This window comes from Paramacrobiotus metropolitanus, unplaced genomic scaffold (genome assembly GCF_019649055.1).
Source record: "Paramacrobiotus metropolitanus isolate TYO unplaced genomic scaffold, Prichtersi_v1.0 Parri_scaffold0000041, whole genome shotgun sequence".
NCBI classification, from domain to species: domain Eukaryota; kingdom Metazoa; phylum Tardigrada; class Eutardigrada; order Parachela; family Macrobiotidae; genus Paramacrobiotus; species Paramacrobiotus metropolitanus.
In genome coordinates this window covers 667,655-736,925 of record NW_026570261.1, presented here as the reverse complement: position 1 = coordinate 736,925, position 69,271 = coordinate 667,655, and the positions used below count along the sequence as shown (strand labels likewise).

The 69,271-nt window shown below is 45.6% G+C and overlaps 8 protein-coding genes across 13 annotated transcripts; 4 read left to right on the top strand and 4 right to left on the bottom strand.

Moving 5' to 3' along the window:
• Positions 1–18: 18 nt before the first annotated feature.
• LOC129590654 (kelch-like protein diablo) lies at positions 19–4,059 on the top strand. Its single transcript, XM_055485989.1, has 6 exons — positions 19–293; positions 422–629; positions 1,102–1,283; positions 1,353–1,378; positions 1,559–2,242; positions 3,836–4,059. Exons 1-6 carry the CDS (start codon positions 19–21, stop codon positions 4,057–4,059), a joined length of 1,599 nt encoding a protein of 532 aa, XP_055341964.1.
• A 1,558-nt stretch (positions 4,060–5,617) lies between these two features.
• On the bottom strand, positions 5,618–8,308 carry LOC129590630 (serine/threonine-protein kinase Nek9-like). Of its 2 annotated transcripts, none has more exons than XM_055485962.1 (3): positions 7,569–8,308; positions 6,441–7,455; positions 5,618–6,378 (listed from the first exon to the last, which is right to left on the bottom strand). In XM_055485962.1, exons 1-3 carry the CDS (start codon positions 8,047–8,049, stop codon positions 5,823–5,825), a joined length of 2,052 nt encoding a protein of 683 aa, XP_055341937.1. In that variant the 5' UTR covers positions 8,050–8,308; the 3' UTR covers positions 5,618–5,822. The 2 variants fall into 2 exon arrangements, with proteins under 2 accessions (XP_055341937.1, XP_055341936.1); XM_055485961.1 differs by having other exon boundaries at positions 5,618–6,384; positions 7,569–8,305.
• Positions 8,309–12,891: 4,583 nt separating this feature from the next.
• LOC129590631 (kelch-like protein diablo) lies at positions 12,892–17,904 on the bottom strand. The gene is made up of 5 exons (XM_055485963.1): positions 17,705–17,904; positions 15,761–16,007; positions 14,920–15,528; positions 14,068–14,160; positions 12,892–13,291 (listed from the first exon to the last, which is right to left on the bottom strand). The coding sequence occupies exons 1-5, from the start codon at positions 17,894–17,896 to the stop codon at positions 13,068–13,070; spliced, it is 1,365 nt and encodes a 454-aa protein (XP_055341938.1). The 5' UTR covers positions 17,897–17,904; the 3' UTR covers positions 12,892–13,067.
• Positions 17,905–23,271: 5,367 nt separating this feature from the next.
• On the bottom strand, positions 23,272–26,302 carry LOC129590637 (uncharacterized). Its single transcript, XM_055485972.1, has 3 exons — positions 25,689–26,302; positions 24,296–25,312; positions 23,272–24,226 (listed from the first exon to the last, which is right to left on the bottom strand). Exons 2-3 carry the CDS (start codon positions 25,165–25,167, stop codon positions 23,656–23,658), a joined length of 1,443 nt encoding a protein of 480 aa, XP_055341947.1. The 5' UTR covers positions 25,168–25,312; positions 25,689–26,302; the 3' UTR covers positions 23,272–23,655.
• A 391-nt stretch (positions 26,303–26,693) lies between these two features.
• Positions 26,694–30,014, bottom strand: LOC129590683 (calexcitin-2-like). Its single transcript, XM_055486034.1, has 5 exons — positions 29,765–30,014; positions 28,567–28,805; positions 27,566–27,709; positions 27,419–27,477; positions 26,694–27,045 (listed from the first exon to the last, which is right to left on the bottom strand). Exons 1-5 carry the CDS (start codon positions 29,823–29,825, stop codon positions 26,991–26,993), a joined length of 558 nt encoding a protein of 185 aa, XP_055342009.1. The 5' UTR covers positions 29,826–30,014; the 3' UTR covers positions 26,694–26,990.
• Positions 30,015–33,900: 3,886 nt separating this feature from the next.
• Positions 33,901–35,242, top strand: LOC129590664 (uncharacterized). 2 transcript variants are annotated; one of them, XM_055486002.1, is made up of 2 exons: positions 33,901–34,356; positions 34,423–35,242. In XM_055486002.1, the coding sequence occupies exons 1-2, from the start codon at positions 34,017–34,019 to the stop codon at positions 35,040–35,042; spliced, it is 960 nt and encodes a 319-aa protein (XP_055341977.1). In that variant the 5' UTR covers positions 33,901–34,016; the 3' UTR covers positions 35,043–35,242. The 2 variants fall into 2 exon arrangements, with proteins under 2 accessions (XP_055341977.1, XP_055341976.1); XM_055486001.1 differs by having other exon boundaries at positions 34,420–35,242.
• Positions 35,243–38,601: 3,359 nt separating this feature from the next.
• Positions 38,602–55,994, top strand: LOC129590701 (uncharacterized). 4 transcript variants are annotated; one of them, XM_055486052.1, is made up of 2 exons: positions 38,602–38,945; positions 53,876–55,994. In XM_055486052.1, exon 2 carries the CDS (start codon positions 53,892–53,894, stop codon positions 54,933–54,935), a length of 1,044 nt encoding a protein of 347 aa, XP_055342027.1. In that variant the 5' UTR covers positions 38,602–38,945; positions 53,876–53,891; the 3' UTR covers positions 54,936–55,994. The 4 variants fall into 4 exon arrangements, 2 of the variants coding, with proteins under 2 accessions (XP_055342027.1, XP_055342028.1); XM_055486053.1 differs by having other exon boundaries at positions 38,602–38,956; positions 53,888–55,994; XR_008690763.1 differs by lacking the exon at positions 38,602–38,945 and having other exon boundaries at positions 53,759–55,194; positions 55,278–55,994.
• Positions 55,995–58,975: 2,981 nt separating this feature from the next.
• On the top strand, positions 58,976–59,638 carry LOC129590653 (heterogeneous nuclear ribonucleoproteins A1 homolog). Its single transcript, XM_055485988.1, has one exon. It carries the CDS (start codon positions 58,976–58,978, stop codon positions 59,636–59,638), a length of 663 nt encoding a protein of 220 aa, XP_055341963.1.
• Positions 59,639–69,271: the final 9,633 nt, after the last annotated feature.

The following is a 69,271-nucleotide window of genomic DNA, read 5'->3' as shown; positions in this document are numbered from 1 at the left end:
GCTCTCCACTGTATCAGCATGTCGAAGCCTGTTTGTTCTGCAGATTCGCCTCCTCACAGTCATGGTTGTTTGGCCGACGAATTCCTGCGTAGACTGCATGAACTGCAGTCAACAGGAACCCTATGCGATGTGGTGCTGAAGGGTAGCGAAGAAACGGCGCTTGGTATCCCCTGCCATCGCAACGTCCTCACCGTCCACAGTGGATACTTTCGTTCGCTCTTCACGCACGACTGGAAAGAGTCCTCGCAGCGCGATCTGCAGCTGAAGAGCATCGACAGTCGCACACTGAACGAGTACGTGTTTGGCGTGGCCGCAAATCGCTGAGCTGTTACGCCACTGGTAAATCGTGTTGGCTTAAGTTGTGTTACAACTTACAAGCATTTCCCAGTGTAAACTGCACAATACTGATCACATTCCGCAGACTAGTGCAGTTCGCCTACACGCTGGATCTGCGCATTAGTGAGGAGAACATGGAGTCTCTCTTGGTTGCGGCGCAATTTCTGCAGATGGACGCCGTGGCGGGGATATGCTGGGAGTACGTGGAGCAGAAGCTGAGCTTGTCCACCTGCCTGGCCGTCCACGCTCTGGCGGCGCAGCACCACCATCCTCGCCTGCTCGACGCCGCCCTAGCCCTAAGCCTTCATCCATCCACACTTTTTGCGCCTAGCGCAGAGCGAGGACTTTCTGCAGATCGAGGCGGAACAGGTACGCAAGCCGGACTGATAGGGCGATACAGTAATTACTGTATTTATTATTATTTGTGTTTATTAATCGTTATTATTAGTATGCATTAGTTGCTAGTTATCAGTTATTATTATTAGCTGCTACTGCACTAGTTATTATTTATCAGTTATCATTATTTTTGCTAGTTATTAATTTGATGCTTGTTTTTTTTTTATTTACTGTACATGTGCCACATGTGTAGAGCACAATCACGCTCATTGAACACTGTGTCGACTATCATGTGTACCGACCGCCACCAGGGCGGCCGCAAAGAAGAACTTAAGCTGTTCGAAGAAACGCAAAGAAACTAGGCGGTCGACGAATTTATGTGAATGGCGGGTCAGCATAGTGCCTGTAACACCCGTGTTTGTGTTGCAGCTCACTGCGCTGATTGGGTCGGATGATGTGGGGGTGTACTGTGAGGATGAAGTGTGGGAGGCGGTGCGGCGCTGGCTGGATTATGACCGTCCCAGACGGCTGCTGCACGTGTCCGCGGTCCTGCAGACTGTCCGTGCCGACTGCAGTACGCGGCGGCCTTGGCCAGTGCGACGACGGGGATAGCCGGTGGGACAGTGCAAAACACCACCCCGCGGCATGCATATGGTTAGTGGGAGATAATCCCTGTACAGTGGTAACTACGATTCGTGTTTTGTGGGTTCGCAAATTTACGGATGATATCTCGAAGTAAAGTGATTGTTGTTCATGTTGTCGCTTGCATCCATTAATCGTGTTGTGATTAATCGGAGAGTGATTGTTGTTCATGTTGTCGCTTGCACGTCTCATGCAGTTTATCGCGGACAATGAGAATCCATTGATCGTGTTGTGTTGGTGGTAGGGGCGCAGGAAGTGCTCGTCTGCGTGGAGAACTGGGAAGACAATTGGGAGGCTAGTGCGGTGCAGGTCTTCAGTCCGTCGATCCCGGCAGTGTGGCGCCTGACCGATCAGCCGCCGCTCGGTGAGTATCCCAACGTCGCGATGCTGGACGATGGCCGGATGATGTTGATCTCCATACAAGGAGTGGAAGCGGTCCAGCGCGACCACAGCTACACGCGCCTGAGCGGACCACCGATGGCACTGGCCGCCATGCAGACAGTGCGCAGCAGCGAAGCTGCGGCTGTCCTTGATGGTCGCGTTTTCGTGGCCGGTGGCTATGGGCAAATGCCAGTTCCGGTGCCAGTACTGTCGTCCGTCGAAGCATATGTCCCGAAGAGTAATTCATGGAGTGCGGTGGCCCCACTACCCGTCGGTCTGATGAATTTGGTGATGGTGGCGTATGGCGGGCTGTTGTATGCGTTCGGTGGAGAAACGGAAGATGGACACGTTAGCAATGGTGCCTTTGCCTACGATCCAGCCGCCAACGCCTGGAGCCGGTTGCACGATTACGCCCAGCGCCCGCTACAATTGCGCTGCGTGTGTGGCGCCCGACGGACTGATTTACGTAGTGGGTATGAGTATGACTGTGTCGGTATGAGTGCTATGGACAAGAGTGCCTACAGCATAGTCATAGGAAAATGGCCCGGTACATAGCGTCCAAAATGGTATACATACACTAAAACTTTCGCTTGCGCGCACTCCGAATTACTTTTTTGTAATACTTTATGTCTTTGCAAAGCTAAATGATTTGTTTGCATTGTTCTGAAAACCGTTTGCGCGCGCAACATCCGGTTACCGAGATATGGCGAAACAAAATGGACAAAAAGTTTAAATGCATTGTCGTGTACCAAAAGTCTGGTTATTATCCGATCTTCAATTGAAACTTTGCTGTAAAAGACACATCACCATAAGGTCGAAAGTGAACCATTTTCAGGTTCTTAACGCTTCCCATAATTTTAAAACAAATTTCAAAATTTTTGAAATTCATTTTAAAATCGGAAAAAGATGCTGTAATTCTGATATTGGTTCACTTTCGACTTTACGGCCATGTGTCTTTTACAGCAACGTTTCAAGAAGATCGGGTGGTAACCAGACGTTTGGTGCACGACAATGCATTTAAACTTTTTCCCCATTTTGTTTCACCATATCTCGGCGACCGGATGTTGCGCGCGCAAACGGTTTTCAGAACAATGTAAACAAATCATTTAGCTTTACAATGACATAAAGTATTACAAAAAAGTCATTCGGAGTGCGCTGCAAGCGTAAGTTTTAGTGTACGTATACCATCTTGGGCCCTATGTACCGGGCCATTTTCCTTAAGTCTGGCGGTGTATTGCGAAGGGGAAGCACGGCAGGCCTGGAAGCCGGTGAAATGGAAGGCTGTGTGCGCGTGGAGGCCTACAATCCCGCCACCAATCAATGGCTGAAAGAAGGCAGGAGCTTAGTATCTTAGGCCTCGTCCCGAATTCAAAGCGAATCTCGTTGAGATACAGCAACTCCACCTCGCGAGGTGGCTTCGCGTACTGTATCTGTAGGCGTGGCCACTGCATACAGCACCTCGTGCGGTTGAGCAACCGTACCATAGCGAGATTCGCTTCGAAATCGGGACGAGGCCTTAGTTGTACTGTACCAGAACCGACTCTGCACGCGTGACGCCGAGAGCTGGACTGCCACACTGTCATAGACCAGACGCATACAAGCCCAGTAGTTATCTATTCTCTGCGTAAAGATACAGCGGCTAGAAATACAAATTCATGGGTTACGCTACGCTCCATACCACGGCCCGCTACCCTACGCAGCTACACTTTGCACGCGTTACATACAACTATTAGCAAGCGAACTTGGAAAAACCCTCCATATGAGTTACATTTTGACTTGCAGTTCCGCAGCTGCCGAAAAAAATACATTTTCAAGGCATAAAACTGCAGGTCAAAATGTTACGCCCAAGCGTGGTTGGCCATACTGTCCAGATGTTGAACCCTATCGTATAGTATGCCCATACGTCGGATTTTTCGACATCACACAGTTTGTGTTTTCTTGGTGCCGTCAGTGGATGTACATACGGCTAGGCTACATCAGCCGTCAATGGCCCGTCTTGCGGCTATCTTCGCTCTCACTTGTCGAGCCCGGTGAAGTCCGGTCTTGGCTCGTGTGCAGCTCATTAAGCCGACGGCTGCACATGGGCATGGTAATGGGAATGACGGTTCTTAATTGCGCTTGTTGTTTTTGGCATCGACAGGCGATCTGGTCCATCCGCGCAATGAGCCAGCCTGTGCGTGTCTGCAGGGGAAGTTGTACGTCCTGGGTGGGAACGCTTCGTGGGATCGCCGAATCCGCGATGCTGACGACGCCAGCATCGAAGTGTACGACCCCGATGCGGACCGCTGGCAGCTGCATGAGTGCCGACTTTCGGAAGACATCGTGGGCGGAAGCTCTGTCAAGATGAAACTGAAGCGGGCTTGACGCTACACTGCTTCCTGTGGGGCCCGCGAATGAGATGAGTGTGTGCGTGTGGGTGTGGAACACGAGACGGGGAAGGAGATACAGTAAATGACATAAACTGATCTATCGTTCTGCTCCCGTGTTGGTGACATTTTCTACTTGGTGTAGTGCATCCACAACTTCTCGGTTTAAATTTATGTTCTTGTTTTATAAATTTGACGTGAAACATTATGTGGGGAAGATGAATTACAGTAATAATGTAATGTTGGTGACATTATGGGTGAGCCTCAGAGATTCCAACTGAGATGTTCGTGCTGGTTTTCACGCACAGCTACAGTATTTCATAATATTTGCATATATTTGGGAACTGTTTCCGGCATTCTGTCATCTGAAAACATTTGTTCCGAAAGCCTAGCTTATTTTACATAGAACCATAGAACAAAGTACAAGAGCTAACGCTACAGAAAGAGAAGTACCGGCACCGGTAGGAAAGTTTACGCGGCCGTCGCTGCACATGCTGATAGCCAACAGAATGCTGCATTAATCAAAATTACGAGTATTGTGCAGGACACAGGTACATATAAGACATACAGGTAAGTTTATTCCTCTTCAGAGTCAAGAAATTCCTCCTCAGAGTCAGGATTATACTGTTGACGGCTTTACTTATATGTTAGCATCTGTTATCTTGTAACATTTTTTTTGTGTAAACTGAAACAAAACATTTTAACTACAGAGTAGGGTCCTACGCGGAGAACACAGTTACGATAAATCACATACAAAGTAATCAATATTTGTACTGCCGACTGAAATAGCAATGCACATGAGAGGCTGCTAATTGTTAAATTCGTTTCAGTTTATGAGAACTTCACTCTGCTTCGGTATCCGTTCATTTCGAAAACAGAACAGTAAACGTAACAAAGTACACAACCTGAAAAAATTGACGAAAGTTTCATGGTATCCATATAACCATATTGATACGGTAAGAAACTCTGACACAGGACGAATTCTTTCAGTTTTTTATGGTGGCCGAGGCCCGGGAGCGTATGGGCAACGGGCGGCGGTTTCGATCCCAGTGTTGTAGCGCAACTAGTGTACGTAATCCTGCAAATACTTCCTTAACCGGCTCACCGTACTTTACGCATAGTTATTGTCAAATTAATTATAAAGTGATTCATTATTGCTGTTTTCTCAGTGAACCTACTCTAGGAGTAGGAGCCATCGCGTCGTCCAGCACGGGAGCTCTCAGCAGTGTCAAATCGGTGATGACTGATGTGGACCACAATGGCATAATATCGAAATGCTAGAAGCGCGTACTAAATGCGCGGTAGACATGTTACACGTACAAGTACTTCAAGACTTTCGGTCTTTCCATTTTCGTATCACATGCATGGCATGTGCAACTGTCTTACATACATACCCGCAATGTCGTAATACCCGTAATGCCGGCGGCAAAATGCCTGCTGACAAAGTAACGAGACAAGGTGTTCGCCAATTTTCTCTCTAAACTATTATTTACGAATTCGATTCTACATAATACAACCGAAACGCTAAAGCATTGCGAAAGTAAGTATACTCTGTATATGCGATACAGAACTTTATTTATCGCTGTCTGCTTCGGGAAACAGACATTATACATAAACTAAGTTATAAAACTCCAGTAATTTATGCAAAATGATTTTTGTGATGCGACTGCTGTGCAACCGATGCCTCGGCGAATGCGTTCTCGCAAGAACCGACCTCAAGACATTTCTGAAATACGCTGCTTGGTTACAAACTTAGTAACTTCAAACAGAAATGTTTATGACAATCTCACTTTCCAAATCAACAGTCAACGCGCTCAATACTCCATACCACGGATCCCCGGGCTTAATATTTGCTGCGAAATTAGATATCATTTGTTCATCTTTCTCCAGCAAGCTTACGATCGACCATTCTGCGTCGTTATTGGTATCATAAAACTCTATTGCAAGTGCGTGCTGTTCTGCAGCATGTCTACCACCGCAGACATATATCCTATCCTGGACAACGCAAGCCGCATGCCAGTATCGGGGTTGCGCAAGCAGCGACATGTTTTCCCAAGTAGGATCAGGAGCATCCAGATTCAAACGAATGCAATCAGCTGTTGCGATACGGTCTGTGTCGCCGCCTACAGAATCAGGTACCTTGCCGCCGATAACGTACATGTATCCATTAACGACCGCCACTGCAAAGTCCCATCGCTTCTCTGGCAAATTCGGCAAGGACCGCCATTCGTGGTTCTCCGTATTGTATCGCAGCAAGCAGTCCCATGTGACATAGAATATATATTTGCCACATTTTGCCACTGCACTTGGATCAAGACTGCAACTGAAAATTCTTGTTAGAATTTAAAAAATAAAACTGACAAAAATATTTTTGCATACTGATAAGCTTTTCGAGGTGTCTTCAGGGAAGCAATCCGACCAGTAAAAGCGTCCATTTCCGCAAAGAATTTCATTTTATTCCGAAGGTAAACCCGGTGCTTCACTACAATCGCTTCACTGAATGATGACTGCCTGGAAGGCGTAATCTCACGCCATCTCCCTTCCATCAGATTCCAGAAGTGGAACACATTATTTGCGCTACCCGCACGAGTTTTTACTCGCTGTACGAATATCACCTCTGATTTTGGACCGGCTAACACGGCATATGGTCCCCATAGGGCTGCTGGTGACCCAAGCACTTCCCGAACAGTAAAGGAACTGGTCGAAGGATTAAATATCAACACCTGATCGATGTGGCCGGGGTGTGGAAAAAATAGTATAACTTGTTTCTTTTGAATCTTAAAGACACTCAGCAGTGCGTCTACGCATATTCTCTCTCCAACTGTTCGACGCAGGCACTGCTGGATGACACGCCCCAGGTTTTCTTCAATGGCGCCATCCACAAACGGCACGTAACCGTCGATGATCAGCGTAGCGTACTGGGTTTCACTTATTTCGCTTCCTCCATCTACAACGTTCGCGTCCATTACGAGTTGCTTTTTGGATACATTTTTAGAGCATTCGGCCATTTCCAGAATTATGCAGCCCAAACTCCAGATATCCGTCTTCCTTCCTGGTGGTAATGACTCTGCTGTTTTGATAAATTTAATTAGCATTTCCGGTGACATATACCGTGTTGTGCCACGAATTTTCAAAAAATCTTCGGAACAAGTGTGGCTTTGGTGCATTTGTATTAAGTCGTCCAAATCGCCGATTCGAAGCTTTTCACGGCCACCTTCTGCGATTTGTACAAGGATGTTTTCGGGCTTCAGATCTCCATGAATTATGCCATTCCGATGCAGGTACTCCAATCCACGAGCTATATATATGGTGAATTTTATAACCTTTCTATAATTGAAGCTGTTTCGAAGGTCTTCATTCTCCTTTGTGTCCTTCAGGAACGAAGCAAGGTCACCTAAAAAAGTGTGTGTGTAAAAGGTCAGTAGAAGGCTAAGAACTTAAAAAGTAAATGCCCCCTTTGAAATTACTACCCTTTTAAGTTCATAAAAAAATTCAAATTTAGATCACCTTTGTAGTAATCCATAACCAGCTCGGCAATCACTCCACCGGAAGCAGGGGTGATGGAAACTTTGTGATAAACCACGAGATGCTTGTGAGATAGTTCAGTGAGCCTCCTCAGTCTTGTCAAGGCATTCGTCCAACGTTCTTTTTCCTCCGCATCCGTAGAGTGGTTGTAAGCGTGTATCACTTTGACAGCGATAATCTGCTCTCCGGTATAACTGCCACGTTTTGTTACTTTGGCTTTATACACAACGCCAAACGATCCCCGTCCAATATAGTCAACATTTGAGTAACGGTACTGCATATTTCTTCCCATGACTTCGGCTGCATCGTCGTTGTCGTTTGTTTCCGTTGTATCGTCATCGTAAATCCGTTCCGCTGCGTCCTCATAACCAACTATTTCGAAACTGCCTTGGGGGGCAATCCCTCCAGCTGCATTGTCATTTTGGAACCCGCTGTTCTTCACAATTTTCTTTAGCAGATACATACCAGGTATAAATCTGCTTGCCGTTCAGCGCAATATAAATTCCTTGGGCAAAATGGTGCCCAGATTCATTGCTCCCTTCATAGTGGGTTTCATCTACCAGTAGCAAAAGCCGCTAAAATAGTTATCTAGCCTGAATATACAGTACTAACGGCATTTTAAAGCAGCAATACTAAGAAACCATAATGCAGCTTATGAAATAAAGCTATCGTGACAAGATAACACAACCGAAAAACCGCAGTCACGTAATCATAAACATGTATTGTGAAATCCGTTCAGTAAACGTTGCTGGACATAATGAATGGTTTAGACGGCTTCTAGAGTTCCTTAGAAGCGGAGCAGTACTTTACAGATAGTGATGTTTGCTTATAGTGGTCTTGCCATTATGCACTCTGAAATTTGTGATAAGAATACCTCGGTGTTTGCGTTCTCTTGACAGGTGTTGTGATAAATTTAAAACAGCATGCAATAACGATCGTTTGCACCGCATAGCACCGTAACTCTATGCGTGTGTATTTATTATCTTCCCGCTTTGTTACTGTCTGAGAGCTTGCATGCCTGTATAGTCGGCGAAAGTAAAGTGCGCTTGCATTTCACGAAGAAAGGTACTGACCGGTATCAGAATGGTCGCTCATCGTATTTTGAATACAGTAGCCACCCTCCTAGCTGTAGAGGGCCTCCCCGACAAAATACCCCATTGAGGGAGCGTTTTGCAGTGCCACTCCTTCAGAAATTTCAGACCCCGGAATAAATACCTTATATTGCCGAAAACTGACCTGGGATCACTGTTTTTTCTTCGATCAGGGTTAGGAATGGGGGTGTGTTCAATAGTAATCGTAGTCCGGCCTTTCGATATCGATCACATTGCAAAAAATGTCAGTATTGTGGCACTGCCTTGCAAAAACGCAGTAAACACGAGAAAAAAGAAGGGACAACTGACAACAAGAGAAATTAATTAACTATACATCTTCAACAGACCAACACAACTGCAACAAGTTCAAAGCAAACGCCATCTCTTTCCCCTCCCTTCAGTACCGTTTATCTCTTTCCCCTGTTGCATCGCTGCCGTGTGTGAACGCACACGTGACGCTTTGATTCAGCCTCTTCACAGGCGGCACAGCGCTCTTATCTGTACACAGGTTCAGTTGCGTAATCTGCCGCAGCCGTAAAACCGGTTTAGATGTGAAATAGCGGAGTGAAATGTGTCACGTGTGCGTTCACACACGGCAGCGATGCAGCAGGGAAAGAGATAAACGGTACTAAAGCGAGGGGAAAGAGATGGCGTTTGCCTTGTACCTGGTTCCTGTTTTCTTTCAACATTTTTTATTTTCGAAGATTGGGGAAGGGGCGTTGGCCATGCGTTTAAAGGACATTTTTGAGCGCATACAAAAAGTTAATATGCTGATACTCAGTGTTGATGGTGTGGGTTTTTTTTAAATTTTCTCTCCGAATGGTTCATCTGTCGTAATCTTAATGCAGATTTTTGCTTTTGTACCGACCAGACGTTGAAGTCCCGTTAAACGGGTTGTGTCTGCTCTTAAAGCAATAACAATAATAAATTATCACCAAGCTAAAATCCGTTCACGTCCAAACTTTTGCGAAAAACCGCTTAACGAAAGCCTTTTAATCAGGAATGTATACCACAATATCGCTATTTACATCAATAGTCAGCGCTGAAAGCACAGAAAACCACGGTTTGCAACTTGCCGCAAAGTACGATAACCGTTGGATACCGTTTTCCAATAGGTTGACGGTGGACCATCCTGTGTTGCTTTTTGTATCATAACACTCGATTGCAAGGCCATGTTCTTCATCATGTCTGCCGCCGCAGACGTATATTCGCTCCTTGACAACGCAAGCGGCGTGGCTGCTTCTTGGTTGGGAAAGTGGCTGAATCTTTTCCCACACAGGATTAATGGTATCCGCGTTCAGTCGAATGCAGCCAGCCGTTGCAGTATGCTCCATATCACCGTCTGTGGATATGGTTCCCCCCATAATATATACGTAGCTGCCAACCGCTGCCATGGAAAAGTACCAGCGAAGCTCTGGCAAATCTGGTAGAGATTTCCATTCGTTGTTCATCGTGTCGTATCGAAACAGGTGTCGCCATATAACATAAAATATATGCTCGCCATTCTTTGCCGCTGCACCGTGATGGGGGTAAACCCTGCAATTGAAGACCTGTTTTAGAATCTTTAACTGTCCTATGAGACTTAACGAGACTAGGAGACCGAGCGCATTCGCATTCCTGTCCGAAACCGGCTAGTATCGGGCTATACGAGGAGGGAACAAGCATCTTCGGTAGCGCGTTTGAATAGTCGAGACACTTTGAACACTGTGCGTCAAGTGGTGCGACAGCATGATTCACTTAAAAGCCACCCGTGGAATGTTGCCCATCTGCGTGAACCTCACCGTCAACCGTGGATGGGTGCCCTGACTGACAGTGGCCAAGTTAAACGTGGATTGCCAGCCTTCCGCGGTTGACTGTTAAGCCAGATTTGCAGCCACACGAGTGTTCAAAGTGTCCTGACTATTCAAACGCGCTACCGAAGATGCTTGTTCCCTCCTCGTACTGATGTTAATATTTACCAGCTACATCGAAGAAATTTAAACTATGCGCATGACGCCAGTTTCTGTAGGGAAATGATTGCGCTGTCGGTTTCACGCTTCCGCATTTTTATTGATTGGGAAACCACTGCATGCGTACGAAAGAGTTTTTGGAGGAGACGTCAGAGGCTTAACAGAACCGGTCGAAACGTCCATTTCCGCGAAGAAATTGTCCTTGTGCCAAAGGTACACCTTGTCCTTGGCTATAATCCTGCTTATAGGCCATATCTTCACCGAAGGTATTACCGTACGCCATTTTCCTTTGATCACATTCCAAAAGTGGAACACGTCATTTTCCACCGCGCCGACTCTTCCTCTTTGTACGAAGATTATTTCTGATCCTGTTCCTGATAAAAGCCGGGCAGAGGTCCCCCACAATGTCGATGGTGCATCAAGCACTTTTCGAACTTCAAATGAACCATAAACTGGATCGAATATCAAAATATTATCGCTGAAACGACCGTCTTTACGAAAGAACACTATAAACTGCTCCTCTTGCCGCTCAAAAAAATTTAATAGTGTATGTGCAGATATTCTGATGTGATTAATTGGATCCAAACACTTTCGTATGAGACGCGCCCAGATTTCCTCAATGTTGTCACTCACGTATGGCACGAAGCCATCGATGATGAAGTTAATATATTGCTGATCAGTAAGAGCGCTCCCAGCGTTCACAACATTCCCGTCCTTTACGAGTCGCTTTTTGGATATACTAATAAGCGCTTCGGCCATCTCCAGCATTATGCAACCGAGACTCCAAATATCCGTTTTCCGTCCTGGTCGAGGTAGCTCAAGCACTGTTTGGGCGAATTTTTTCAGCATCTCCGGTGACATATAGCGTGTCGTGCCGCGAAACTGCGAAATATCTCGGGAACAAGTTTCTCTTTCGTGCATTTGTACTAAATCGTCTAAATCACCGATTAGAAGCGTTTCGCAGCCACCACGCACAACTTTAACTAGGATGTTTCTGGGCTTTAAATCTCCATGAATAATACCATTATGATGCAGGAACGCCAGTCCAAGAGTTATGTGTTTCGTAAATTTAATAACCTTTCTATGAGTATAAGTATCTTGTAACTTTCCATTTTTCTTCACTTCTCCAAGAAAAGAAGCAAGGTCACCTAAAGCAAATGGTGGGTTGCAATAAACAACAGTATAGCGGATAAGCCCATTACTTGAATGCAGCACCACAAAACTGAAATTTCACCATTGTGATAATCCATGGCGAGCTCGACGGTCGCTCCTCCGGAAGCTCTAAAGATGGACACTTTATGGTAAAGCACGAGATGCTTATGAGATAGTTGAGTGAGTTTTCTCAATCTTGCTAAGGCTTTCATCCAGGTTTCGTCCTTATCAGCCGGCTGGGAGTGAGGTGCGGTATGCATCACTTTGACCGCTACCACATTTTCTCCCGTGTAGCTGCCACGTTTCGTTATCCTGGCTTTGTAAACAACTCCAAATGATCCTTTTCCAATATAGTCTGCATGGGAATACTGATACTGCAGACTGCTGCCGATGACTTCGGCACCATTTTCGTCATGATTTCTTTTGATTACGTCGCCGCTGATAATTGATTTAACGTGATAGTCCATTCTGGGACTAATATTCGCCATGACTGCTAGCAGAAAATATTGAACTAAAAGTGGAGCAACTAACCGGTAAGGAAAGCTTCAGTTTTATAACGGTGGTTAACGGTAATGTATTGATTTTCTAATGATGCCTGACAAGTGACGAAAGTTTTCAGATGACAGAATGCCGGAAACAGTTCCCAAATGTATGCAGATATTATGAAATACTGTAGCTGTGCGTGAAAACCAGCACAAACACTTCAGTTGGAATCTCTGAGGCTCACCCATAATGTCACCAACATTACATTATTACTGTAATTCATCTTCCCCACATAATGTTTCACGTCAAATTTATAAAAAAAAGAACATAAATTTAAAGCGAGAAGTTGTGGATGCACTACACCGAGTAGAAAATGTCACCAACACGGGAGAAGAACGAATAGATCAGTTCATGTCATTGCTCAGACACAGACATTCGGGTATCGTCCAACGTCTATGTAGGTTTTGTCACTTTTTTGTGCATTATGCGCAGTAGATAACGACTGGTAGCGTGTGTCATCACGATCCGGAATCTTATCTACGCTCCGAATGGTCAAAACAAGTTTAATCAACTATACCGCAAGTATTCAAGATACCGCGCTGCACAGCTCCGTTTTTTAACATACCCGTTCTTATCTCTATGAATTGTAACTTATGCACCATAGAGCGCTGCACTGGCCGTATAACAGTCGACAGAGAAAGATATCTGACTTTTCGTATTGACTGTATCTCCTTCCCCGGCTCGTGTTCCACACCCACACGCACACACTCATCTCATTCGCGGGCCCCACAGGAAGCAGTGTAGCGTCAAGCCCGCTTCAGTTTCATCTTGACAGAGCTTCCGCCCACGATGTCTTCCGAAAGTCGGCACTCATGCAGCTGCCAGCGGTCCGCATCGGGGTCGTACACTTCGATGCTGGCGTCGTCAGCATCGCGGATTCGGCGATCCCACGAAGCGTTCCCACCCAGGACGTACAACTTCCCCTGCAGACACGCACAGGCTGGCTCATTGCGCGGATGGACCAGATCGCCTGTCGATGCCAAAAACAACAAGCGCAATTAAGAACCGTCATTCCCATTACCATGCCCATGTGCAGTCGTCGGCTTAATGAGCTGCAAACGAGCCAAGACCGGACTTCACCGGGCTTGACAAGTGAGAGCCAAGATAGTCACATGACGGCTGACGTAGCCTAGCCGTAAGTACATCCAATTACGGCACCAAGAAAACACAAACTGTGTGATGTCGAAAAATCCGACGCATGGGCACCCTATACAATACGGTTCAACATCTGGGCAGTATGGCCAACCACGCTTGGGCGCGGTAACATTTTGACCTGCAGTTTTATGCCTTGAAAATGCATTTTTTTTCGGCAGCTGCGGAACTGCAAGTCAAAATGAAAGGTTTTTCCAAGTTCGCTTGCTAATAGTTGTATGTAACGCGTGCAGAGTGTAGGGTAGCGGGCCTTGGTATGGAGCGTAGCGTAACCCATGAATTTGTATTTCTAGCCGCTGTATTTTTACGCAGAAATAGATAACTGGGCTTGTAGCGTCTGGTCTATGACAGTGTGACAGTCCAGCTCTCGGCGTCACGCGTGCAGAGTCGGTTCTGGTACAGTACAACTAAGGCCTCGTCCCGAATTCGAAGCGAATCTCGTTATGGTACGGTTGCTCAACCGCACGAGGTGGCTGTATGCAGTGGCCACGCCTACAGATACGGTACGCGAAGCCACCTCGCGAGGTGGAGTTGCTGTATCTCAACGAGATTCGCTTTGAATTCGGGACGAGGCCTAAGATACTAAGCTCCTACCTTTTTTCAGCCATTGACTGGTGGCGGGATTGTAGGCCTCCACGCGCACACAGCCTTCCATTCCACCAGCTTCCAGGCCTTCCGTGCTTACCCCTGCGCAATGCACCGCCAGAATTAAGGAAAACGGCCCGGTACATAGGGCCCAAAATGGTATACGTACACTAAAACTTTCGCTTGCGCGCACTCCGAATTATTTTTGTAATACTTTATGTCTTTGCAAAGCTAAATGATTTGTTTACATTGTTCTGAAAACCGTTTGCGCGCGCAACATCCGGTTGCCGACATACAAAGAGGGCAAAAAGTTTAAATGCATTGTCGTGCACCAAAAGTCTGGTTATTACCCGATCTTTTTGAAACTTTGCTGTAAAAGACACATGGCCGTAAAGTCGAAAGTGAACCAATATCAGAATCACAGCATTTTTTTCCGATTTTAAAATGAATTTCAAAAATTTCAAAATTTCTTTTAAAATTATGGGTAAGCGTTAAGAACCTGAAAATGGTTCACTTTCGACCTTATGGTGATGTGTCTTTTACAGCAAAGTTTCAATTGAAGATCGGGTAATAACCAGACTTTTGGTACACGACAATGCATTTAAACTTTTTGTCCATTTTGTTTCGCCATATCTCGGTAACCGGATGTTGCGCGCGCAAACGGTTTTCAGAACAATGCAAACAAATCATTTAGCTTTGCAAAGACATAAAGTATTACAAAAAAGTAATTCGGAGTGCGCGCAAGCGAAAGTATTAGTGTATGTATACCATTTTGGACGCTATGTACCGGGCCATTTTCCTATGACTATGCTGTAGGCACTCTTGTCCATAGCACTCATACCGACACAGTCATACTCATACCCACTACGTAAATCAGTCCGTCGGGCGCCACACACGCAGCGCAATTGTAGCGGGCGCTGGGCATGTCGTGCAACCGGCTCCAGGCGTTGGCGGCTGGATCGTAGGCAAAGGCACCATTGCTAACGTGTCCATCTTCCGTTTCTCCACCGAACGCATACAACAGCCCGCCATACGCCACCATCACCAAATTCATCAGACCGACGGGTAGTGGGGCCACCGCACTCCATGAATTACTCTTCGGGACATATGCTTCGACGGACGACAGTACTGGCACCGGAACTGGCATTTGCCCATAGCCACCGGCCACGAAAACGCGACCATCAAGGACAGCCGCAGCTTCGCTGCTGCGCACTGTCTGCATGGCGGCCAGTGCCATCGGTGGTCCGCTCAGGCGCGTGTAGCTGTGGTCGCGCTGGACCGCTTCCACTCCTTGTATGGAGATCAACATCATCCGGCCATCGTCCAGCATCGCGACGTTGGGATACTCACCGAGCGGCGGCTGATCGGTCAGGCGCCACACTGCCGGGATCGACGGACTGAAGACCTGCACCGCACTAGCCTCCCAATTGTCTTCCCAGTTCTCCACGCAGACGAGCACTTCCTGCGCCCCTACCACCAACACAACACGATCAATGGATTCTCATTGTCCGCGATAAACTGCATGAGACGTGCAAGCGACAACATGAACAACAATCACTCTCCGATTAATCACAACACGATTAATGGATGCAAGCGACAACATGAACAACAATCACTTTACTTCGAGATATCATCCGTAAATTTGCGAACCCACAAAATACGAATGGTAATTGCCACTGTACAGGGATTATCTCACACTAACCGAATGCATGCCGCGGGGTGGTGTTTTGCGCAGTCCCACCGGCTATCCCCGTTGTCGCACTGGCCAAGGCCGCCGCGTACTGCAGTCGGCACTTCTCACTCAAAAAGGCCGCGCGGACACTCTGCAAGACCGCGGACACGTGCAGCAGCCGTCTGGGACGGTCGTAATCCAGCCAGCGCCGCACCGCCTCCCACACTTTATCCTCACAGTACACCTCCACATCGTCCGACCCAATCAGCGCAGTGAGCTGCAACATACACACGGATGTTACAGTCACTATGCTGACCCGCCATTCACATAAATTCGTCGACCGCCTAGTTTCTTTGCCTTTCCTGAACAGCTTACGTTCTTCTTTGCAGCCGCCCTGGTGGCGGTCGGTACACATGATAGTCGACACAGTGTTCAGTGAGCCTGACTGTAATCTACACAATCACATGTACAAGCTTGTCGACTAATTGAGCATGTAAAGGAACTAGTGCCCTGCAACGGACTAGAAAACTTCGTCCAGTCCGGTCCAAACTTTAAAAAATTTATCCGAACCCAGTCCGACTCCGAATTGTAGAAATCTTACTCCGACCAATCCGATCCGTAAATTTTTTGGCCACTCCGAACCCACTCCGATCCGCTCCGAAAAATTTTTTCCCAAAAAATATTTATTACAGTACACATCTTAACTTTACAGAATATTAAAAAAATTTGTTAGCCATTTTGACGATAGTAAAAAGACAACCTTTACAGTTGGTCTTTCCTTGGGCGTAAAATATGTTACTTTAGAGGTTTTGTAAAAGAACTTCTTTTTAAATTTAAAGTTTTTCTATGCACTACAGTGTAGTAAGATTTTGGGAAGTTAGTTGCCTGTTCTTACTGTCAGAAATCTGAATCAAATCTTTTTATTGTGTACGATTCTACCCCCGGATCACCTATATAGAGGCCAAGGTCAAAACGAGGAAGGGATACTTTTAATCGTCCGCAACTGTAAAAAACGGTAGTTTCATGTATTCAAACCTGTTATTTAGACTTAGTTTAACATATAAATATAATATTATTATTACCGTTATCACCGGTATTAATCGAATTACAAGTGCTACAACTATAAGAAATGGAAAGCCGGTGCCCAGTTAAATTGTCTGAGCCGTGAAACCAAGAGCGTAATTGAAGTAAATGTTGAAGAGCGTAATTGAGGTAAATATACAAAAAGTATTTAGTAGAACTGTAGAACCATAACGACTAATACTACCACAGCAATCATAATACACTCTAATTTTAAAAATTGTCAAGGAAATTAGCAAAAGAAAGCGAAATAGATACTTTGGCATTGAGTAGATTAACGCAAATGAAGCCTCGCGCGAAGCTGACGAAGTACTACTTTGGCATTGAGTATGTTAACGCAAATGAAGCCTCGCGCGAAGCGCGAAGCTGACGAAGTTTTTTGTTTGCAAGGTGCGCGAAATTCAATCAAAATTAATTAATAATAATTATTTATTACGGATAATTCGGAGTCTTGATTGCATCCGAATCCGATCCGGTCAGATGCACATAAACTCCGAAACCACTCCGAGTCCGAATTTTCGAGACTAGAATCCGTCCAATCCGATCTGAAAATCGGAGTGGATTCGGAGCGGTTCGGATTTACCAGTCCGGTGCAGGGCTCTAAAAGGAACAGGTAAACTGGTAAAGCGATATTAGCGCGAAGTTGTGTTCTGAGGAATGCTCGATTTGTCGACAGGCTTGTAAATAAAAAATAAACAGTTTCTGAACATGCTGAATCTAATAGCGTTTACAGTTTTTTTATTAGGTTCTGGTTTTTCCGATCTCGATGTCTCAGCTTTTTTTTTGTAGTAATATTATAGATCTAGTTCCTTGATACAGTAATTACTGTATTGCCTAATAAGTCCCGCAATACGTAATAAACACAGTAATTACTGTGAAGCCTAATCAGTGTACCTGTTCCGCCTCCATCTGCAGGAAGTCCTCGCTCTGCGTCAGAGACAAAAAGTTTGGATAAATAATGGCCAGGGAGGCGTCGAGCAGGCGGGGATGGTGGTGCTGCGCCGCCAGAGCGTGGACGGCCACGCAGGTGGACAAGCTCAGCCGCGCCTCCAAGTACTCCCAGCACCTCCCCGCCACGGCGTCCATCTGCAGAAATTGCGCCGCAACCAAGAGAGACTCCACGTTCTCCTCACTAATGCGCAGATCCAGCGTGTAGGCGAACTGCACGAGTCTACACGGCGGACCAAGAATGAATGTGATCAGTAGTTTACAGTTGACACTGGGAAACGCTTATAACGCAACATACAGTAAGCCATTACGATTTATCATCGGCGTAACGAGCTTAGCGATTTGTGGCCACGCCCAAAGGCCAAATACTTACTCGTTCAGTGTGGGACTGTCGATGTTCTCCAGCTGCAGATCGCGCTGCGATGTCTCCTTCCATTCGTGCGTGAAGAGCGAGCGAAAGTATCCGCTGTGGACGGTGAGGACGTTGCGATGACAGGGGATGCCCAGCGCCGTTTCTTCGCTACCCTTCAGCACGACATCACACAGGGGTCCTGATGACTGCAGTTCATGCAGTCCGCGCAGGAATTCCTCGGCCAAACAACCATGCCTGTGAGGAGGCGGATCTGCAGAACGAACAGGCTTTGACATGGTGATACAGTGGACAGCGTTCACTGGACGATCAAAAAATGTCTCTGCAGTGTTTGTGATTACGAACTCGCACCAAAACCCTTCAAAAAGCAACTTGAAAGAAGATCCTAGATGCAGAAGATTGGGAAATGCAAGTCTGCCTGCAAGTGAGCAAGTCTCAGAAGTCTGTACGGAATCACAGAATACAGAATAATATGTATGTACTTATTCGGCAACAGGCCAGAAGCAAAGCTTGAAAAACCGTAACTGCCGCCTTGAGGGGCTCGTCGAGGCCCGGCGATCGTACCGGAAACTAGAGCCCTGCAACGGACTGGGAAATCCGATCCACTCCGAACCCACTCCGATTTTCGGACCGGATTGGACAAATTTCAATCTGGAAATTTCGGAGTCGGAGTGGTTTCGGAGTTTATGTGCACCTGATCGGATCGGGTTCGGATGCAATCAAGGCTCCGAATAATCCGTAATTAAATAAATTTTATTAATTAATTTTTATTGAATTTCACCGGCCTTCACAACAAAAATTTTCGTCAGCTTCGCGCGATGCTTCCATTTGCGCCTAATTAATTTGCACCGAAGTACCTGCTTTTGTTTAGTTGACTCTTGTTAATTCTCTTTCACTTTCTTTTGTTAATTCTCCTGACACTTTTTAATATTTAGAGTGTTTTACGATTGTTATGATGTCGTTATTTGTTATTGTCTTATCAAATAATTTTAGTATAACTACTACAGTACGGTTAAAGTTTAAACGGACCACATGTGTTGTGCAGCTCAGTCAGTTTCACAAGGCACCGGCTTCCCATTTTTATTTGCAGCACTTGTAATTGGATTAAAAACTGGAGATTAAGATAACAATAATATTATATTCTAATTATATATACTATTATTATATATAATAATATATAATAATATCAACTTACACTAAGGAATGCACGAAACTACCATTTATTTTAGTTCCGGACGTTTAAAAGCATCCCTCCTCTAAATTTCTGTCCCTATTTTTGAACATGGCTAATACGTGGGTAATCCGTGGCCTGAACCGTATACAACAAAAAGATCTGATACAGATTTCTGACAGTAAGGATAGATATTCTAACAGTGAGGATAGATAACTAGCCTCTCCAATTGCTTCAACACTGTAGTGCTAAAAATCCAAATTCACCTAAAAAATTCTGTATATGTAAATCCTCTAGCTCAACCTTTATTATGCCCAGGAAACTTGTACCTGTGAATTCTGAAGTCTTTTGGCTACCGACAACATGGCTAAAATTTTTTTGAATGCCATGTTACGGTACTTCGGCATTAAAATTTTTTTTAATGTGGGGATGTGTGATAAAATTAAGCAATATTCTTTTGGAAAATTTTTCGGATCGGATCGGAGTGGGTTCGGATTGGCCAAAAATATTTTCGGATCGGATTGGTCGGAGTACGATTTTAGAATTCGGAGTCGGACTGGGTTCGGATAAAATTTTTTAAGTTTGGATCGGACTGGACGCAATTTTGTACGCCGTTGCAGGGCACTACCGGAAACTGCCGAAAACGATGCCAAATTCGTTAGCTAAATGATAGATTCGTTTCAGTTTAGGGTAATTTTACGGTTCATTTACAAAAATTAAACAGTAAACGCAGAAGTGCAAATGTGAAATACACAACTTGACCATTGCTTATTGACACAAGTTATTACGAGTAATACTGAATATTACTAGAAATACTGACACGACAAATTTTTGCAATTTTCAATGGTGGCCCAGGCCGGGGCGCGGCTGGGCGTCGGGCGGTGGTTTTGATTCTTAATTATATAGTGCATAAGTCAGAAGACAGAAAGTAGCCAAGTGCAAAAAAACGTATGGTAAAATTAGTACGAGTACGGAAAAACACTATTTAATAGACAATGCTCAGATTCAGACATTCGGGTATCTTCCAACGCCTGTATAGGTTTTTTGTGCATTATGCGCAGAAGATAACGACGGGTAATGTGTGTCATCACGATCCGGAGCTTATCTGCGCTCCGAATGGTCAAAACAACAATACCGCACGTATTCAAGATACCGCGCTGCACAGCTCCGTTTTCTAACATACCCGTCCTTATCTCTATGAATCATAACTTATGCACCATAGTGCGCTGCACTGGCCGTATACCAGCCAACAGAGAAAGATGTCTGACTCTTCGTAATTTGGGCAAAATGCGGCAGTAGCAATACTAATGACTGTAGCAATAGCCGTCCCGTGGTCCGTCTACGAGACGGCTATGGCTATAGCCATTCGTATTGCTACTGCCGCACTTTGCCCAAATTGTCTAATTTGTAAATTACCTATGTTAGGTTTAATGTGGCGTTATTCATAGATTGACGCATTAACCTACGAAAGAGTATGGTGCTGTTCAAAGCTGATAAAACAATAATTCTTATCGTTCGTCGACAGAAGTAAACGAGGCACGGTCGAAGCGGTGCGCTGTCTTAATACCTGCAAAAGTTTGTTTAGCGATGGCGAAAATATTTATTATTTATGCCACATACAGGTAAAACATGTCGAAAGCGGATCTAGGGAGCGAGCTAAGCAGATTTTGTGGTTCCGTTATGCCCATGAAACTGCTTATTACGCACATTGTCTGCGATTGTCACCCGGAAAATAACAACGCCGCACATTGTAGCACGCGTCGGTGCAGCCTGCCGTTTGTGTCTCTAACGATATAAAAACAAGCTGCCGCGGTAAATAAGGCACATTATTTACGGTTGCTAATCTACGTTGCGCAATTTTTTTATGCCAGAATAATCCGTGGTTTAGCATCCCAAAATGTATTTAACAGTGGCGTTCAGTTTACTCGTCGTTTCCGTACAACTCACATCTGCCGCCAGCGCCGAACGTAAGATAAGCCGTTTAATAAGGTTGCATTGCTTTCAGATTTTCATTGCTTTTGTCTGTAGTTCTGGCATAAAAAATCACAGATGCTTTCCACATTCAAATTAGTAAAAAACTAAATTATAAAATAATTATATTTCGTGGTTGACTTCACTGTTGATGTTGTTACTACTGTAATTCCACTATAAGCAAAGCGTTCTAGTTTTCAGAAGTAAGTGCTCAAGCTTTTTCGGTTGGTTTTCAATTAAGTAACAATTTCAGCTCGTAATTGACTTAGATGGAGTAGCTATAATTTCCTTCCGTTACTTTGAATGCAGACAACAACCGCTTCAAGCGGCAGAACCAACGGCCCGAACCGTTGGGTCCCTGTCCCTGGATTAAATGCGCCAATTTTAATTTTTTCTGTCCCGTCGGACCTTGTAGTACAAAGATTTGTCGTGAGCGACCGAATGTCCGATGCTGCAATGAGGCCTGCGGTGGTGGATGCAGTTATGCTTTTTACGAAGTAATCGGAACGGAGACCATACGTGTACAGTGCTAATCTTCTTCCTGGAACTACTGTTCTGCTTTGCTTTTCGCTGCATCGACAGATTATTGTCATTGTTAAATGTTTATCTTGCAACAGCCATCGACGCAACAGAACGTTTTATTTGCGTGGCATTGTTAGTACTATAATGATTCCAGCTTACTAAACAAAATTGTGGTGTATTCACGGGGTCCCGAGTTCTGTCCTTTCTGCTTTTTTCTGCTTCTCTGATGCTTTGTCTCTTCATAGCAACTTCTGCTGTTTCGATCCTGTTTCTCTACCTACACTTCTGTAATGAATTGAACGAACGGCATAATCTTTTATTATGTCCGCTCGGGACAGCAGCAAACAACCAACTAAACTCTAGACATGACAGCAATAACGGACAACAGCAATACCGTTGCTACGACACATTAGCCATAGGTCATAATCCATTTCATGAGATACTCGTACAACCTATGTACGAGTACTTACATACAGGGGCTTTTTTAGACAACACCCCACACGCCAATCGGTTTTTTGAATAAACCGATTGCAGATTCGGAATCAGCGAATTTTTTCGATCTGGAAAGACTATCCCACCTTGAAAAACAAAATGTCGCCCCTGAGGGGTCCAGCGCCCCACACGGTACCGACCAGCGCCCCATAGAGCCACTCAGTCCCAAGTTCCGGGACCTCGACACACCAGGTTTAGACCTGCCTCAAAAACTTGGAAATCTGGTAAACGAGTTGTTCTACAATTTTTCTGATGGTGGATTCTGAATCAGCGCACCTCGTTTGACTAGAATCAGTGGTTGAAACCCGAAAAACAGCATTTCCCCCTGGGGCGCTATTGCGACCGCCGGAGGTGGCGGTATCGTGTGGGGCGCTGGACCCCTCAGGGGCGACATTTTATTTTTCAAGGTGGGATAGTTTTTCCAGATCGAAAAAATGCGCCGATTCCGAATCTGCAATCGGTTTATTCAAAACCGATTGGCGTGTGGGGTGTTGTCTAAAAAAGCCCCTGCTTACATACACTACAAATTCTTTCCATTTCCAGTTTATCTCGCTACGATCCTGAACAGTCAATAAAGGCGTCTTCGATACAACATACAGTTGCAGCACATACAGATCTTACAAAAACAAACTATCAAAATCGAAAAAAAAATCGTTAGCGCTAAGCATTATGCTGCCATTATGATTACGTACATAATTGCTTTGTTGTCGCAAATTTTTGAACGCCATGACTGCAAAGTCAGAGCCGCGTTCTTCTCAATATACGCAGCACTTCATTTTGCTGCATAGTGTCCAGAAGATTTAAACGCTGGCCATTCAAAATTGCTTTTTGATTCAGATTAAATTTACAGTAGTTAAGCTGCTTGTGAAGTTGTGATGATGTGACATAGCAACGTATATGATTATTATGAATGGCAGCTTAAAAAGCTGTCAGTATGAGATGCGCAGAGCTATCGAAAAAAGGTATTTTATGAATACGTGACACTACCCACTGCCAGGATAACAAAACAAAATATATATACCTATATGCACTATCAGCGTAGCCACGGCCCACAGACGTGATACCACGCGGGTGGAAAAACGAAAGTCTAGCTGACAGATGAAACTGCTATAACATCTATGCACGGACGGCAAACCGATGAGATAGCTAGACTGCTTTTCATGGCAATTAGTACGCAGCGCAAGGTTGCAGCCCATTGCCATTACCGTTCCGGTTTTTCCTACTGCCAAACTACATAATTTCGGTTAGAAGTTCCTGTGTAAACAATTCTGTTGTGAGACGATTATAAATACACTTTTCTCAGCTTTTTAACAAAACAGCAGTCTTTGTTGGTTTCTGAAAATACACTGACTGCCTAATCGCAGACGTGGTTTAATCAGAATCAGGAAGGTCTATCACAATGTCACTTTCCATATCAACGGTCAGCGCAAATAATAATCCATACCACGGATCACCCGGTTTAATAACTGCGGCGAAATTTGATAGCAGCTGGATATCCTTCTCCGGCAAGGTGACCGTCGCCCATCCTTCGTCGCTTTTGGTGTCGTAAAACTCTATTGCCAGCGCGTGCTGCTCTGCAGCATGTCTGCCGCCGCAGACGTATATGCGATCTTGGACAACGCAAGCTGCATGCCAGTATCTGGGTTGCGCAAGCGGCTGTACATTTTCCCAAACAGGATCAGGAGCATCCAGGTTCAGACGAACGCAGTCAGCAGTTGCAACACGCTCGGCATCGCCGCCTACAGAGTTAGGTACCTTCCCGCCGATAACGTACATGTATCCTTTGACGACCGCCACTGCAAAGTCCCATCGCATCTCCGGCAAATTTGGCAGGGACCTCCAATCGTGGTTCTCTGTGTCATATCGCAGCAAACAGTCCCATGTGGTATAGAAAATGTGGTTGCCACATTTTGCCACTGCACTTGGCGCCTCATGACTCCAACTGAAAAGCTCCCTTTAAGTCGTATAAAGCCGTATATTTGCTAAATGAAAAATGCGCTTTCTGCTATACCGATAAGTTTTCCTAGGTGTGTTCAGCGAGACAATCCTTCCGGAAAACGCGTTCATTTCCACAAAGAATTTCATTTTGTTCCAAAGGTAGACCCGGCGCTTCACTGCAATCGCTTCTTTGAATAATGGGGACCTGGAAGGCGCAATCTCACGCCATCTCCCTTCCACCAGGTTCCAGAAGTGGAACACGTTATTTACACCACCCGCATGAGTTTTTACTCGCTGAACGAATATCACTTCTGATTTTGGACCGGCTAACACGGCATATGGTCCCCATACGGCTGAAGGTGATCCGGACACTTCTTGATTAATAAAGGAATTAGTGGATGGATCAAATATCAGCACATGATCGATGTGATGACCGGGGTGAGGATAAAATACTATAACACGTCTCTTCTGTATCTTGAAAATACGTAGCAGTGCGTCTGCGCATAGTCGTTTCGTAACGTCTCGTCGCAAGCAGTGCTGGATGACCGGCGCCAAGTTTTCCGCAATGGCGCCATCCACCAACGGCACATAACCGTCGATAATCAGATGGGCGTACTGAGTATCATTCATATTGGTTTCAACATCCACAATTTTCCCGTCCAGTGCGAGGCGCTTTTTAGGCATACTTATCAAACATTCGGCCATCTCCAGAATTATGCAGCCCAAACTCCAGATGTCCGTTTTTCTTCCTGCCGGCAGTTCTAGCGCTATACGGAATAATTTTTTCAGCATTTCTGGTGACATATACCGCGTCGTACCATGGACATGCGATGCATCGCTGGAACAAGTGTGGCTTTGACGCATTTCAACTAAATCGTCTATATCGCCGATCACCAGTTTTTCGCGGTCATCTTCACCAGTTTTTACAAGGATGTTCCCGGGCATTAAATCTCCATGGATTATGTTATTATGATGCAAAACTCCAGTCCACGAACTATATGTATCGTGAATTTGATGACTTGTCTATAAGTAAAGTTGATTCGCTTGTCTTCATTGCTTTTTGTTTCCTTCAGGAGCGAAGCAAGGTCCCCTAAAAAGTTTGATGTAAAAATTTTACGGACACACAGAACTTTGATGTACCGTATAGGAGGTAACCCAAAACAAACGCTTCAACCCTTTATGCGCTCCTTCTCAAAACTTTCGAAAACATGAAAACTATAGGGTAGCGCCTAAGCGCAGTAGAGGTTTTTTCGTAATTTTATTTTGGCACTTTGACACAACAGGCACGGCCCACCGCCCGCGGGCGCCATTTGCTGTGGTACTCGACAACTGGAAGAATTTGCGCCTGCTGCAATGCCCGCAAAATCAGAATAAAATTACTGATAAAACCCGTACTGCGCTGTACTACAGTACATGTAAACTTCTAATTTTTCCACGGATATCCACGGATATTACAGTTGCCTCACCTTTGTAGTAATCCATTACCAGCTCGACGGTGACTCCACCGGAAGCAGGGGTAATGGAGACTTTGTGATAAACCACGAGATGCTTGTGAGATAGTTCAGTGAGCCGCCTCAATCTTGCCAGGGCATTCGTCCAGCTTTCTTTTTCCTCAGCATCCGAAGAGTGATCTGTGTATTGAGCGTGTATCACTTTGACAGCGATGGCCTGCTCTCCCGTGTAACTGCCGCGTTTTGTTACTTTGGCTTTATAAACAACGCCAAACGATCCGCGTCCAATGTAGTCCGTGTGTGAGTACCGGTACTGCATATTTCTTCCCGTGATTTCGGCTGCGTCGCCATTGTCAATGGTTTCCGCTGTATCGTCATCGTAAATTCTCTCCTTTGCGTCCTCATAGCCAACTATTTCGAAACTGTCTTGAGTGGCAATTCCTGCGGTGTCATTTTTGGACACGTTCTTCCTCGCAATTTTCTTTAGCAGATTCATAGTAAGCTAAATTAACTGGCCGCTTAACGCAACACGAATCCCTTCGGCAATGGTGCCCGACGTTCATTGCTCCGTTCATACTGCTTTTTATCTTCCAACCCAACAGTAAAAGCCGCTAAATTGGTCAGCTAGCCTAAATATACTGTGCTATCGGCATTTTTAAAGCAACAATTCTATGAAACCATAATGCAGCTTATGAAATAACGCTATCGTGACAAGATAACACAACCGAATAACCGCAGTCACGTAACCATAACTGCATGTATTGTGAAATCCGTTCAGTAAACGTTGCTGAGCATAATGAATGGCGTCGGCGGCTTCGAAAATTCTACACAAAGTTAAAAGTGAGTACAGATAGTAATGTTTATGTAAACTACTCTCACTGTTGTGCACACTGAAATTTGCGATAAGAATTATTTGTACAGCACAGATACCTTGCTGTTTGCGTTCTCGTGACAGGTGTTATGTAATTTCACTAATTTGAAAACACCATACATTAACGATAGTTCGCATCACATAATTCAATATATGCTTGTAAGCGTCTTAATTTCCCGTTTTACTAGAGTACTGTGCAACAGTGCAATGGCTTGTATGCCTGTATTCGACATAAAACCGCAAAACTGGTTGGCGAAAGTAAAGCACGCGTGCATTTCACAAGAAGAAAGTTACTTTGAACTTTGAACACATTATAATCCACGGATTCACAAACGCTGACGGGTACTGTGAGAAATCGACAAAACAGAACAGAGAACGGAGGTTATTGAATTGCCGGTGGCGGTCTTCTTTAATGGCGTTAGTTAGCTTGGATGACGGTTGTTTATTTAGAAAGTGGATTTTCCCAGTAAATAGTTGCCGGGCGCGGACGGCTCATTCGACCTGTCAAAAAGGAAAGTAATTTATGCCGTGACTTATGCTGCACCGGCAAGGCTATCTATTGCAGAACAGAAGCGGCTTCGATTAAAAAATGTGCGTTTGCAACAAAGCGATCTGTGTAGGATATCAGCTTGCAAATGTGCAATATCGTACTTCAGTGGCGCATGCGTATTGGGGCAAACCTAAAGCCACTTACATGGAATACAAATTATACTGAAAAGAAAGTAACACACGATAAATCTGTCCAGTTTTTGAAAATTCCCAAAACTGCTAATGCAAAACCAATATTTTATGAGCAATATAGTCAAAACGTAAAATCTTGAGATGGTATTTTTTGGTACTCGGTCCGAGTCAGTTGGATTATTTATTCACTTACAGGATGAATTCGCGGAAGCGCTTCTCAAAATCGGCTTTGCTGATTTCTCCACCGGTTCCCTGCAGCAGACAACACATAATATTTTCGATAAACGGTACACAAATGAAAGGAAACGAAATTCAAAATAATTAGCAATATTCTGCATACGTTGGTCAGTTTTTTGAAGGCCCCGCGGCATTCGTCCTGGCCGATGCCGAACTGCGTGTATGCTGCCACGAACTCCTTCTCGTCCACTTTACCATCACCGCTGACGTCCTCCACTTCGAAGAGAAAATCCTGGTAGCGTTTGACCTGCAATGCCATCCATTTGTATTACATAAATCCGCTCGCACCTTAGTTTGTCATAAACTTTAACCATTACAGATCATAACAGATGCATACTGCTTTGGACACAGTCGCTTTTCCTGAGGATCTGAGTTTCCTGCATGTTACGATACTGCATTTGCTTCAGCAGTGTGTCCGAAAACTGAGACTGAGAATGATGATCTGTTAACTTTCTAATCTTTATTGATCTTTGTTTCTTCATAGTATCAAGTTCGTTTTCACTAGCACAGACACCCGGCGGCAGATCCGGGAACTCACATGTGAGTATGTCTCACAACACCTGCTCGCAGCCGATCGCAGTGCAGGCAACGTCATACAGTCGATAAAGCAATTGCATGTTTCCTGTAGCCATTTTTATTAATCTTCCCTTATGAAAGTCATCCTTCGCAACTCGTTCAGGTACACGTAGGTCAGGTGGTGCTTAAGAGAAAAGCTGAAGAAAGGGCCATTGTTATTGGCCTTTCACTTACGCAATCAACTGAATCCCTATACCCGGGCAAATGCAACTGTGTGTACACCCACAATACACAAGTACGTCCAACGTACTTGACGCCGCCGGAAGATGCCTGATACTCTCTACAGTTGAGCTACGTCATTCTGCTCTGCCAACTACGTTAAACTACGAAGTTAGGTTGCAACCGAAATGGAATTACCTACAGTATTACATCATTCCGGCGCTCGCCGCATTTTTTTACATGCTCCCTAGTCCTACATTCGCATCAGAAAAATTCTACTGTAGCCTATGTGTTATACACAAGGCTATAAAACCGGTTTACCACCATATTTACAAAATGCATTAAAATTAAAAGGCATGCCAGACTTACCCACTGCGGCTCCTGTTGGCTGGTGATGGCCTCCTCCCACATCTTGAGCCACTCCTGCTGCGAGACGTTGCCGTCGTTGTCGCGGTCGGCCACCTTCTTCAGGTGCTCCCAGACGTAGTTCAGCGATTCCTCCACCTCGCGGTACTTGCCGCTGCCCTGGCTGACCTGGCGCAGACTAGCCACGCGCTCCAGTGCCATGTCAAAGTCCTTCCGCTCGATCGTCCCGTTCTTATTGCAATCTAAACAATTACCGGCAAAATTAGACACCGTTTCTTCTGTGCTCAATTTCTCTAACCCAAGCCGAAGAAACGAGGAATAATTATCGCACAATCAAGGCTGAAATTGTAGTTATCGGCGTGAATCCGCGAGATTATGTAATTCCCGGTCAACGACGCGTACAGATCCACACACGATAGCAGACGATTAATCTGCGCCGGTCAATACGGTTATTATTATAACCTGTATGGACTATGGATCTCGTAAGTAGACTGTATTTATCTCGAGTAAAGACACTCTGATCAATATTCATCGCTGTACATAAAAAGCAAATAGCGTGTGTAATATGCTCAAGTGCTTTTCCACAAAACAACCGCTGATTGTATGCTTCATTAGCTCATCCGCTATTCCATTCGGCTACATTCATTTCTTCCTGCACGCCTCGCTTTTCCCCGTAAAAGGACATTTTTTTCTTCGCCTGATTTTTGTGTATCGCTGTACGGTTAACTTTCCTTAATTTCAGAAGCAAATACAGAGAAAGCTGACAGAATTTTCGGTAAGTGTGTCAATGATGTAGAGCAATTTAAACTGTAGAGTGTCTACCTCTTTGCAGACTGCTGAGTGACATTACGGCATGGGTACAGCGTATTCAATCAAGTTGACAGCATCAGTGCATTTATTAATTACACATATTGTTTCGCTTCTCAATTGCAGCGGCTCCCCGCTGCGCTGGCAGTTAACCCACTTCACGCGAATAATATGACAGAAAAATGTCCAAGCATGACACTACAAACCGTTAATAATTAACGCCGCACTACGCTTATGTCAAAGTGTACGCATGACCTTTCCGAGAACATCATGTGCGAATACCGAGAGAAACCGATTTGACGTTTTTAAGCGATCCTCTTCATGAATAATTTAATTTTAAGGCAAGGAGATTTTACTAAAGATTAAGAACTTTACGATGTAATTTGTCACTCACCGAAAAACGTGTTGAACAAGTGCAGCAACTTCTTCTTCTGGAAATCCGACACGGCAGCCATGTTTTCCCTCAAATAACTGGATAAACGTATTGAACAGTCTCAGGTTACCGCGATTAAGCCGACAAGTAAACTAGGGAATCCCAGAATTCTAAGAAATACTCAAAATTCAGCGAGGATACAACGCCGTTCAGGAATCAGCAATCAAAGGGCATCGACACACGTCCAACACTGGCAATTCTCCCAAATGAAACACGCTGTTCCCTGCTTGCCGGCCGAGGGAACACGGCCTTCCCTGGATGTGTGTACAGTGTGGGGGCGGGAGCAATCAGGGATCGATTGACAGGCGGGTGGGAGCAGATTAAACATTGCGAGCACTGTGTGTGTATGTGTGCTCTGATGCCGTGGGTAAACGAGGATGCATCGTGTTAACCAAATACGCGCACTGGGTACATGTGTACTCACGGCTGACAGACGTGTAATCAGACTGCATTAGTGATGGACAATTTCAGCTTCCGGGGGAACACTGTACAGGACTTCCGTTATTCCCGGTACAAGTGTTATTACGCCGATATTGCTGCTTGCTTTTTTTTATATAGACGCTTGCTTGATTAATTTTGCACGGATGCATGCAATAAACGGGAAAAATAATAAGTACAGCAAACAAAAATTATATTGCGTGTGAAATGCTAACAAAAAAGGCCAGCATGTTTTGATTATTTTAAAAATAAATTTACGCACATGTCTTTACAATAATTTCGTACTAACTGTACAACAGCGATTCAAATAATTATCATGAAATATGAACTTCATAAAGAAAGACAATTGCGATTATTATGTTTACTTTTATTATTCAGCCAAAATTTTGGGTATAAAAGCTTATGAAATATTATATTACCTCTGTTTTAAAGTATTAGAAGACCTTTATGAAATATTAAGTATTAGAAGACCTTTATGAAATATTAGACCTGAATTATTTTGCATTTATGGAGCGACGTGGTGTTAACGCTAAAGAATTCTCGAAAAAGCTGCTGTTCGGCGGAAAACTGTTAGAGCAAACAAAATTTTCAAAAACTTCTGGTGAAGTAAATCGACAGTGATCGGCGAGCATTTTGAAAAAAAAAAGGATTATGTAACCGTAATATTTCCATTACGGGCGCAACGAACACCGCTTTAATCGCGCCCGGTTTTCGTCTAACCAGGCCACTCCAGCGCCTGAATAGTGCAATCCACCGGGGTGCTGTTTCAATTATGCATGGCTTAATGATAAATTCATATTTGTTTCCTAACAGCCAGAAAGCCATTTTCTGGAGGGGCTCTACTCGTTGCTGTTGCATACACACACACGGAAGAGAAGGACAACCGGCAAACGAGCATCCCGATTGTCCCATCTCCACACGCCAAGTGTGGCTAATCAATGCGGCCGGATTCCGATGCGCTGCATATAGATACGCCGTGGCCCGGGTGTATTTGTAATTCGCCACACTGACGGCGTCCCCGGGGGGCAATAAAGAGCGCCGACGTTATCCCGGGGGGAGCAGCATAGCGCAGGCGGCACTGTAATCATCCGGGTTTCGCCGCGTCGCGCACAAGCGCTCTCCTAGATTGCTTCCAATAAGGAGCGGCACTGTTGCGGGAAATAGTTCCTGGAATTCGTGCAAAGAGAAAATAGTTCCTGGAACTGATAAAAATGATGGGAAAAATACGGATTTAAAACAGAAAAATAAAACCCGAAAAAACAAATAAAATTGCGCTTATAAAAATAAATCGGCATTATTCACCGTCAATGTGTTTAGAGACGATTAGGAAATTAAAAACGTGAGTAATGCCGCGAATGTTTTTCCCAGAACAACCGATTTATGTTTTTTCATGGAACGATTTAATATTGCAACGTTGAGTCGTCCATTATATTGTTAAACAAAAATACATATTTTTGTGCTAATAAATTTTTCTTTAAAAAATTTAGGAAAGACAAAACGAATTTAAGAAAATATAAAATTCCTGAATATTTTTCAACGTTTTATTTAGCTTCTTTTTTGTTTTGTCTGACAAAATTTTCATGGAATTGGTTACGCAGTTTGTATTTTCAACTCTCGAGGCGTTGTACTTACAACAGGTTGTTGCTGTTATTTCTAGCGAGAGCGTTCAAAAAGTTTTCTTTCTTCAGCAGACAAACATTTTTCCGCTCTTTTTACAGCAGCGTTTATCTTTCCCAACGAACGTCATCGATTTCTCCGCCGGTGTTCTCACACAATGCAATCCAGGTCCTTTTTCTGTCAAAGCAACGGAGAGGGTTCACGAAAAGGTCAGCTGCTTTTTTTACCCACCTCCCGGTGCGCTGTTGATTAAACGATCGTTGGCAGCCCGAACTAAAAATGGGTGTTAAAGTGTCTGTCGCGCTGGCAGTATTCTTCAAGTGTGTGGATCATAAAGCACTTCAAAACGGAAGAACGCAGCGGACAATACAAAGCACGTCGTCGGGCTATTATGCCGGTGAATCGATGTTCCATTAGGGATAATTGTAGCCCGGTACATTGTCCAAACACACGGAGAGCGGGAGAGTGTACAGTGTTGCTGCTATTGATCCGTCAGCAATCAATTACACTTGGTGTGTGTTGTGTGCACAGTGTACGCAATGGATGAATGTAATGCAATCAAGGAAGACGCGCGCTGCGTTCAATGTACTTCATCAGCCCATGGACACGGGACAGCAGTACGGGACGCGGGGGAAATGAATGCCAAATTACCATTAAATGCTGCCTGTGTGTTCTGCGTGTTGGGTGAATGTTGCTCTTGAGCCGGGAAAGTGCCGTGTCAGATCAGACGGATCATTAATAATCTCCTCCGTTCAACAGCGTTTTTAAGTTAACACGGCTGTTTTTCCGATCAGGATCGATTTGGCGCCCCGGAGATATGATGTCTTTACTCTGTTTTTTTCTACGATGTCTGTCGGATATTTTTTTCTCGCACAAAACATTTCTTGAAACCCTGGCGCAACAGTGGAATGCGGTTTTCTTAACGATTATAAAAATGTTTGCGTAGTACGGTGATTGTTGCAAAATTGATTTTGTGCTTGTGATATTTGATTTGTAATTTTTGCTATTTACTTGAATTATTTTTCGAAGAATTACTGTTATTATTTACTTTCTTTTGAGACAATTTTGTCGTTTGTGGTCTTAGGACCCTTAACAATCAGTTCTTGCCCATTTTAAATAGCAAATTTAGAAAAGCGGGCTTCAAAGTTACGCAGCAGAGGGAATTGAGATGCGGCCATTACACTACAAACGCCCGTAACGAAAAATTTCTTTAAAGGAGAAGCACTGGAAATATGTAATGGTAATGATAATAATAAATCGTGTCGGTATTTTATCGTGTACGCAGTTTCCAGAACTGATTCATGCAGAAACTTGTTTCTGCTCGAACAATATTTTTACTAACTGCTACCCTTCGTATGTGTGGTGGAGTGTTGTTACTAGCATTATTGGTACTCAGCTTTAGTAGTAACTATTAGTATCATAAAAGGTACACTGCCTATGACAGCTGGGACTGCTGTTGTTTTGAGATTGAAACGAAAACTGATAGCGTAGAATCAGTAACAAATACATTGTGAGTCTCTTAACAGATTGTGAAAAATTTGGTATTAAAACATCGGCTGCGGGATTGTTTATGGGTGCTGATGTATGCGATATTAAAATGACCGCAATCCCCTTCCATTAAACACAGTTTTGTTCAATACGGGTACATCAGAAGGTCACTGTTTTAGTGCTTTTGTATCCGCAAGAAAACGTTAGCATGGAAAAGTAAGATAAGGAAAACAAAACGACTTACAAAAATATTTTGTAATTTATCCAAAAGCACCGAACTTGTCGGAGAAGGGCTGTACGTATTAAATTGCGAATATTGTTGTGCACTGCTGCGTGGCGCGAGCAAGCGCCCATTGCATGAGATAGCTAATATAGCCGGGAATAAATGTTCTCACTGAAGTTTACCAACCAACTGTTACATGCAATCGGGCTGTTGAAATAAAACAAATGCTGTAGCATTATCTTATCGCGACAAATGATTAAATAAATATTTTCCGTTTATTCTGCTTTCCGTTATAGCACAAGAAACTGCGACACTAGCCGGTTTGCAGGTGCTCTGCATCGTTTGTTCCGCTGTAAGGCAGAAACTCAAGCTCAATACTACTGACATCAGAAAAAAGCGTTGCTTCTGTTGTTGCGCGGCTAGATTATTATCAAATTGTGGAAAGCGATGGGAAACAGATCTTCTGTAGTCGAAATAATTGGCAGCAATATGGGGTACCGCTATTCTAACGGGGACTTAATTGGAAGCGGATCCTTTAACCCGGTTTACAAAGCTGGAGTTTCAAAGCGTGCGGATTATACTGGCGGAGATACGATAGCCGTCAAAGTATCGTGCATTAAATTTTATTCCCATTCCCGTGCCGACATTGAGAGATGGGAGAAAGCGGTCAAGAGGTTGAGACTTTTAACACAACTGGCACACGGAAATCTTGTTGCGTATCACAAAATTACTATTTTTAAAGCGCCCAGTGAAGCAATAGTTGAAATGGCAATGGATTACCATAAAAGTAAGAAAACTGATATACTTATTCTTGCCTGATTATGGCATAATTATGCTGAGTGCTTTGCAGCAGATCTTGCCAAATTTCTTAAAGAAGTCAGTAAAAACGACAATCTGCATATATTAAGTTACTACCATTTCATCGGCCTCGCGCGAGACTTAAATCGAGGGCTAGCATTCTTACACAGCAATGGAATTGCTCACGGAGATTTAAAACCTGCCAATATTTTGGTGAAGGCGCGGGAGAGCTGCAGCGCAGACTACCTTATGATTGCTGACTTGGGCGGCTTGGAGCAAATACAGGACGACGCCGTAAGTTCCAGAGATTTCTCGCACTTACGCGGCACACCACGCTATATGTCACCCGAGAGGCTGAAGAAATTCGCTCGAATGGACACAGACGCCCCGGGGCGAGCAGCCGATATTTGGAGTCTGGGATGCATAATTCTGGACATGGCTGAATGCTCTAAACGTGTACCAGAAAAACGCCTTATAAAGGATGGCGTCATCATTAATGCTGGAAGCCATCTTAACGACAATCAATTCGCGGACCTGATCGTTCAAGGCTACGTTCCATTTGTATGTGACGACATCGAGAGCCACGTGGCGGATCTCATTCGAGAGTGCTTGCTTCCAGTGAGCGCGGACAGAATATCTGCAAAACTCTTGCTAACTTTGTTGAATATATTTTAAAAGCATGTCCATTGTTAACGAGAAAAATGTATGATTACTCTTTTTTGACATTCCAGTCAGCAGATATTTTTTATGTTCGATGCTTCAACCTGTTTTGTGGCACATAAGGCGTCTTACAAAAGTGGCACAAGCTGTACCAGACTTGAAATTTGCCATAAGTGCCGCGTTGCGGACCAAACTTTGAAACAACACGCCGCACAGTAAACAGCCGCAACCTCACCGCAAAAGTACCTACTTGTGGAGATTAACGCGAGCTTTTTACAACGAAATAGTCCTTCGAAATTGAGGGGCGAGTCCATTCCAGTAGCATTAAGCACCTACTTACGTATCAGATTACGAAAAATTATTATCACGTATACTTTTATACATATAAATATATATAAAAGTTCGGTAGTGCACACTGCACCGAGTGAAAGGTACGTGTATTGGTAGTGTACCGAGTGCATGGTATTGCCAAAGGTTGTGCACGGAACGAAAGGAAGTGCAAAAGGTTGTCTACGGAGTGAAAGGGTGCAATGATCATTGATTTTGTCATACACAATCCAGCCAAATGTCGATCGTATCGTAGTTAACTGGCGCTAACAGGACTGATGTAGTATACATTTCGTGCCCGCATATTTTGCGCTTGATTATGCAGTAAACAGCAGTTGTAAAAATTTTTTTAACAAGGACACATTTCGCGAACTGTCAATTTTATTCTTCGCAGAATGGTAATACATACCACCAACCCTACGTACAGAGTAGTACGCGCTGGCGATTACATTTTCCAGTTGTTCCGAAGTATATTTACACTGTTGTCCCTTGTCGGCAAAACTGACCATTTTATGCAGCAATGCCAGTTTGGGTATTGGCCAGACATCGTTACTGGGTGGTAGCAGATTGCTCCCACCGTGTCTATTGATCCTCCTCATTTTTTGTCGGTTCCGCCGATTTGTGTACACTACGTAGCCGATCATCGGCTCTTCTGGAGAATAAAATGCGTATTTCCCGGTACGATTTTTCCTGCTAGAAATTCCGAGACTTTTTTTATAAATTCGCTTAGGAATAACTGTGAATGCGACAAAGCTGGAACCAAAAAAATGCAAGAGAAGAGAATTTTTAGCAACTATGTAATAACAAATTAATGGCAACCGACAGCAGAACACGAGCAGGCAAGTGCTGCATGATGAATTACAACACCGTTAAACCATGCCACCACTTCACGTTATTTCTTATCGCTAATTTCAAAGCACAGTGCGGCTACAGTGCGGCGAAATAAAAACACAGCCGGTACTTTGCGATTGCTTTATGCGGCTACTCTGTAGTTGTTTCGAAAACGGCTCGGTTTACATGTTCAGCAATGCATTAATCAGGTGACAGACAGAACATTCTGTGCAAAGTACGGTAATTCATTCACGCAGAGTTACAATGGAGGCTATAACACTGCAACAGACAGATCGTATGCAGCAGCTCGCAAACGCGAGCGCCAGCTTTATTTTAACGCGCAATGGCGCTAACCGGCTCGGGCAGAGCAAGACGTTCAACAGAACCAGACTAAGAGAATTCTAAACAGGTAGACAGCAAGCACATCTCTAGGGAAGGCGCCAATCCTCTGCTTCGACTGATCTCCCTGTCTCCTTCCATTTGGCACGATTGGTGCTGCGGACATCACAGGCCTTTCAGTCCAAGCCGTTACTGAGTAGCCAGGGTGGTATTGTGATCCTCCATCTCCCGTGCCCGTCTCCGTGGTGGTATTGCTGCCTCAGCCAAGCACTTCGCACACAGGCCTTGCGGGCCGTGCACTCGCAGCCTGAACTCAGAGTGGTCACCCATCTAAGTCCAAACCGCGCTCGATGTAGACTATCTTTCAAAACCCGAAGGTTTATCCATTTAGCCACAACGAGTGTGCTAGTATCATCTGTTACGATACCTTGAAGACTTTTTGCGTGGGGCCATAATTTACTGCCACAGCCAATCTTGTGCGTTTTGTCTACAACCTCGCGCGGTCGCGCCGGTTGCTCGTGATTGTTGCATACGTTAAGCTGATCGATCAAACAAACTAACGGCCGAGCGGATTCTTTAATAATGCTCTATCAACCTGGTTACTTTTTCCTGCCGGCTACACGTACTATCTTGCCAGCGATAGCGTGCTCTGATAAGCTGAATATCCCCATACCTATTTCACAACAGCGAAAGCAGTCTAAATTGCCAGCCGGTCTGCAAATGCTATTGAAACCCTTTAGATGCCACCGCAATCAGAAAAATAAAATCCTGTTGAATAATGTTTGCCCACTGCCCTACTCAAGGGGCTTTCACTGTATTGTATACAGTGAAGATACTGTATTGTATGAAATACAGTATTGTATACAGTATCTGTATTGTATGAAATACATACAGCCCCTAGAGAACCGCGTTGGTTTGCCACACGTTATTAACTGCTTTAAGCGGTACGATGCTAAAGTCCGTTAACATAATATCATAATACGTATTATTTGTCAACAGATATGGCGAATATTAACTGCAAAAAGCCCAATGACGTTAATGTACTCATCAGCGGCGAAGCAGTCGCTACAACGTGCAATGAGGAAGCAGCAGAAGTAATCGGCAGCGACCTGCAATACCGATATTCCAAAGCTGACTATATTGGAAGAGGAACCTTCGGCGTTGTTTATAGAGCCAAAGTAACAAAGCGCGGAAGTTACACGGGAGATACTATTATAGCCGTCAAAGTGATTCACACCGGAACACCATCCGCAGCTAACGAAGAAGAAAGCTGGATGAATGCCTTGACAAGATTGGAAAGACTCACTGAACTATCTCACAAGCATCTTGTGGTTTACCACAAAATCTCCATTATTACGGCTTCCGGTGGAGCAACTTTCGAATTGGCAATGGACTACCATAAGGGTGAAACATTACGTCATAGTTTTTTCATACAGCTGTCCATTATTATTTAACAGTTTACAAACTTCCTACCTAGGTGATCTTGCTTCTTTCCTGAAGGAAGTAAATGTGAGCGCAGGCGTACATGCGTACACCCTCGCTTGGCAGTCTGTTGTGTGTTCATTGCGCGCCCGCCTTACGCGTGGCGAAAGCATGGTGTTCTGCGCGCACCCGCACTGTGTGGCGGCTACGTGCGCATTTTCCTCGCTTGCTGCAGTCAGCAATGCGAAGTTGTCGAAGAGGAAATTCTATCGAATTTAGTGTTGTCATAAAGTTCTAGCAATCACGCCATTTCTCGCTTTCCATAGCGTAGGCGCTGTATAGCATTGCCAGATCTGTTTGGTAGGCAGAATTCTGTTAATTCTGTTCCTACGCGTGAACCTTCACCAGGTCCACGCTCATATGGTAGCAAGAGTCGTGTTTCTCCAGAATAATCTCTGAAGTTTTTCCCGTCCATTTGACGAGGTGTGGAAGAAGTCTCCCGCGAGAAAGGGCTCGCGTACTGATCGGTGGCGAAGGAGCGTTTGGATATCAGCAGATCAGCATCAGTGTGTCTCTACTGAGTAGAGCACGCTGTACTGACCTGACGCGATCAAGGCTACTGAAGTAGCTTTGATTGGAGGGCACAAGCGCCGAGAAAGATCGCCGCAAGAGGCAGAAGCCCGAAGGGGGGCACGAGTGGGCAAGCCACTTTTGGCTGTCGGGTGTGGAGTTTCAGGTGCGTCTCTACTGAGTAGAGCGCACACACATTATACGCGCTCTCCCAAAGGGGTGATCGAGCGCCCCTGTCGTTGCCAACGTTAAGGCGCGACAGAAGACCCGCAGCCAGCAAGCTATTTGGTCGACGCACCGTTGCGTCCCGTTGAGGCGAAACGGAAGGGGTTATCAGCTGGCCCAGGAGAAGTCAGCTTAATCGCTGGAGGATTGGAGGAATCGCGGAAGGACGCGCAGGATCGATTTCTGGATCACGGAGACGATCAGGTCAGATTTTCGTTTATTAATTTAGCTATTGGCTGATTGGTAAAATCCTCAATTCCTATTGGTCGGTGATGAGCTGAGCGAAAAGTAGGCGGTACTTTTGCGCACGGCGCGCTAGCTAAAATTTTCGATTTTCGACGTGACGTCACTCTGCCTTATAATCTGAAAAACAACGTTTCTGATTGGTCAGTTATTCGCACTGTGATTGGCGCAGTAGCGTAGTTAGAAATTAGCCAATTAGAAGCTGAGATTTCGATAGGAGGCGGAGTTTTGCGCACGGCACTTAAGATCGTGACGTAGCCAGCTGAGAAAATTTTCTGAATCGACTGACGAGAAGTTGACCTTTACCAAAAATCCAAAAATTTCTCAGGTTAGACGAGAATGATGACCTTTAAAACGGAAAAGTTCTGAAGGAAAAAGTGACCTTTAACGTGACGGAGTAAGCTATTAAGCTGAAACAGTGGGAAATTAATCTCATTTTACTAAAGGAAGTGACCTTTAGAAGGGACTTAGCACTTTTGAGGCAGAGTGACCTTTAATAAAGTTGAGCTGATACAAAAGAAGGTGACCTTTAGGACAGCGCTTGTTTCTGTTTACGTGTAAAGGGGCTTACGTAGCTAAAACTAACACACGTGTCAGAAACATTATTAGCATCGTCCAAGTTATCCGATCATCAACGGAAGCCAAAGATATGGATCAAGACACAGACGGTAATGAACCGGTCTCATCGAGCAGTCAGAGAGAACGGTCTCAGGGGTTAGAAAACCCTTACGAACGGAAACTAAAGCCGTACACACGGCCCGTGGAACATGAAAGAGCAACTCGAGCTCAAAAGACCTTTGGGAGGAAGGACACCAGAGGCTCAGAGGCCACATATCAAACGGCCCTGAGGGATACTCAGAACGAAAGCTCGAGTGACGGAATGGAAAAGCTCCGAACGACATGTCGGAGATAACACGGTAGACCAAGCAAAGGTCACCGAAGAGAGAACGGCTTCAGATGGACAGAACAAAGATGACAAGAAGGCCGAGACCGGAGGAATGGCACGGTCGGCCGAAAAGGTCAAGGAGGAAAACGCGGATCAAGTTGAGAAGGGAAATGACGAAGTCAGTCAAAAGGTCACCGAAGGTGGTGGCGCCGTCAGCAGCAACGAGCTGATCGACGAAGGAAAGGTCAAACAGGATGACCTTTCGGAAAACTCACTGTTCTTACAAGAACAGCTGGAAGAGAATGGTACCAGTCCCGTGTCAGTGAAAAGTTCTACACTGACGATGAAGACGAAACGACGATACAGACGTCTTTCCATACGGCAATGAAGGAGGCCAACTTAACGAAAGGGATGTTTGAAACGACCCTCCAGGACAAGTTAGAAGAGACCTTTGAAGGAACGGCGTCAGGAAAAGCTGACGACCGGGACCAAAGGTCACCATCACCAAAAACTTCTGTACTGAATGGATTAAAGCAACGTGTCAAGGAACTAGAACAACTCCTCGACGAAAAGGAAGCGCAAGCATTCGCTGCGATAGGACCAACGCAACAAGACCTTTGAGGTGGAAGCTAGATTGAGCGTGATGGAACAAGAAAAGGCCATGCTCGAAGATGAAACGCAACAATGGAAAGTCAGATTTGAAGGTCAGAAAAAGCTGCGGAAGGATCTAAGGAAAATGGTCGAAGATCGAGACGCGGAAGGCATACTCACCGCAGAAAACTACGGTCTGTCCGAGGAAGCAGCTGAAAGGTCACAGGAAATAGCAGAATTGAAAAGGAGCGTGACCTTTTACAGTCAAAGGTCAAGGAGGCCGAGAAAACGTGACGAATCTCTAGCAAATGCGACGAAGTTCACCGGAAAGGTCACCAGCTTGACGGCTGACATCTCGAAACTGAAGGATGACCTTAAATTACGCGAAGACCTTGTCAACACGTTACAAACAGAATTAAAAGAGATGAAAAGGAAACACAACGAAGCGGAAAGCCAGAGAGATCAAGCAGCAAAGGAACTGCTTGAACTGGCTGAAATAACAAAAACTGAATTCAAGCGACTCAATGACGAAATCGACAACCAAAAGAAAGAAGCAAAGAAGTGGTTGAAGGAAGCACAACGGTGTGACGAACGGGTCACTGTGCTAGAAGTCGTGAATAAAGAAGGAAAGACAGAAAATGAAAAACAAAAAGAAGAGATCGCCAAATTGAGGCGATGAATCAGTCGGATTGGCTACTTCCGTAATGGAAAAGGATGATAAAATTACGGAACTAAAAGCCCACAACTGAAAGTAGTTGAGGAAGAGTGCCAAGCGAGAGGAAGGACCCTCGTACTTCGAGCGGATCGTATCACACGGTTGGAAGCAGAAGCTGAGATCCTAAAAGCAGCAAAAATGGATCTCGATAAGACCCTTGATAACAGGGCAAGTACAATCCTCGAGCAAATGAGAAAGGTCACGGAAGTAAACAACGATTATGAGAAGCTGCGGAAAAACGCAAACGAAACCGTAAAGCAACTGCAGCAGTCAATCAAACAAAGAGAGGAAGAAATTAAAACTCTAAAACGGTCGGCAAAACAGAAGGAAGGAGAGGCAAAACAGCCGGAACGGATCGAATCTCCGCCCCTGGATACGGTGAAGTCCACACCGTCGAAGGTAGCTTTCATTTCCAAGCTCCCTTAAAGACGGGGACTGGCCGAGGCGACGGCCATGATAAAGATAAGGTCAAAGCTGAAAAGGTCACCGACGATACTGAGTTGGCGAAGGGGCACTCAGGACCGATCGGTGGGGTCAATCCTCGGCAACAAGAAACAGGACCGAGGGAAACAATTGTCTACAAATCTGACCATCAACCAGATAATCATGAAGATCCACGAGTTCGCCAAAACGAGCAGGAAAGGGTAGCTCGTGAAGAGGAGAGGCGAGAAAGAGAATACCGCGCGGAATACCACGCTGAAGCACAGCGACTCCGTCGCGAAGAACGGGAATTCAGAGGTTACATGAGAGCCATGGCCCGGAAATCCGCGTTGATCGACTACAACGGCAACCGAGAAGCTTTACTTGGTTGGATCCGTCAGGTCAAGGAGACTCAGAAGACGTATGACCTTTCGGATGCAGCAATGATGCTGGAAGTCGCCAACGCAGTCAAAGGGGACGCGAAGGCATGGTTTGACGCGGAAAGAGAAATCGATGACGAAGAAGAGGCGGAAGAGTTAACCGTCGATGAATGGATGACAAAGTTCAAAGAACATTTTGGCGATCGTGACGAAGGGTCAACGCCTTAAGAGAAGCGATGACGAGAAAGTTCGAGGCCGGCAAAGAAACGCTTGACCAGTTCTATCAGGCGATCATGCGCTTCAAATCGAAACGGATCATAACTGAGAAGCAGGCTATCGGATTCCTGATTCAAGGATGTAAGAACGACAGTGACCTTTATAAGGCACTCCGAGCACAGAAATTCCATAACCCAATGGATATCAAGGAATTCTTCCGCACCTGGTCGACTGGCGAAGAAAAGTATAAGGTCACGAGAGGCAACCGAGTCCAAGATGATTGCGTGATCATCCGATCGGGCCAGATCGAAGAAGTCGCGAATGGGCGACAGAACCAGTCGTGCTCGGCGCAGGCGTCAGGATACAATACGGAATTCCCGCCGTTAGGCACTCAAGAGATGACCTTTGGTAACGGTCGAAATGAAGGTCAGGTATCGTACGCGACGATCGCGGCGATCCAAACGGCCGTCCAAGAAGTAACCAAGCCTGCGATCGCGGCGATCCAAGCATCAGCTCAGCAAGCAGCAAGGCCGAAACAGAATCCACAAGGAAACGTGCAGAGAAATGCCCTGAATGGAGGGCTCGGTGGTCAAGGAATGGCTCAGGCGAATCCGGGCTTTGCTGGCCAGGGATTCAACGGTGGCGGAGGAAATCAAGGAAACTTCCGACCGAACCGTGGACAAGGAAATCAAGGACCACGATACGGGTCGCGAGTAGAGCGCCTGTTCACCATGATCGACGGATGGGTGGCCAATAACGCGCTGACATGCCAGAACTGCATGTACGGCAACCACTACACACAAGCGTGTTCGTTCGCGGGAACACCGTGGAATCAGAACCCCAACCGGGTCGTGTATGAAGGATGGTTGATGCTGCGTAACAATCATGGCGGATGGCGCAACGCAATGGCAAACGGATACGTGCCACAATCACGCCAAGGCGGACGGTATGCCGGTCAAGGGTGCCAGGGGAATTTCGCCGGTCAAGGTGGCCAGGCCAACTACAACAATCAAGGAGGCCAGGGCAATTTTGGCGGCCAAGGGAATTTCGCTGGTCAAGGTGGCCAGTGGAACAACGGAGGTCAAGGCGGCCAGGATAACTTCGGAGGCCAAGGCAACTTCGCCGGTCAAGGTGGCCAAGGCGGAGGAAACGGCGGATATGGCCCGGTTAGAGGCGGCTTCCGAGGTAGAGGCAGAGGCCGCGGCGGCAATCGCGGAAATTACGGCGGTGGCCAATGGAATGGTGGTGGTCAAGGTGGCCAATGGAACGGTGCTGGTCAAGGAGGCCAGTGGAATAATGGTGGTCAAGGTGGCCAGAATTTTGCCGGTCAAGGTGGCCAGGGCAATTTCGCCGGTCAAGGTGGCCAGGGCGACTTCGGCGGGCAGCAAGGCGGCTTCGTCGGTGGGAACCAGAACGGTTTCGGTCAGCAAGGCGGAGGTTTTAACTTCGCCCCGGCGAATGGTGCCGGTCAGGCGCAAGGTGCGCCGGTTCAGGAATGGCCCAGGAAACGTTCAAGGTCAGTAGGCGCCGGTGAGCCTACTGATCGTCCGGAACCGAAACCACCGGATATAGAGGAGCAAGGTGCTCCGTTGCAGGCAAGGACCGCAGCGAGAAAGGGATGCTGCGAAAGTAACGCAAAGACCCGGAAAAGAAATCCGAGGATTCGAGAAAGTAACTCGAAATCGAGCGAAGGGGCTCGTAAAGGTCAAGAGAAGGGTGTAAAAAGATTGCCGCAAGGACGGAAGAATTTGACCGAAAGGTCACCGCAGAAAGTAACTGCGGGAAGTCAAGAAAGTAACTTGACTCAACCGGGGCCGACCGAAAGGTCACCGCAGAAAGTAACTGCGGGGAACAGGGCTGATGGAAGGGCATCAACTCTGCATCCGGGACAGCAGAAAGTAACTGCAAATCAAGAAAGTCACGAAAGTAACGTGACGCTGCAAGGACAGCAGACCCAAAGGTCACCGCAGAAAGTAACTGCGAGCAAAGGTCACGAAAGTAACGTGACGCTGCAAGGACAGCAGACCCAAAGGTCACCGCGGAAAGCAACCGCGAGGAAGAGTGAAGCTACTCTGCGAAAGACGCAAGCGGAAATCTCAAGCGAAGAGGATGATGAAACACATCACGCGAGATTCCGAAAGTTCGTCGAAAATACGTTTGAAGTTGACGGAATGACCGTAACCGTGCAACGAACGCACGAAGGCGGTCCGGATAGACCGAAATTCCTTGAGCAGATGGCAAAAGTATTTCAAGCAAGAGCTGCCGAGGAAGATCACGGAAGGGCCGTGACTGCGCAAGGAGCGCAAGAGACCGAAAGGTCACCTCAAGCGAGAGTTGAAGAAGTGAAAGGTCACGAGAGATTGCCAGTGCAGCAGACTCAAGAGTCACTGAAAGAGAAAGGTCACGGTGAAGTCGCCGATGAACCGAAAGGTCAAGAAAGTAACTTGACTCTGCGAATGGCGCAGCAAACAGTGAAACAGAGCGAAGGAGCACAGCAAGTCTCAGATGACTCTCTCGATGAAGCTAACACTCTACAACAGAAGATGGAGTGGCAAAAAGTCGCTTACAGACCGAATGGACGACATGGTATGTGGAAACCAGTTCCTCCGCCACAAAGGTCACCGCAAGACGTGAGAATTCCCAGAGAAGCTTACTGGGAAGAAAGAGAGAAACAAGATTGGCGGATGAGAAAGCATCTCGAGGAAATGGTAAAAGCTTCACAACCGAAAGTTCAAGAGTACTGGAAAGAGAAGAACCAATGTGACGAAAATAACCGTCAGTTTCGAGAGCGGATTGAGAAGGGTGAATTACCGCCTCAGTATGGTGAGAAAGTGCCTTTACAAAGGTCACTAAATGGTGGATTTTTCATGTCAAGACCGGAAAGGTCACCGGACTTAGCGCAAACTCCGCAGAAGGAGAAGTCGTATGACATGACAGAAGCAATCCGGAATGACAACGAAAGGTCACCGCCAAGAACTGACGGATTGTCATCTCAAATCGATCCAACTCGCACGAATAACGAAATTGCGAAGAAAATTACCGATTGGATGAAAGAAAACGACCATAAGATGGTTGTGTACGAAAGGTCACCAGAGAAGAAGAGTGAAGATGACGAGATGACCTTTGCGGATGAAATTACGCAAGAGATAATGGCAAAGTTGCAAGAAAAGCCGTCTAAAGACGTGCGCAATGAAAAGTCACAATACGAAGTTATTGCGCAAGTGATAAAAGGTCACGAGAACGCACAAGAGAAGGGTTTAATGTGCGAAGTGGCAAAGGTCACGGGCAAAGAAATCGCCGCGAAAGAGCAGACGAACGCCTTACCGAAATCAAAGCGGATAGAAAAGTTCTCAGACGTGCGACCCGACGTACCGAAACGGATAGATCGTTGGAGCTCAAAAGGTCTGATAGAAAGCAAGCATGCTGCACCAATCCCAGTCAAGTGTCGAATAAGAGTCTTGAAACTCGAAGATGGAAACTTACCGAAACGGATCGAAGCTTACACACATGAAGTCAAAATTGGAAATAAAAAGGTCATGGCAATGCTTGACACTGGCGCAGAGACGTCTTTGATTTGTCAACAGTTCTGTGAAAGGAATGGCCTCCAGACTGTAAGACTACCACCGAAAAAGAAGGTGATGATCAAAGGGATCAGTGGAACGTCAGGCTTTGAAGTAACGCACTACTGCGTAGCACCAGTGACCTTAAGAAGGAAAACCAGTCAACACTCATTCTACGTCAGACCAGCGTCAGACGACGTCCAAGTCCTACTGGGATTCGACTTCCTCGCAAAGAAATTCGTCCTGATAGACGGACACGACGAGGAAGAAAGAGAAACTGAAGCTGAAGACGACGAGCCAAAATCATCCGCAAAAGTTAATGCAGGAAAGGTCACCGAACTTCAACCAAGAAATAATTCGGGGCAAACGGCTATCCCAGTACCAGAGGCACAGGGATCGAAGGAAAATAAGCAAAATGAGAATGGTGAAAATCTAATCCCAGTACCAGAGGCACAGGGATTAGAAAATGCTGGAAAAAGCAAAAGGTCACCGAAGTCTAAAGGAAATCAAAGGTCACCAACGATGAAACAAATCAAGATAATGCAAGCAGAAGCACTGATTGCAAAGAAACAGTCGCTAGTGCCAGGAATGGAGTGGTCAAGGCTACTCCCAGTACCAGAGGCACTGGGCACGAGAATGGTTGGGCCCAGGACAGAGCCAGGACTGATGAACAGCGACGAAAGAGCACTATTCTCGGAAATACGAGATCAAGCCATAAAGCAACTGGATGCAAGGAAAACGGAGCATGGTGCTCAGCACACTTTCGAACCACGTGATAAAGCAAGAGGGCGGATGAAAGGTCGAGACACGCGCCTGCGCAAAGAGGTAGCAGAGAGTAGTCGTCGTCTTACTTCCGAACCACGCTCTGCAGATGAAGAAATCGAAGTCATCGAAATATCATCAGATAACAGCGTAATCGAAATCGAAAAAGATGACGAATGGACAGATACCGATTCCGGAGAAACGGATAAGCGAGTTATCGTCCGTCCCGAACCGAGACAACGGATGCCGGAAGGGAACAATCGCGTCATTTCCCGCAAACCGAGAGAATGGACTGCGGAAGAGAGAGCAACCTCTTGCCATCACGATTGGCACGACAGCGATGACCTTTCGATAGCGCGACCTCAAGAAAGATGTGCAAAATGCATGCAAGAAATGACACAAGATGACCTTTCGGAATGGCCGAAATGCAATGCAGCAATTGCACGTCATAAAAGACAAGAAGAAAAAGAGGTCAAGTCGATTATGAGAACACTTCCCATGCCGGAATTGTCAAAAGCAACTTACCTTTGGCAATGTTATCGAGAATGGTTATCGGTAGTCAAGAACTACATCATCTCCAGAGGGAAGTGGCTCCATCATTGGCAGCAAGAAGCGGATAACTTCATTCCCGAAAAGGCGGATAAAAGCGACCCGTGGTATACAAACCCGATCACAAAGCTCGACAGAGAAAGGCGACGAGCAATGGAAGAGAACGAAATATGGGAGCAAGCGAGAGTTGAGTTATTTTGGGAATTCAGAGTTAATTATCTATGGAAAGGTCAAGGACGAGCGATCATTTTCCCAATTGGACTCGGCACAGTAGTGTACGAATTATTTGACCTTTACCAGGCCTGCCTCAAAAGGGAACTTAAGAGAATGGAACAAACAATGGGGCAAAATCCTCGAAGAAGTACCGATATATACAGGAGAAATCCCTGAATTAAAGGTCACGCGAAAAAGACGCGAACTTGGATTATTTGGTTACCCAAGAAAGAAGAAGGTGACCTTTGCACCAGATCCAGATGGAGTGGAGTATCCCGAAAGAGGCGGAGATACTTGGTGCATGTATGAGACGGTACCGAAAAATGACTGGACTACAGAAGAGCTGATGGCAAATTGCGTCTTTATCGGCGATAAGAGACCGAAAGGTCACGGCACAAGCGCCGAAGAAGAAAAGAGCAAAGATAACGGCACAAGCGCCGGAGAAACTAAAGAAAAAGAACAAGAGGTCAGCACAAGCGCTGCTCAAGAAAACGGCACAGGTACCGAAGAAGAGGAACCGACGCACACGGCGTATGAGTTGGCTCAGATGATCAAGGAACTGAACCAGGCGTTTCGGGATAAGGAAAACGGAATCCCGGTAACAGAGGCAAAAAAAGCTCAAATGTCGCCGCAAGAAAAGAAAGCAGCGTCGTTAGTGGCTTCACTACAAAGGTCACTCGGTAACGGTGAGGAAGGGCCACCAACCGAGAAGAACGAAAGGTCACTAAACGCGATGCTGGAAGAGGAGCCAGAAAGGTCAGTTCCGAAAGTTGACGAAAGGTCACCCGAAACCGGCGAGGAAGGACCGCCAGTTGAAAAGCAAAAGGTCACAGAATACCGCTCAAGCAGATGATAGCTCGGAAGACGATGAAAGGGATAGGTCACGAGCAAGGATTCGCGCAACACGAACAAATCCAAGGATAGCTGCACGAAACGGACGGAAGTCCAAGGAAACGGACAAACCTCTGCCCGAAAAACGAAAAGCTAAAAAACTTAGCGCTCCCAAGGATGAAAGCGATGACCTTACAACAGAAAGTGAAGATGAAGGCGTCGACGAGCGACCAATTGAGAAAAAGAGCAAAGGTCAAGAGCTTGAAGCTAACAATAGCAGCGAATCCGACTCGGAATTTTCGAGCACGAGCGATAACTCTACCACTTCTGAAGATTCCGGAGTGAGTGACCTTTCGGATCAAGAAGATCTGCTTGACCTCGACGAAGACGATGAAAAGAACGAACAACAAGAGAAAGAGATCATTGTTCGAAGAATTAAAGTGCAGAAAGCAAGAATCCCAGAAGGAGCGATCAAGGTTTACAGCGACCAACGAGTTAAGCTGAGACCAAACCTCGGCACACGCGTAAAGGTCAAGATGGGCGCTCATGTGCCCACGGAATCAGAAGCTGATGTATACAGCAACTCCTCAAAAGGATAATGAAGTCCAACCGAGAACGGGAGTCACGGACCATAACGGCACTCGATTTGAAATTATTATCGAAAACCGAAGCAAAAGCCGAAAGACCGTAAGGAAGGGCCAATTTCTCGGTTACGTAGAACATTACGAACACCTCGAGAATGTAAAGGTCAACTCGGCTACCGTCGTGAAAAACATACTTGAAGATCCCGAAGTGGATGCAAAGACGAAAGAAGAACTGAACGACATAATTGAAAGATTAAAGTTAGGACCAGACCTAACTGAGGAACAAAAGAATGACGTGCGAAACGCATTTTGGGAGTTTTGGAAAGTTCTCCCCACGTCAAAGAAACCGTATGGCGATGTCAAAGGGGTAACGCACACTATTGACACAGCCGATGCCAAACCGGTTAAATGCAATCCAGCAAGAACAAGTTGGAAAGGTCGTGAATTCATCACAAAGCACATCGAAGAGATGCTACAGCAAGATGTCATTGAACCATCCGATGCGGAATGGAGTTTTCCGGTCGTACTCGCCGCAAAGAAGAATGGCGACGGAACTATGGGAACAAGATTCTGCGTCAATTACATTTTGCTGAACAAGCTGACGAAAAAGAACAACTATCCACTGCCGAACCCAGACGAACTGCTTGACGCATGCGCGGGAAACAAGTACTACGGCAAGATGGACTTACAAAGTGGCTTCTGGCAGATCCCAATGGATCCAGCCTCGAAAGATAAGACAACTTTCGTCACGCAGGACGGAATGTTCCGTTTCAAAAGAATGCCTTTTGGAGTCTGCAATGGACCTGCGACCTTTCAACTTTGTATGGATAAAGTCTTGTCGAACGCAAAGAGAATGGGATGCGTTTTCGGCTATATCGACGATGTAATCTTCGCAGGGAAGACCTGGGAGATCTTCATGCAGAACTTAAGGAACGTCCTTCAAAGTTTGGTTGACGCAGGCTTCACAATTAAGCCGACGAAATGCGAATTTGGCATGCGCGAAATGGGATTCTTGGGGCATATCCTAAGCGAGAATGGTATCAAAATGGATCCCGAAAAGGTCATGGCAGTTAATGGCCAAAAGAAACCGACAACTGAACGGCAGTTGAGGTCATTCCTCGGATTAGCGAACTATTACCGAAAGTTCATCCTTGGATACGCGCAAAAGACGGCGCATCTCTACGAATTGCTAAGACATGACAAGAACATCAAAAGAGATTGGTCAGCAATCCATGACCAAGAATTCAATGACCTTAAAGAAGCGCTATGCAAGGATCCAGTATTAAAGAAGTTCGATCCGACAAAGCCGACAGTGATCGAGTGCGACGCATCAAAGGAAGGGCTAGGTGCGATCTTGTCCCAAGATGGACATCCCATTGCATACGCAAGCCGCGTTTTGCATGGAGCGGAAAAGAATTACGGAGTAACAGAATGGGAATGTCTGGCGGTAGTCTTCGCCGTCAGAAAGTTCAAGTCGTACATCGACTACTCCGAATTCACAGTGAGAACGGATCACAAAGCTTTGACGAATCTTTTAAGATCGGAGTCGAACAAGTCATGCATGAATCCCCGACTGACAAGATGGGCATTGGCACTACAAGGTCACCGATTTAAGATTGAATACAAGCCGGGCAAATATTGCGACAACGCAGATGCCCTTTCAAGAGCGCCAATTGAAGGTCCCACTTGCAACGAAGAAGAGTACGACGAAATCCCAAACTTCGAAGATTACAAGAACGAACTCAACAGAGAAGAACCTCCGATTGAAGTTTGGCAACTTTTCGTGCAACTAGCTGAAGAAAGGGAAGAAAGGCTGAAGGCCGACATGAGAAGGGTTGTGTCGGAAGAAAAAGAAAGCGGAGACATGCGCTCGAGCATAAATGAAGCAGAGCGTAGTCGTCGTCTTACTTTCGAACCCCGCTCTGCTACCAAGATAAAGGTCAACAGAGTGAGAAAAGAAGCTTCCGAACGAAAAGATGGAAAGGTCACGAAAGATGGTCAGAAAATGGTAGACCAGAATGACCTTTGTGAAGCAGAAATCCTCTCGGAATACATCCCAGAAGAGTGTCCCATCAGACTGCTGAGATTCCCAAAGAAAATCGAGAAAGGTCACAAGCCTCTTCCGAGATGCAAGGTCATCAAAGATTGGAATGAACTCAGCACTGCAGTAGTCCGCATCGTCAACCTACAAGGAGACGAAGAAGAAGAAGATGATACGAATTTGCAGTTGCGGAATAAGCAGCTAAAAGATCCGCACTTGGCAATGATCATCGATGAATTGGAGCACCTGCAAGACGCAGACAAAAGGTCAAAGTTTGAGACGCATTACCAGTTATGGAACGGCATACTGTATCGCGTCAAAGACCAGAAAGGAAGACTGGAAAGGACATATGTAGTACCGCTGCAAATGAGAAGGGCTATCATCCATGCACTGCATGATGAAAAAGCAGCAGGTCACCTCGGCTTTGAAAAGACGCTGACAGCGATCCGGCTCAGATATTACTGGGACCGTATGAGTACGGATGTCAAGAATTACATCCTCGCATGCCAAGGATGCCAGTTTATAAAGACGCCGAGAAAGTGTCCGCCTGGAAAGCTCCAAGAGATCAAAGTCGGACATCCATTCTTCAGAGTCTATGCGGATCTAAAAGGACCTCTACTCCCAACAAAGAAAAGAGGATACAAATACATCGCGGTCTTCATCGACCAGCTGACGAAGTACGTTATAGCGGAGCCGATGAAAACAGCCACCGCAAAGGAATTCGCAAAGATCTTCGTGAAGCACGTAATTCTGGTGCACGGAGCGCCACATATTCTCCATACGGATCGCGGAAGGCATTTCACCGCAGAAGTACTGAAAAAGGTCACCAACGTGTTCAAAATCAAACACACGTTTGGAACAGCATACCATCCTGAAGGTCAAGGACAGGTGGAAAGGCAGATGCAGACCATCAGTGATGGATTGTCGCAGTACCTAAAGGCGGGAAATGAAAGGAAGTTCAACAAGTATCTTCCTTACGTCATATCGGCAATGAACCGTGCAGTACATGCAACGACGGGGTACTCAGCGTACTACATGCTTCACGGGAGAGAAATGACCATGCCAGAAGACGTAGTGACGAAGACGAACGTTCCTGACGACTACGGTGCACCAGACGAATGGGTCGAAACCATGAAAAGGAACTTGACCTTTTCAGAAGAAGTGGCGAAGTGCAACATCAAAGATGCTTACGAAAAGCACGCGGAAATCTACAACAAGAAGAAGTCAGAGCCGCAATTCAAAGTCGGAGACCGAGTCTTAATCAGATTGCCGAAAGATACAAAGCAAGGAAAGAAGGAAAATCAATCCGACTTTAAGAATAAATATGACAAAGTGTGGAAGATTCTCAGTTTTCCGAGACCGAACGAAGTCGAAGTCATCGAGCAAGATGCGGTGAAGGAACCGGATTTACGAGTCGTTTCGGTGGATCGTCTGAAACCGTGGCATCCACCGTTACCGGTTCAGAAAGGTCAAGCTGAAAGGGCAGCGTCGGAAATAACTGAGAAAGGTCATGAAATCGCGGAGCGCGATCCTCAAGCTCAAGCAGAGCGTAGTCGTCAGCATACTTCCGAACCACGCTCTGTACCAGAATTGGCAGAAGAGCCAAAAGAGGCAGAAGAGCCAAAAGAGGCGGAAGAGCCAGTTAAGAAAAAGAGAGGACGACAGAAGAAAGAGGTTAAAGACTTTGAGACGCCAGTCACGATGAAGCTTAGTCAAGAAGCGGGGAACTTGACCACGATTGAGCAAAATGAAAGGTCACACCGAAACGGGGATAAAGAAAGCGCAGAGCATGAATCTAAATTGGCACCTACTTTCGAACCACGCTCCGCTACTAATGTCAGGGATGACCTTTCAAGAGCGAAAATGGATGAGCCTGCTCGCAGAGTAGCAGAGCGTAAATTTCAAGATACTTTCGAACCATGTTCTGCCACCAACGGCAAGAATGACCTTTCAAGAGCGGAACAGATAAAAGCCGTCAAAGAACAAGCCGACCAACTTGGCCAACGGATCGCAAATGAAATTGAGAAGCGAAAGGTCAAGAAAACGAAGAAAACTCCGAAGCCAACTCCAGAACAGATTCTGAGAGGAGAAGTCCAAGACGAAGATGAAGCCGACAGAGCATTACCTGATCGGATAACTAAAGGACGAAAACAAATAAACCCGAAAGTCAGGCTTATTGGAGTTTATGATATAATGATCGGAACATGGGACGGCATAAAGGTCATCAGAAATAAACCCGCTAATCGAAGACATTTCCGATCACGCCGTTGAATGAAAATCGCTCATGAACGATTGGCGCAAAACAAAAAAGAACGGACGGATCAAAGAGCGAGTGAAACACCTAAAGGTCATCAGACATTAGCGGAAAGTTTTGCCGGGGCGGAAGGTCACCCGAGCTCGAGAACAATGAAAGAGAAGAAGAATGAAATTGACTTCGTTTACAGTTGCTCATGAGAGAACGGTACTGAGCAGTCAAGGAGAGAAGGTTCAAGAAGCGATTGAGGCTAAAAGGTCACTAGACTTTAGCCGAAAATGTTGGAAGAAAAAGGTCATCAGACTTCATCCAAAAAGTTTGCAGCTAAAGGTCACCAGACTTAAGCTGAAACGTTGGAAGATAAAGGTCATCAGACTTTATCCGGCAAGCTGGGATCTAAAGGGCAGCAGAAATTGCAGCCGGGGGGGAAGGTCACCCGAGCTCAAGCGATGAGAAGGAGAAGAAGCGCCCAGTTAAAGAACTCAGCGGAGAACTTAGCACACATCGAAGGAAGGACTGAAAGGTCATGGCGCTGATGAAGCAGAGAAAGGTCACCGTACATTAGCAAGAAGCAAAGTGTGGGAGGAAGGTCTACCACACAAAATGAAGAATCAGAACCAGAAACGAGTGAGATGAGCAGACCGTAGTTCTCAAATTATTTTCGAACCACACTCTACAAGAAGAGTAGCGAATGAGCTAAGATGGGAAAAGGTCATCCACATACAGTTGAGAATGGTTCAGCTAAAGAAGGATGACAAAGGTCATCATCAAAGAGCAGCGAAAAGTTTCAGCTCAGCACTGAATAGCCTTTTTATCATAGGCTTAAAGATAGACGTTGGAAAATGAAAACAATGAAAGGTCACGGGACTTACAAATTTTGAGATTGTAGGTGAAAACTGAGAAAAATGGCTGAACGGAGCCAAACTGATCAGAAGACAGAGAAGGGACGGAGACCGTCGATCGTAAAGGTCACCGGCGACCCGTTGACAAATTACAACAAGGATTGCCCGGATTGCAAGCGCAACAACATTCTTTCAGGTGAACGATTCCCTTGTTGGGAATGCGTGGTCGCCGTGCCGATGCCAAATCAACTCCTGGTAATTCCGCAGGAAGCAAAAAGAGGCAACCTAGATGTATTTCGACACCTGGTCAGAAGAAAAACGTGGCTGAAACTATCGCCCGAAGATAGAGTGATTTTGGAGGATAAATACCGAATGTGGGTAGGACGCAGACCTGGATGGGACGTCACCCTTGAACCTCCTAAAACTGCGGAAGCGAATGCGTTTAGAAAGCAAATATTGCAAGAAAAGCGTGAAGCAGAAAGAAAGCGTTTGAAAGAAAGAAAGAAAGCTGCGGCAGAGAAGGGTTTAGCCAATGCAGATAAAGGTCATGCGGGACTTGCAGCACCCGTTTCGGACGCGATATTTAAGAAACAAGACGTACAGGAGGCGATTATACGCGAATCACTCATCCAGCAATTGGACATCATCCTTAAGGACCCACTCTCACTAACAAAAGAGGAACATACAATATTCCTGCAAGAAAAGGTCAACCTGACGGAAAAAGGCCGATGGTCGCAAGTCATCAAAATTTTGATCGAGGACAAAATTGAGAACATGCGCAAATTCCTCATGCAGCAAAACGAAATGACGGAGACCGAAAGAAATTTCAAGAGAGGCGAGTTCAAACGACCGAAATCACCGCCGAGAGAAACGTATCAGTCGGGCTTGGCAAGGTCAGCCGACAGGAATGAAAGGTCACATGTGTACGAAAGGTCGTCCGATCATCCTCGACAAAGGTTATGGAAACATGAAAGGTCATGCGTTTATGAAAGGTCATCCGATCATTCTCGAAAAAGGTCACGAGAATTGGAACGGTCACGCGTCTGCGAAAGGTCATCCCATCATCCTCGAGAAAGGTCACGGGACTTAAAAAGTATGGACGGTTGATGCATGAAAAGCATTTGATCCGTATTCATCGCAGACGTGACCGAAATCGTCACAGTGCTACTAGCAGCCGGAGCGAAGGAGACGAGCTGCAAGAGAGGGAAAGGGAACCTCGAGATCGAACGTCTGACCGTAATGGAAAAGAAAGACGACGTTTCGATCGGAACCGCGACAATGGTTCAAATGATCAGTGATGACCTTTAGGGCATCGCTGATGTGCTAGTTACGGTCATCAGTCGGCAGCACGAGAATGGTGATAAAGGTACAGTATCAGGGCGAAGGAGACATAACTTGTTGAACTGTCATATCGTTTGTGTTTCTATTGGTTTCAGAGTTTTGTTGCAGAGGATCAAGGCGATCCGAAATATGGGGAGTTACGGAGGTCATCCGGCCCTCGAAGCAGGAAGAGTAACGGCGCTAACCGGCCTTCCCCATTACATTTAAAACGTCACTTTTAGAGTGTAGTTGCGGCCTACTGAGTCGGCACACTCTTGCGGAATGACAGAAGCCACAAGGGTGAAAAAGAGAAAGAGTTCAAGAAAATAGGAGTAAAACTTTCAGATGTTGAGGTTACGGCGATAACCGGCCTCAGAAGAAAGAGGAGTTACGGCGTTAACCGGCCCTCAAACCTGGTAAGGAAAAGAAGTGCGCGTCAATTTGCACTACACGGAAAAGAAAAGGATGTGCGACCGAAGAAAATGAAAAAGAATGATGACCTTTACAAGGGAGGCAAGCAGAATTGCTTGAAAGCTGAAAATTGGCTAAGTTCCCCCATGAGCTTTAATATGGAACTCATGATGAAGAAATGTATGACCTTTTGGGATCGCCACGGCCCAAATGAGTCGCATATCAAAGAGAAAGGGATGACCTTTGAGAACTTCACTGCTCAACGAGTCATCAATCCAAGTTAAAAAGAATGACCTTACCAGGGAGGAAGCATTAAGCTTGTCTTTCAAGACGTCCCTCCACGTCCAAGAGGAAGAATCTCATTTTGCAGAAGTCGTACTTGATACGCATTTATTTCAAAGATGAAGAAGCAGTATTCAGAAGTCGTACTTGATACGCACCTATTCCTTAAAGCGGATCTCATTTGTGATGATAAAGATTGCTCAAAAGAGCGGAATGGACCAAAGCGGATTACGGTTGACAGGACCCAGTGACCTTTAGGAGTCGGAGGATCCTAGTCGTTTTGATAATGAATTCTGTTGATATTTTTACTGTTTTACTTTTGTTTCGAGATCTCTTTATTCACACATGTAATTGGAATTTGTGATGTTAAAGGAGATTAAATCTCGATGTTTTATTAAACACACAGACGAGCCGTCAAGGATCCCAAGGAATTGGATGTGGATTTGCTTCGACGGAGCTCAGCCTCCCTCCCAGAGGCATGTGAGCGCAGGCGTACATGCGTACACCCTCGCTTGGCAGTCTGTTGTGTGTTCATTGCGCGCCCGCCTTACGCGTGGCGAAAGCATGGTGTTCTGCGCACCCGCACTGTGTCGAAGCGAATTTAGTGTTGTCATAAAGTTCTAGCAATCACGCCATTTTCCACGTAGGCTTGCTGCAGTCAGCAATGCGAAGTTGTCCATGAGGGAATTCTTACGAATTTAGTCTTGTCTCTAAAGTTCTCGCAATCGCGTCGTTTCTCGCTTTCCATAGCGTAGGCGCTTTATAGCATTGCCAGATCTGTTTGGCAGACAGAATTCCGTTAATTCTGTGCTGCGCGTGAACCTTCATTGGGTCCACGCTTTCACTAGCTTCGAAAATTAAAAACTCATCCATTTGATAGGCTGTATTGTTGAAACTTTACCAACAGATGCATAAAAATGCGGGTAGTCTAACTGCGACAACGATTTTGAAAAAAATGGTTTATTGAAGGTATGAAACGAAAAACGATTTGTAGACAATTTTTTAAATTTAAAACGCTTAAAACATTTTATATTCCAAAAAGCCCTCGCAAGGTGCTGGAGAACTGAGTTCATGATTTTTTTGGACCGATCACCAAAAATGTCAGTGTTGCCTGCTTAGACTAGATAATTTTTAAGCTGAATTATCAAAAGTTGAATTTTAAAGTTTGCTGTTGTACTTGCGCTATAGGTTATGGGGATTGAATTTTTTATGATTTTGACTGAGAAACACTGTAGACTGCTAAATGTAAAGTTCTGAGCCAATATTGCCGTACTTCTGCATTTGTAAGTGAGTAAAACCAAAATAGGGGTAACCTCCAATAATACCCTTTCAATCTAATAATTTTTCCACGCTGATTAGCATGATCTAACTAGCAAAACAGGCTAAAGCTAATTATAAACAAAATATTCAATTACATCTCAGTTTTTACCGTTTCCCGTTTCTAACTTAGCAATAGTCAACAGCCGCCGAAATGAACGACAATAATGCTTCGCTTAACACACCAAATTCTTTTCCGCTACCGTAAAAACTTTTGTGTGTCGTACTCCTCTTCAATAGTTTTTACCTAAACGATTAAAATTTTAATATTTAATTTATTAATTGTATAAAATAAGAAACCACAAGAAGCATAACTTAACGACACATAACACGTACATCAAAAATACCAGCTATACCAACAAAATCATAAATTTAAAATAACAACAAAATTCTATTATTTAAAACATAACCATATCAAAAATACTAAAAATAATAAATTACTAAAAATAAAAAAATTAATAAAATAACAATACTAAAAATAAGTAATAAAATAACAAGATCAAAACAAAAAAAAAGCTTTTTCTAAAGCCATTATGCACTTCCGTTAATCGCCCAAACTTCCACTGTCTGTCACCAATTTACCAATTTCTATTCTCCCACCAACCAGTAATATCATACTGCTACAATTACTATAAATTACTATTAAACCCTCCATTGCTAATAACAAATCCAACTAACAAAATTACTAACTTCCAACACCATCCAATCTCCAACTTCGCAAAACAACCAACTAACCAACTAATTTCCAACAGTACTTAGACTCCTTTATATACTCAAACCACACTATACTCGACAAAACAACCAATACAAAAGAAATCTCAACCCACTGCCTTCTCAATCTCCCAGTCTAAAACCATTTCGTCAGCGAACTTCAAAAGTGGCCTCATTTATATTGAAATACCCATGTCAAAGATTGTCCTCTCCAGTGGACATATAGGCAGACTACAGCTTCTACAAAAAATACTATCCTTACAAATTCTGTACAACAGAGCCCATATGTCCTCGGGTGCTATGCACCCGCTGTCGCATGGCGACCGCCTGGCGGAAAATTTAACTTTAACACAATTTAACTTGACCTCGCAGCGCTTGCCCTGTACGCCACAGCATTGGCACATATGGTGGGTTTGATAGGCGAATTGCACAGCAGTTTGGCGAGCGAGACGAAGGGGCCATCGCCTTACGGAAAGCAATGACCAGGAAATTCGAAGCCGGCGAAGAGACGCTTGATCAATTCTATCAAGCGATCATGCGGTTTAAATCGAAGAAAACCATTACATAATAGCAGACAATCGGATTCCTGATCCAAAGATGCAAAGGAGATAGCGACCTTTACAAGGCAATTCGAGCACGAACGTTCCATAATCCGGCGGATATCAAGGAATTCTTCCGCACCTGGTCGGCTGGTGAAGACAAGTACAAGGTGACGAAAGGGAACCGAACCCAAGATGAATGCGTCGTCGTCAGATCTGGCCAGCTCGAAAAAGTCGCGAATGGGCGACAGAATCAACCGTGCTCGCAACAGACGCCAAGATATAACCTCGAATTTCCGCCCTTAGGCAACCAAGAGGTGACCTTTAGTAACGAACGGAACGAAGGTCAAGTGTCGTACGCGACGATCGCGGCGATACAAGAAATGAATAGGCCAGCAATCGCAGCATGCAGGCGGCAGCTCAGCAGGTAGCCAGCAAGTCGGTCAAGGAATGGCTCATGTGAACATGGGCTTTGCTGGCCCAGGATTTAACGGAAGCTTTAGAGGCAATCGCGGACAAGCAAATCAAGGAACAAGATACGCATCGCGAATGAAGCGACTGTTCACAATGATTGATGGATGGGTGGCAAATAACTCGCTGACATGCCAGAACTGCATGTACGGCAATCACCATACACAAGCGTGTTCGTTCGCTGGTATGCCGTGGAATCAGAACCCGAATCGGGTCGTGTTCGAAGAATGGAATCAGCTGCGCAACCAAGGTGGTTGGCGCCATGCTATGGCTAATGCATACGTCCCACAGGCACGACAAGGGGGACAGCATGCCGGTCAAGGTGGCCAGGCTAATTACAACAATCAAGGAGGCCAGGGCAATTTCGGTTGCCACGGAAACTTCGGCGGTGGTGAAGGTGGCCAAGAGAACTTCGCCGGAGGTCAAGGGAACTTCGCCGGTCAAGGTGTCCAGAGCGGAGAAAATGGCGGATATGGCCCGGCTCGAAGAGGCTTCAGAGGAAGAAGCAGAGGCCGTGGCGGCAATCGCGGAAATTACGGAGGTCAAGGCGGCCAGTGGAGCAATGGTTGTCAAGGTGGCCAGAATTATGCCAGTCAAGCCAGGGCAATTTCGCCGGTCGAGGTGGCCAGGGCGATTACGGCGGTCAGCAGGGCGGCTTTGCCGGTAGAGACCAGTATGGTTTCGGGCAGCAAGGAGGCGGATTTACCTTCGCCCCGGCGAACGGTGCCGGTCAGGCGCAAGGTGCACCACTGCAGGTAATGGCTCAGGGAAAAGTGCAAGGTCAGTAGGCGCCGGTGCTCCTACTGATCGTCCGGAACCGAAACCACTGGATATATAGGAGCAAGGTGCTTCGCCGCAGGCAAGGACCGCGGCGCGAAAAGAATGATGCGAAAATAGCGCAAAGACCCGGAAATGAAATCCGAGGATTCGTGAAAGTAACTCGAGCGAAGGGGCTCAAAAAGGCGATGGCAAGGCCATCAAGAGATTACCGCAAGGACGGAAGAATTTGACCCAAAGGTCACCGCTGAAAGTAACTGCGGGAAGTCAAGAAAGTAACTTGACTCAGCCGGGGCTGACCCAAAGGTCACCGCAGAAAGTAACTGCGGGAAACAGAGTTAATGAAAGGGCATCAACTCTGCATCCGGGACAGCAGAAAATAACTGCAAGTCAAAGATGTCACGAAAGTAACGAGACGAAAGTGTCTTGATCTCAGCCAACAACGGCGATGGCACAGTGGCTGTGCTATGCGGATCACACTTGCTAGCCAGCGGTTCGATTCCGCTCCGTCGCCATTTTTCAGAATTTTCTCAACAGGAAATTCTTTTGGACTTCATCTGGCCGCCCTCCCTTCACTGAGATACCCACGGACAGCCGTATTTATGGCAGCCTCTGACTACATCATTCCAAATTCCGAAAGTACGTCAAAGAGACGCAGCATGCAAAGTGTGCTGCTAAGAAAGGTCGCGGAAGGGCTGGGACAGCGCAAAGAGCGAAGGAGATTGAAAGGTCACCTCAAGAAAAAACTGAAGAAGTGAAAAGTCACGAGAGACAGCCAGTGCAACAGACTCAAAAGTTACTGAATTGGAAAGGTCACAGTGAAGTCGCCGATGAACCGAAAGGTCAAAAAAGTAACTTGACTCTGCGAATGGCGCAGCAAACAGTGAAACAGACTGATGGGGCGCAGTAGGTCTCCGACGACTCTCTCGACGAAGCAAACAATCTACAGCAAAAAATGGAGCGGCAAAAAAATGCTTACAGACCGCATGGACGGCACGGTATTTGGAAACCAGTTCCTCCGCCACAAGGGTCACCGCAAGATGCGAGGATTTCCAGAGAAGCCTACTGGGAAGAAAGGGAGAGACAAGACTGGCGGGTGAGAAAGCATCTCGAAGAACTCGTGAAAGCTACACAACCTCAAGTACAAGAGTACTGGAAAAAGAAAAAACCAATGTGACGAAAATAACCGTCAGTTCCAGGAAAGAATTAGGAAGGGTGAATTACCGCCTCAGTATGGCGAGAAAGTGCCCGTACAAAGGTCACCGAATGGTGGATTTTTATTTCTCGACAAGAAAGGGCACCGGAAACTCCGCAGAAGGAGAAGTCATACGACTTGACGCAAGCAATCCGGAATGACAATGAAAGGTCACCGCCCAGAACTGACGGATTGTCATCTTAAATTGACCCAACTCGCACAAATAACGAAGCTGCGACAAAAATCAAGGAATGGATGAAAGAAAACGACCACAAGATGGTTGTCTATGAAAGGTCACCACAGGAGCTGAAAAATAATGAAGATGACAAGATGACCCTCGCAGATCGAATCACGCAGGAAATTATTGAGCACTTGCGAGAAACGCTGTCCAATGACGTGCGCAGTAAAAGGTCGCAATAAGAAGTCATTGCAGAAGTGACGAAAAGTCACGAGAACGCACAAGCAAAAGGGCAAACGTGCGAAGTATTAAAGGTCACGGGTAATGAGACCGCCGCGAAGGAGCAAGCCAATGTCTTACCGAAGTCAAAGCGGATTGAAAAGTTTTCAGACATACGACCCGACGTACCGAAACGGATCGATTGTGGGAGCTCGAAAGGTCTGATAGAGAGCATGCTCGCTCCATCGATCCCAGTTAAGCGTCGAATAAGAGTCTGGAAACTTGGAGACGGAAACCTACCGAATAGGATCGAAGCTTACACGCGCGAAGTCAAGATGGGAAATGAAAAGGTCATGGCGATGCTTGACACTGGCGCAGAAACATCTCTGATCTGCCAACAATTTTGTGAAAGGAACGGCCTCCACATTTTACCGCTTCCGCCGAAGAGGACGGTGATGATCAAAGGAATCAGCGGAACGTCAGGTTTTTAAGTAACGCATTACTGCGTCGCACAAGTGACCTTAACAAGGAAAACGATTCAACACTCGTTTTACGTCAGACCAGCGTCAGACGGTGTTCAAGTCTTGTTAAGATTTGACTTCCTCGCAAAGAAATTTGTCCTAATAGATGGAGAGGACGAGGAAGAAAGAGAAACTAAAGCTGAAGACGATGAGCCGAAATCCTCTGCAAAAGTTATTGCAGGAAAGGTCACCGGACTTCAACCTAGAAATGATTCGGGGCAAACGGCTATCCCAATAACAGAAGCGCAGGGATCGAAGGATAATCAGCAAAATGAAAGCGGTGAAAGGTTAATCCTAGTACCAGAGGCACAGGGCTCGCGAAATGCTCAAAGAAGCAAAAGGTCACCAAAGTCAAAAGGAAACAAAGGTCACCGACAATGGAACAGATAAAAATTATGCAAGCAGAAATGTTGATTGCAAAAAAAAACATTTGCTTGTCTCAGGGATGGAGTGGTCAGGGCTAATCCCAGTACCAGAGGCACCGGTCGCGAAAAGGGTTGGGCCCAGGAAAAAACCTGAACTGATGAATAGCGACGAACGGGCGCTATTCTCGGAAATACGAGATGAAGCCAGAGAGCCGCTGAAAGGTCAAGACACGCCCTCGCGCAGAGATGTGGCAGAGCGTAGTCGTCGTCATACTTCCGAACCACGCTCTGTAGAAGAAATTGAAGCCATCGAGATATCGTCAGACAGCAACGAAGTCAAGGAGTGCGACCAAGAACGGACAGAAACGGAAGACGAAGGGGACAATCGCGTCGTTATTCGCCCCAAACCAAGAGAATGGACGGCGGAAGAGGGAGCAGCCATCACGATTGGCACGACAGCAATAACTTTTCGATAGCAAGACCTCAAGAAATGTGCGCTCAATGTATGCTGGCAATGACACAAAATGACCTTTCGGAATGGCCGAAATGCAATGCAGCAATTGCACGTCATAACAGACAAGAACGGAAAGACGTCAGATCAATCATGAGAACGCTTCCCATGCCGGAGCTGCCAAAAGCAACTTACTTCTGGCAGTGCTACCGGGAATGGTTATCTGTACTCTGTAGTGAAGAACTATATTATTATCCCAAGAGGAAAGTGACTTTACCACAAGCAGCAAGAAGCTGATAACTTCAGTACCGAAAAGGCGGATAAAAGCGACCCGTGGTACACCAATCCGATAACGAAGCTTGACAGAGAAGGCGACGAGCAATAGATGAAAATGAATATGGGAAAATGCTAGGGTCGACTTATTCTGGGAATTCCGAGTCAATTATTTATGGAGAGGTCAAAGAAGAACGGTCATATTCCCAACTGGACTCGGCACACCAGTGTACGAACTACTTGACCTTTACCAGGCCTGCCTTAAGAAAGGAATTTAGGGCAATTGAACAAACAGTGGGGGAAAATCGTCGAAGAAGTCCCAGTATTTATGGGAGAAGTGCCAGAACTCAAAGTCTCAAGAAAAAGACGAGCACCGGGACCGTTTGATTACCCAGGAAAGAAAAAAGTGACCTTTGCACCAAATCCAGATATAGTGGAATATCCCGAACGAGACGGAGATACTTGGTGAATGTACGAGACGATACCGAGTGACGACTGGGTCACAGAAGAGTTGATGGCAAACTGCGTCTTCATTGGTAATAAGAGACCAAAAGGTCACGGCACGAGCGCCATTGAAGATAAAAGCACAAGCGCTGAAAAAGATAACGGCATAAGCGCCGAAGTAGTCGAAGATAAAGAAGTCAGCACAGGCGCTGCTCAAGAAAGCGGCACAGGCGCCGAAGAAGAAGAACCAACATACACAGCGCACGAGCTGTCTCAGATGATCAAGGAACTGAACCAAGCAATTCGGGATAAGGAAAACGAAATCCCAGTAACAGAAGCGAAAAAGGCTCAAATGTCTCCAAAAGAGAAAAAAGCAGCAGCGTTAGCGGCGTCACTTCAAAAGTCACTCGGCAATGGTGAGGAACGTGCACCAGCCGAGAAGAACGGAAGGTCACTAAACGCATTGCTGATGGAAAAAGAGCCAGAAAGGTCAGTTCCGAAAGTTGACGAAAGGTCACCCAAAAGTGGTGAGGAAGGTCCGCCAGTAGGAGAAGCAGAAAGGTCGCTGAATACCGCGCAAGTACAAAAGCAAGCTGAAAGTTCCAAACCAGAAGCGGGTGACAGCTCGGAAGACGAAGAAAGAGAAAGATCAAGAGCAAGGATTCGCGCAAAGCGAACCAATCCAAGGATAGCTGCACGTAACGGACGAACGTCCAAGGAAACGGACAAACCTCTGTTCGAAAAACGAAAAGCGAAAAAGCTTTCTAGGATGCAGACGATAACCTTTCAACGGAAAGTGAAGACGAAGGTGTCGACGAACGGTCAACTAAAGAAAAAACCAAAGGTCATAATAGCATGAAGCGCGCCAAGCGTCATAATAGCGCTTGAAGCTCATAATAGCAGCGAATCCGATTCGGAATTCTCAAGTGCGAGCGACGACTCGACCACTTCTGAAGGTTCGGGAGCGAGTGACCTTTCAGACCAAGAACATCTGCTTGACCTTGATGAGGATGATGAAAAGAATGAGGATCAAGAGAAGGAGATCATTGTCAGAAGAATCAAAGTGCAGAGAGCAAAACTCCCAGAAGGAGCAACTGAGGTCTACAGCGACTAGCGAGTCAATTTAAGACCAACCTTGGCGACGCGTGTGAAGGTCAAGATAGGAGCCCATGTACCACGGGCACAGAAGCTGATGTATACAACAACTCCTCAAAAAGATAATGAAGTCCGAACGAGAACGGGAGTAACGGACCATAACGGAACTCGGTTCGAAATTGTCAAAGAAAACCGAAGTAAAGCCGAAAGACAGTCAGGAAAGGCCAATTTCTGGGTTACGTCGAACATTACGAACACCGGGAGAAAGTAAAGGTCAACTCGGCCGCTGTTGTGAGGAGCATGCTTGAGGATCCCGAAGTAGACAAAACGACAAAAGAAGAATTGAACGACATTACTGAAAGATTGCAGTTAGGACCAGACCTGACTGAGGAGCAAAAGAATGACGTGCGAAACGCATTCTGGGAATTCTAGAAAGCTTTTCCAACGTCAAAGAAGCCGTACGGCGATGTCAAAGGAGTAACGTACACCATTGACACAGCCGACGCAAAACCATTGAAATGCAACCCAGCTAGCTGGAAAGGTCGTAAATTGATCACAAAGCACATCGAAGAGATGTTGCAGCCAGATGTTATTGAGCCCTTCAGTGCGGAATGGGGTTTTCCGGTCGTATTGGCCGCAAAGAGGAATGGGAACCAGATTCTGCGTCAGTTACATCCTGCTGAACAAGCTGACGAAAAACAACAACTATCCACTGCCGAACCCAGATGAGCTGCTCGATGCATGCGCGGAAAACAAATACTACGGCAAGATGGCAAAGTGGCTTCTGGCAGATCCCGATGGATCCAGCCTCAAAGGACAAGACGACCTTTGTCACGTAGGACGGAATGTTTCGCTTCAAGAGAATGCCTTTTGGAGTCTGCAATGGACCTGCGACCTTTCCATTTTGCATGGATAAGGTTATGTCGAACGCTAAGCGAAGGGGCGGCGTTTTCGGCTATATTGACGACGTGATCTTTGCAAGAAAGACCTGGGAGATTTTCATGCACAACCTGAGGAACGTCCTTCAAAGTTTGGTCGATGCAGCTTCACAATTAAGCCGACGAAATGCGAATTTGGCATGTGCAAAATTGGATTCCTGGTGGCACATCCTCAGCGAAAACTTTATCAGAATGGATCCCGAAAAGGTCATGGCAGTTTACGCACAAAAGAAACCGACAACTGAACGACAGTCTAGGGCATTCCTCGGATTAGCGAACTATTACAGGAAGTTCATCCTTGGATACGCGCAAAAGACGGCCCATCTGTACGAACTGCTGCGACATGACAAGAATATCAAAAGAGATTGGTCAGAAGTTCACGACCAGAATTCAAGAATCTCAAGGAAACAGTGTGCAAGGATCGAGTTCTGAGAAGGTTCGATCCAGCGAAACCAACAGTGATCGATTGTGACGCATCCAAGGAAGGGCTTGGTGCAGTCTTGTCCCAAGATGGACATCCCATCGCATACGAAAGCCGCGTTTTGCATGGAGCTGAAAAGAATAACGGAGTCACTGCATGGGAATGCTTTGCAGTAGTTTTCGCTGTCAGAAAATTCAAGTCGTACATCGACTATTCCGAATTAACCGTACGGACGGATCATCAAACGTTGACGAATCTTCTAAGGTCAGAAACGAATAAGACCACGATTGATCCAAGATTGACAAGATGGGCATTGCCTTGCAAGGTCACCGATTCAAAATCGAGTACAAGCCAGTAAAGTACTCCGACAACGCAGACGCATTCTCAAGAGCGCCAGTTCAAGGTCTTACTTGCAACGAAGAAGAATATGATGAAATCCCGAACTTTGAAGACTATAAGAACTAACTGAACAGAGAAGAACCTCCAATCGAAGTAACTCTTTGTACAACTTGCAGAAGAGAGAGAAAAAAGGTTGAAAACCGACATGAGAAGGGCTATGTCGGAGGAAGAAGCAGAGCAAGGCTCTCAAGGAGCGCGTAGTTGTTCAAAAGCTACTTTCGAACCCCGCTCTGCTACTAAGATAAAAGTCAACCGAGTAAGGAAGAAACTGCAAAGCAGACAGATGCAACGGTCACGCAAGATCGTCAGAGAAAGACAGACCAGAATGACCTTTCCGAAGCAGAACTGCTCTTCAAATACATACCGGAGGAATGTCCAATCAGACTTCTGCGATTTCCAAAGAAAATTGAGAAAGGTCACAAACCTCTTCCGAGTTGCAAGGTCATCAAAGACTAGAATGAACTCAGCACAGTGATAGTCCGCATCGTCAACCTTCAAGGGGACGATACGAATTTACTGCTGAGAAATAAACAGCTGAAAGATCCGCCCTTGGCGATGATTATCGATGAATTGGAGCACCTGCAAGACGCAAATAAAAGGTCAAAGTTCAAAACCCATTATCAGTTACGGAACGGCATACTGTATGGGGTTAAAGACAAGAACGGATAACCTGAACGGACGTACGTCGTACCGCTGTCAATAAGAAGGGCAATCATCCATGCACTGCATGATGAAAAGGCAGTAGGTCATCTTGGTTTCGAAAAGACTTTGACCGCAATCAGGATCAGATACTATTGGGACCGAATAAGCACGGATGTAAAGAACTACATTCTGGCATGCCAAGGATGCCAATTCATAAAGACGCCAAGAAAATGTCCACCGGGAAAGCTCCAAGAAATCAAAGTTGGATATCCATTCTTCAGAGTCTATGCGGATCTGAAAGGGCCTTTACTCCCGACAAAGAAACGCGGATATAAATATATCGCGGTATTTATTGACCAATTGACGAAGTACGTCATAGCGGAGCCAATGAAGACAGCCACCGCGAAAGAATTTGCAAAGGTCTTTGTCAAGCATGTCATCTCGGCACACGGAGCGCCACACATCCTGCATACAGATCGTGGAAGATACTTTACAGCAGAAGTCCTGAAAAAGGTCACCAACGTGTTTTAGATCAAACACACGTTCGGAACCGCGTATCACCCCGAAGGTCAAGGACAAGTCGAAAGACAGATGCAGACGATCAGCGATGGACTGTCACAATATATGAATGCGGGGAACGAAAGGAAATTCAACAAACATCTCCCCTACGTGGTATCCGGAATGAATCGCGCGGTACATGCGACGACTGGATACGCAGCATATTACATGCTGCAAGGGAGGGAAATGACGATGCCAGAAGACGTCGTCACAAGGACGAACGTTCCCGACGATTATGGTACTCCAGACGAGTGGATGAAGACAATGAGGAAGTACTTGACCTTTTCGGAAGAAATCGCAAAGTGCAATATAAAATATGCTTACGAGAAGCACGCGGAAATCTATAACAAAAAGAAGTCAGATCCGGAATTCAAAGTCGGTGACCGCGTCTTAATAAGACTTCCAAAGGACACGAAGCAAGGGAAGAAGGAAAATCAAGCTGATTTCAAGAGCAAGTACGATAAATTCTAAATCCTCAGCTTCCCGAGACTAAACGAAGTCTGGGTCATCGAGCAAGATGCGGAAAAAGAACCGGACTTGAGAGTGGTCTCTGTTGATTGGTTGAAAAACTGGAATCCGCCAATAACGAGTCAATAAGTTGATAAAGGTCAAGCTGAAAGGGCAGCTTAACAGACAGAAGGTCATGACGTAGCAGAGGCGCACGTTCAAAACGCTCTCGAATCACGCTCTGTACCAGAACATAAGGAGGAGCAAGAGGCAGAACAGGCAGAAGAGCCGAAAGAGACGGAAGAGCCAGCTAAGAAAAAGAGAGGAAGACAGATGAAAGAGACTAAAGATTTCGAAACGCCAGTGACAATGAAGCTAAATGAAGAAGCGATAAATCTGGCTACAGTTGAAGAAATTGAACAACCTGTTCATAATGCAGCCGAGCGATCGCGCAAAGATGTAGCAGAGCGCAGCCGTCAGCATACTTCCGAACCACGCTCCGCTACCAATGTCAACGATGACTTTTCCAGAGCAGAGCAGATCAAAGCCGTGAAAGCAACATCAGACCAACATGGCCAGGAAATCGCAAATGCGATAAAAGACCGAACGGTCAAGAAAGCAAAAAAGACTCCGAAGCCGACCCCAGAACAAATTCTGAGGGAAGAAGTCCAGAATGAAGATGAAGCCGACAAGGAATTACTTGATCGGATAACTAAAGGACGAAAACAAACAGAACCCAAAATCAGGCTTATGGGAGTTTATGGTATTAAGACTAGAAGCTGGGACGGCGTAAAGGTCATCAGAAACAGGCCGGCTAATCAAAGTCATTTTCGCTATCGTAGAAGGTTCCATTGACGGAAAATACGACACGATGGCTGTTGAAATGGTGAAAGAATGTTGCTGTAAGACTTTGATCCTACAATATGAAAATGATGATGGACAGAAAGACAAATTTCGAGGAGATATTGTGATCCGGGTGACAGGCGAAATCCTCCAAGATAATAGCGAAGGAGTGCCCGATGAAGAGATCCAACGGCTGAAAGAAGAGTTAAAGTGGGACCTAAGACGTTCGATTGAGTCGCTCCCAGAATCACAGCAAAACGACGTCTCATCGCTGGCTAAGTTAATTGTTGGCATACTCGCCTAACGAGCCAAAGAAGAGATAGCTAACGTCAAGTTGGCAGCAGTATTGCCTAACCGGGAAACTTATTAGCAAACGTTCGACTCAGACAGAAGACTCGTGCAAAGTCAAAGGAAAACGTGCGTCGGAAAGGTCACGCAGCTAAATGAATAAGTCAAAGGTCAACAGACTTCAGCAAAAACTGCAGCCGGGGCGGAAGGTCACTCGAGCTCAAGCGAAAAGAAGAAGCCCCCATTTTAGAAACCTCGACGAAAAAAGATTTAGCACCCAGCCAGAAACAAAGAAGGACTGAAAGATCATGGTGCTGACAAAGCAGATAAAGGTCACT

Coding starts and splice junctions, on each gene's coding strand:
- LOC129590630 (XM_055485961.1), bottom strand. CDS start 8,049: ATGTATCTGCTAAAGAAAATTGTGAAGAACAGCGGGTTCCAAAATGAC. Junction 7,456..7,568: donor GGTTATGGATTACTACAAAG/GTGATCTAAATT, acceptor ACACTTTTTTAG/GTGACCTTGCTTCGTTCCTG. Junction 6,385..6,440: donor ACACCTCGAAAAGCTTATCA/GTATGCAAAAAT, acceptor AAGAATTTTCAG/TTGCAGTCTTGATCCAAGTG.
- LOC129590683 (XM_055486034.1), bottom strand. CDS start 29,825: ATGGCTGCCGTGTCGGATTTCCAGAAGAAGAAGTTGCTGCACTTGTTC. Junction 27,710..28,566: donor GCCAACAGGAGCCGCAGTGG/GTAAGTCTGGCA, acceptor ATGGCATTGCAG/GTCAAACGCTACCAGGATTT. Junction 27,478..27,565: donor CCTTCAAAAAACTGACCAAC/GTATGCAGAATA, acceptor TGTCTGCTGCAG/GGAACCGGTGGAGAAATCAG.
- LOC129590654 (XM_055485989.1), top strand. CDS start 19: ATGTCGAAGCCTGTTTGTTCTGCAGATTCGCCTCCTCACAGTCATGGT. Junction 294..421: donor GACAGTCGCACACTGAACGA/GTACGTGTTTGG, acceptor CACATTCCGCAG/ACTAGTGCAGTTCGCCTACA. Junction 630..1,101: donor GCCTGCTCGACGCCGCCCTA/GCCCTAAGCCTT, acceptor TTTGTGTTGCAG/CTCACTGCGCTGATTGGGTC.
- LOC129590701 (XM_055486052.1), top strand. CDS start 53,892: ATGGCTGAACGGAGCCAAACTGATCAGAAGACAGAGAAGGGACGGAGA.
- LOC129590631 (XM_055485963.1), bottom strand. CDS start 17,896: ATGGACGCCGTGGCGGGGAGGTGCTGGGAGTACTTGGAGGCGCGGCTG. Junction 15,529..15,760: donor CACCCCGCGGCATGCATTCG/GTTAGTGTGAGA, acceptor TGTTGGTGGTAG/GGGCGCAGGAAGTGCTCGTC. Junction 13,292..14,067: donor CAGTCAATGGCTGAAAAAAG/GTAGGAGCTTAG, acceptor TGGCATCGACAG/GCGATCTGGTCCATCCGCGC.
- LOC129590637 (XM_055485972.1), bottom strand. CDS start 25,167: ATGCCCGGGAACATCCTTGTAAAAACTGGTGAAGATGACCGCGAAAAA. Junction 24,227..24,295: donor ACACCTAGGAAAACTTATCG/GTATAGCAGAAA, acceptor GGAGCTTTTCAG/TTGGAGTCATGAGGCGCCAA.
- LOC129590653 (XM_055485988.1), top strand. CDS start 58,976: ATGATTGATGGATGGGTGGCAAATAACTCGCTGACATGCCAGAACTGC.
- LOC129590664 (XM_055486001.1), top strand. CDS start 34,017: ATGGGAAACAGATCTTCTGTAGTCGAAATAATTGGCAGCAATATGGGG. Junction 34,357..34,419: donor GGCAATGGATTACCATAAAA/GTAAGAAAACTG, acceptor AGTGCTTTGCAG/CAGATCTTGCCAAATTTCTT.